General features: G+C 37.3%; 2 protein-coding genes across 2 annotated transcripts; both read left to right on the plus strand.

The window, feature by feature from the left end:
• The first annotated feature begins 43755 nt into the window (after positions 1–43755).
• On the plus strand, positions 43756–54892 carry LOC136217067 (extensin-2-like). Its single transcript, XM_066003648.1, has 3 exons — positions 43756–44986; positions 49903–50026; positions 53012–54892. Exons 1-3 carry the CDS (start codon positions 43795–43797, stop codon positions 54693–54695), a joined length of 3000 nt encoding a protein of 999 aa, XP_065859720.1. The 5' UTR covers positions 43756–43794; the 3' UTR covers positions 54696–54892.
• Positions 54893–57450: 2558 nt separating this feature from the next.
• On the plus strand, positions 57451–59364 carry LOC136217078 (extensin-2-like). Its single transcript, XM_066003659.1, has one exon. It carries the CDS (start codon positions 57451–57453, stop codon positions 59362–59364), a length of 1914 nt encoding a protein of 637 aa, XP_065859731.1.
• Positions 59365–60948: the final 1584 nt, after the last annotated feature.

Below are 60948 nucleotides of genomic sequence, written 5' to 3' on the forward strand. Positions count from 1 at the left end.
ATTCTCACATTGTAAATTTATAATTGTACAGATATGCATTTTTCTAAAATAATCAGTCACAACTTTTTCTTAGAAGAGCTAATATTTTTTATAAATTATTTTTTATTAAAAAAAGATTACTTGTTCGGAGCCCAGATCTCCCAAATATCTGTTTTAATAATAACCACTGAACCATTTCATTTAGCAACATGGGGTTGATTTTTTTTTTAATGGATATTTTTTATTTAAATAAAATAATGAACTTAATTTCAAAGTAAATAGTTAACACTCATTGAATTAGTTACTTTTTTTGGTAGACAAAAAGGTTCAAGATCCGTACAAACAAAAGAAACAAGAAAACTAAGGGTGAGTGAATCTATTAAGCATTATATCCTCTGATAATATTTCCTGAAAGGTCTGCAGAAGACGCATCAAACTCATGATAGCTTAAGGTACAAGTTGCGAAGTTCGCCAATCAGTTAGCAGTACGATTTCCTTCCCTATAGGTTACACAAATATACTTGACCAATCTCTATCGTGAATCTCCTAGCAATGAATGATAAACCAAGCATACTGATGGTGGAGCTCCGTTGCATTGTTAAGGAGATGAAGCACAGTTGTCAGAGTCTGTGTGAATAAATCTGCCCTTATTGTCTTTGTGAATCCAACCTTGGCCCAAAACCAAATTTTTCCTCATTTGTGGAGTATGCATTACATCCTTCAAAGTTAAAATTTTTTTAGATGTGAAGTTCAATTCCACATTACCAATTCCAGCAACAATAGTGGTGTGGGAATCGCCCAACAACAGTTTCTTATCTTCGGTCACAACAGTATATGTTATAAACATACTTCTATCATATCAAACATAGCGAGAGGCACTAGTGTCTACCCACCACCCATCTGATCAACCTATTAGGTTGATCTCATAAATCATTGAACTAAATGTTGTTCTTCTTCAGTCAGGTTATACTAGGAGTAGTGTTTGACCTGTTCATGCACTTACGTGCCATATGACCCGATTTTCTACATTTAAAACAAAGGAAAGCAGCATCATTCCAGGTGGTTGTTGTTGTGGCCTATTTGAAGGTTCCAATTCAAATTAACTCGAGTATTGCAGTTTGGTTTGGTTTGCGGTTCTGATTCTTACAAATTTTTTGAACGGGTTTCAGAATAGCAGTGGATTTTTTGGTGTTATTCGAAATAACAAGCACTTCTTCTTTTAGGTCTTGTTTTCGGGCTTCCTCCTCAATACGAAGGCAAGTAATCATGCTTTCCATAGAAAATTCTTTTGTTTTGTGTCTCAAAACATTTTTAAAATCTTTCCAAGAAAGAGGCAATTTGTCAATAATTATAACAACTTGAAATTGATCATTGGGAGTCATACATTCTAAGATAATTTCATGTGCAATTTTTTAGAGTTTGTGAGATTGAACTCCACCGATTTGTCACCAGTCATCTGAAATTTAAGGTAGCGGCTGGCAGCATATTTGTTCGATCCAGCCTCATCTGTCATACTTCCTTTGCAAAAATTCCCATTTCTCTTTGGCAATTTCTTCTTCAGCAGTGTAATAATCATACATATCATCGGTTAACCCATTTTTCAGCAGCACAAACATTTGTCTCAGTAGCTTCTTTAGGAGCAGCAGGCTTTTCAGAGGTAAGAACAGTAACCACTTTTTTGTGGTGAGGTATAAGAGCATCTTCTGTCTCCATCTTCGTAAGTGAGCTCTTTCAAACCGGAATGACTTGTTGATTTCAACAATCTCATTAGATTGTTCGGTGGCCATAACAACAGTAGTGAATCGTCTTAAAATTGTTGGAACCAGAACTGAGAAACACAGAAATTCACCGAACAAAATAATGAGCAGAGTCGCAGACTAAGTCGCTTTCTTTAAGATGTTCGTGGAACTGCCAAAAAGTGTAAGCAATGTAATTTACGGTCGCCTTCAGGATAAAACAACCATCTATACGAATTCGTATTGCACAGTATGAACTCGTTTCTGTTTACACTCTTTAAATGTTTAGTTTCGAAATTTTGCCAGAGAAAAGTATTTGTAAATTGTGTTTTTTAATACAGGAAAAAAGAGCTGTCGTGCTCTGATTTAGTGGAGAAGAAAGAGGGAGAGAAATCAGTGAAGAAAGACTGAATCAAAAAAGACATTAAGAAATAATATTTAATTAAATAAAAATTAAATCCGAATTATTAAAAAAAAATAAATATTATTATTATTTTCATTAAAAAATATAGAGTCTAACCCAACCCAGTTCGAACGGCGGCGACAGAGCACGCACGCGTGTGGTGGTCAAGAATGAGGTAGGTTCTCACCCTTTCACAACAGAGATACCCCTTAGGGCACATCCAAATATGTGAGGACCTTTTTTTATGAATATCTCCATCAAATACTTTCTAAGCAATGTGAGATTCTTTTAATTCTTTTGACTAAGGTTTCATAAATTCAACATTGGCCAAGTGGCTAGCCGAACAAGTATACACATATTTAGGTTATTATTTCCTAAATGATATATTCTATGTCTAATTTGATAAAATTCTAATTAATTTTTCTAATAGAAGAGAATTTTCTAAATTATTGCTTAAGTCTAGTTCGATTCTGTTATTTATAAAATTATCTATCATATATTCGTTAAGATTATGTTATTTATAAAATTATCTATTTTTATATTCGTTTGAAAAGTTAACGGGAACATATTTATTTTAATTAAATTTCTTATGTCTATAAGCTTTATTCATCCTTTCATTTAGTGGATTGCTATTTACCGCTCCCAAATTACTTATCACCGTCCCCTCTTGGACATTTTTTCCCTTTTTATTTTTTAAACTCAAAAACTAAATTTTTTTTGAATTTCTTTGAAATTCAAAAACCCGAACAACATTCATGGAACTTAATCACGGTAAAGAAAAAAGACTAATGATTCCCCGGATAAGTATTTTTATTTGAAAATCGAATCGAAAACACGAGTTTCATCTCCGGATTCGGAGAAAAAATTCATCCAAAATGTGCTAAACGGGTGATTCACACCATTCCGCCTAGGCAGAAATGGATCCGTTTCCGTGGGACAGAAACGGGTGATCCACCCGTTTCCGCCTCCGTTTCTACCTAGGCGGAATGGTGTGAATACCCGTTTAGCACATTTTGAATGAATTTTTTATATATATATTGATTAAATCGGTTAGTTTTTGGAGACGGATTTCAATTAGTGTAAATAGAAACTATAGTTATTCGATTTCCTCGATGTTCTCGGGTCCATTTTTCATAAATCCAATTTTAGCTCGGGAGAAAGAAGATATTAAATTTTTGAATGGAAAAATAAAAAGGGTAAAAATGCCTAGAAAGGGCGGTAATAAGCAAAACCCTTTATCGGTCACAAATATATAATCTCCATGATTTATAACGTGATGAATATTCTGAATTTGTACTATTTTTGTCAGTATTATCTTTGTCTTTGGTTGGCCCCAAAAGTCAAACACATTCTTGAAAATTAAAAGATTTAACAACTCTAACTATGTTTGTTTGTTTTTTCTTGAACATATTACAACTGTTTTTTTTTTGTTTTTTTTTTGAATTTAACTCCGAATTTCCATTAAGATGCCAAATTAGCAAAGTCACTACATAGGAGGTTCCAAACAGAGGACGGGGCCTCCTCAATCAAATAAATTGAGTCCGTGAATCCCTTTACCCACCTAGCTATTTCATGAGCAACACAATTATTATTCCTAGGGACATATATGAATGAGCAACTAATAAATCCTGTGGGCCAGTGTGCGTATGTCGATAAGAGTTTCCATTAGGGCCGACTTCGGGAGCTCCCTATCATTAATAATGTCAATCACAACCTTCGCATCAGACTCTACCATAATTGCTCGGAAACCACAGACACTCGCCCATATCAGTGCTTCCAGGATAGCCCGAGTTTCAGCAGCTGCAACTGTGGAGCTTGGTCCGATCGGTATGCCCGCTGACGCCATTACCGAACCATCCGAGTCTCTCGCAACTAACCCGATCCTGCAATCCCGGTCATTATCCCCCATAGAGGCATCATAATTTATTTTTATAACACCAGGCGGGGGACAACACCAAGATTTTTTAGGATCAAGAGTTTCGTTACGAAAGCCAGTGGCATTTGCCGGACGGTTTGTATTCGGCGTGCTCGTTTGGCGCCAATCAGAGAGGAACTATTCAGCTTTCGACACAATTATCTCGGACGGTATCCACGTTTGATCGTTCTTCCAGACATTGCGTCGGTACCATATCCACCAGGAAATAACAGTAACTAGTTCGACCTCATCTGTCCGAAGCTGCGCAAAGATGTATTCAAGCCATATAATCATGTCAACTATAGTTACCTTATCAACACGGACCTGCTGTGGAGCCTTACGCCAGACTTCTTTCGCAAATGGACATCGTAGCAAACAATGCGCAGCATCTTCAACGCCGAAATTGCAGCAGCAGCAATTCGGTACAGTGGTAATACCACGCCTCAGCAAAGCTTCGCCGGTCGATATCTTGTTCCGCGCAATTCTCCACACAAAATGCTTTATTTTTGCTAGTAAGTTAAGCGTCCAAATCTGCTTGAATACACGGTTTCTCGGACCGCTAGAGCCCTAGCTGCTGTTTGAACACCAAACACTTTCTACAAGATTTAACAGAAAATATACCAGAATCAGTGAGGCCCCAATACAACCTGTCATTCGGAAGCCAAAAATTAATCTTAATTTTGAGGATCTCAATAACGTCATCAGCCTGGAAGACTTGGTTTAGGAGTGCGCGATTCCAACAACAGTTCGGGTAATCGATTAGCTCATGTACTAACATTGGCTTAGGTGCTACCAGGGAGAGAAGTGGGCGATGAGCGTTCAGTGAGGGCACCCAGCAATCCGACCAGATGTTGATATTCAGCCCATTGCCAACTCTCCAGAAAATCCCTTTACGGAATATCTCCCGTGATTTTAGGACCCCCGCCAGAAGTAACTCGGTCCAGAGCATGTCGGAGCCTCCAAGAAGTTATTGAACGGGAAGTACTTCGCTTTAAGAACTCTAGCACATAGGGAACTCGGGTTATTCAAGATCCGCCAGCCTTGCTTTGACAGTAAAGCTAAATTGAAGGATTTCATGTTTCTGAACCCAAGACCACCTTCGAATTTTGATTTACAGGCATTATCCCATGCATCCCAGTATATCGGCTGCTTTCCTGCAGAACCACCCCACCAGAAACGGCTAACAGAGCTCTGGATTTTCTTATAGAAGTACTCCGAGAGCAGAAAGCATGACATAATATAAGTGGGGATGGATTGGATGACAGATTTGATAAGAACCTCTCTTCCTCCAATTGATAGATTCCGCTCCTCCCAACCTCTCAGCTTACGGTTGATTCATTCTTTAATTGCAGTAAGGACTTCCTTCCGAGATCTCCCAATGAGGGTTGGTAGCCCTAAGTATCGAAGGAAGGCTCCAGTTTCTCTAACCTTGAGCATTTGAGTCAGTTCAGCTTTCCTCTCCTCAGGCACACCACAGCTATAAAACACTTCTGATTTATCAAAGTTGATCATTTGCCCTGAAACTCACTCATATTCCTCTAGGATACTCTTTATTGCCCCTATTTCAGCAGGATTATCTCTCCCAAAGATTAGAGAATCATCTTCAAAGAATAGGTGAGTGATGTTGGGGCCTCCACAGCTAGCCTTAACTCCATGTATTTTACCTTCTAGTTCTGCTTTCCTGATATTTGCTGAAAACGCTTCTGCACAGATGATGAACAAATATGGGGAGATAGGATCCCCTTGTTGTAAGCCCCTACTCGGCTTAATAAACCCCTGTGGTTGGCCATTTATCAGGTAAGATAACGAAACCGAAGATATACACATCATTATCAGCTTAACAAAGTGAGGTGGGAACAACACTCTCTCCAATACTTTTTGTAGGAAACTCCACTCAACCTGGTCATAAGCTTTGCTTATGTCTAGCTTTAGGGCAAAATTCCCTTTGGTGCCTTTGATTCCTGTTTGCATGCTATGAAAGGCCTCAAAGCCAATAATAGCGTTATCAGTAATGATATGTCCAGGAACAAAGGCTGATTGTGTATCACAAATGACACTAAGGAGGACCTGCTTTAGTCTATTTGTAATTACTTTGGATATGAGCTTATATAATACATTACACAGTGCTATAGGGCGAAGATCCTTCATAGGTTCAGGCGCTTTAACTTTCGGGATCAAGGCGACTAGAGTGTGGTTTAACATTTCAGGCATATTTCCAGAATTCAGCACTTCCATCACTAATTTTATAATATCACTGCCAATTACGTCCCAATAAGTTTGAAAAAACAAAGATGACATACCATCTGGGCCCGGGGCTTTGGTTGGATTGATTTGTTTGATGGTTGTGATAATCTCCTCACTAGTGTATTGTTGCATAATCAGCTGTTGTTGCTCACTGGAGAGTTGGTTGTTAACCGCCCCCACAAATTGATCCATTTCCGCAGGCCAAGTGCTAGCAAAGAGCTGTTGAAAGTAATTAGTTACCACCTCACCAATGGCAGCGTCCCCCTCTACCCACGATCCTTCTTCATTTTTTATCTGTCTGATCTGATTTCTTCTTCGTCTCGCGGATGCCTTCGCATGGAAGAAGGATGTGTTACGGTCACCCAGCCTAAGCCATTCAATTCTGGACCGTTGTTTCCATTTGGCCTCCTCAACCCCTTGTAGCTCCTTAATCGAGCTCGCTAACGCACGTTCAACATCATGGAGCCGCGGATCAGCCTGTCTTTGGATACTCTCAAGTTGCTGAGATTCAACAGCAATACGCTTCCTGGTATCGCCGTATTTGTCCCAATTCCACTCCGATAAGGTGTTAGCAACAGTAGCAATTTTCATTTGAACACAGTGCTGTTCGGACCTCCTCTCAAGCCATTTTGCAGACACTAGATTCTTACAGCTCTCATCTGCCGCCCAGTAAGCTTCAAAATGGAACTGTCTTTTTTGTCTATGACCAGCCGCTAGCCCATTTGAGTCCAATAACAATGGATTATGGTCCGATGCTAGCCGAGGGAGGACTGTTATCTCGAGGTTCGGAAAGTTAGCACTCCATTCTATTGTCGCGGTGAATCTATCCAAGTGTTCCCAGATTGCACCTTCCCCAGTTCAATTATTATGCCAAGTGAATAGCGCCCCAATACTGTCACGTCCGTGTCTAAATTTCTAAAATTTATATTTTTATATTAGTATATATTATAATTATTGGGTGTGTGAAGTTAATTTGGTGCTATGGGAAAAGTTTGGAGTTAATTCGATGGTTTTATGTATAAAAAAAGTTTAAGGTAATTTTTAAAAGATTATAGAAAGATGGAGGATCAAACGTGATATTAGCCAAATTTGGATATATATTTCCAAATTCCAGAAGATACCATCGTGATCTTCTTTCTTTTATTCTCTTTTTGTATTCTTTTATATTCATCAATTTTCTCTGAACCGTTTCTCCACCATTTTTTTGATTTACGGAGATTCGACCGTCCGAATCACTCGAAATTAAAACTATAGTATCCTTATGCATAGATCTAAGTCCTAACCGAAGAGTTTTTGAGTTTCGGCAGTGTTTGGAGGGAAACGTCTTAGACAGAATTTAGAGGCGAATCGATCGGGTGTATTTTGTTCAATTAGTGACCAAGGTAAGTAACTATCAACTATATTTTGAGTTTTATGTATATAGATATATATATAATCAAAGAATTTTCAGAAATTGATATTTCAGGGTTTATACTGGTATTTTGTAACATTGGGGTTTTCCACGATTTTGCTTTTTATTGTGAAATTATGGTTCAAATGAAGCTATTGATTATGCTTCTATGTGAAATTCAGATTTTACTTGATTATATTGATTTAAGGCTTAATTTGGTTGATTTTCATATATACATATATGTTTTTGGTTTCAATATATATATCTATATTGAATAAAATGAATTTGATGATTTTTTACGAATTGTTTCTGGATTGAGAAATCTATTGCGGTTATTGTTGTTATTATTTTGGATTGAAGTCCAAATATAATTTTTTGTGATACAAAAGGGCTAATTGAAGCCAAATGATTTATGGTTATGAAATAGTTTGGAATTTGATTGTGCAAGGAAATTTGAGCACGTTATGATTTTATGATTTTATATCCATCGAGAGTTATCCGGATCGATGGTTTTATATTTGAAGACCATGTTCAGTGAGGGACATGGCCTGTGTACACAGTCTGAAGACCTATTGGGTATGGCAAAGAAGTGTCGGGTAAGACCATATGGGATAGACAATGTTAAGAGACGTCTCGACTATTTATGTGGTTATGGATTGATACTTAAGGGGAGAAACTCGATGATGGATATAATGTTTTAAGTTCATTTGGATTATGTTTTCGGTTATGATTGATTTTGATATAAGGCTTTACGTTTGATTAAATACGAGTTGGTTTGATAAAACACTTATTTGATTACAATATTTTATAAGGTTTTGAACTCAAGAATGGATACAAGATTATATATTTTTATGGTTTTGGTTTACTACTTTGACTACGTTTTGAGTATATTTTATAAGGTTTGGATTAGATCTCTTTATAAATGTATATATGTAGCTATGTTAAATAAAGTTGGTCTTTATAGCTGATAGTTTCTTACTGAGATTTTTGTCTCACCTTTTTTAAATGTTTTAATATTTTTAGGTGAGAAAGTACGGGATATAGAGAAGGTTACCGACCGTTTAGGCGGGGTTTGGAAGTTGGCTGCTGATGCGGATTCCGTGAAGAAGCCTCACTAAGGGATACGTGTACCCCGTCGTTATCAAGTAATAAATCTGGAAAGTCCAGGTATCGAATCCACAGGACTTATTTACCACAAGTATCGAATTACTAGGTCTCAAGTGTTATCTAAGCTTTGTGGGGTTTGAATTGGTTTTGATTAAGTTAATCTACTCCTAGGTTGAATTATGTTACTCCTAGCTAAGTTATCTAGTTCTAACTAAGTTATTCTACGCCTAATTAAGTTAAACTACTCCTAATTGATCTTTCACTAATGCAATTACCCGAAGGAACATGGTATGAACGATAATAATGAGGTTGGGTTATTAGGTCTATTGGTTAAAAACCTAATCTAAGTCACTTGTATTCAAGGCGATTAACACTACTTACCCTCCTGAAGTTCCTAGTGCGTGATTCCCTTGTAAGGCCCAAACTAGGTCTAAGGCTCAGCAATTTGGGCTTAATCAACTAAGAGGTCGTCAATCTCCTAGGCTCTGACTAGGTCAGATTCAGCTCACAATATGTGCCTACTCGATTTTGGGGCTTTTGAATGAGTTAAACCAATTGAATAAAGCGTAAGACAAAGATTAAACAATTAATCATAGAACAAAATAAGAGCTAAAATATTATTAAAGATGAATGATAATGTCACAGGATACAATTAGCCTAGGATTCATAGACTCTATCAAAGAGTAAAAACAAGGAAAAGTAAAAGGAGATACGAAAATCCCTTTCAAGGAACCTGTCTACTCTGCAATCGGCTTCCTAGGTCTTAAGGACGGACCTTGAATATTCCTCGAGAACAGCTTTGAAGGAGCTTCAATGGAGGTTGATGAAGATGGAGGAGATGGAGAGGAAATTCAAGGGGAAAGCTAAGAAAATTTACAAATAATGAAAGATACTAATTTACATTGGAAAAACTCTATTTATAGGCGTGGCTCGGCCCTCTTTTTGACCTATTTTCGTGTCCTTATGTAGGTAGGAAGTCGTGGGGTCCGTCGTGGCATCGTGGGGGCGGAATTGGTCTTTTTGACCAATTTCCGCAGGTCTGCTCGCCGAGCAGGGCGAGCTGCTCGGCGAGCAGGCGCTACTCGCGACGAGCAGCGCCCTGCTCGGCGAGCAGGCATCCTGCTCTCCCGAGCAGGCCTCCGGTTGCCTGCTCGCCCGAGCAGGCCTCTAGTGGCCTGCTCGGCGAGCAGGCATGGCCTACGGAGGCCCGCTCGTCGAGCATTCTTGCCCGGTATACCCCCGTGTGCTTGCCGACTGCCGTCGATGCCCTTTTTCGTCCGAACTTATACCTGCGCATGTACAGAAACTCCAGATAACATTAGTCCAAAGGCTAAATTGACCCGCCAATCGCTTATTTTGAGCAAATGCTTCGTTTGGTGCGACTTTTGACGGACCAATTAGCTTCAAAAGATAACGGAATTATACTATGCATGCTATTTTGGCCGTAATTGCCTAAATTGGTCATAAAACGAGCCTAAACAACGATAAATAAATAAAACGTTTCCAATTCCTAACTAACTCACACAAAAGCATTTAAATGCGAGAAATGCTCGCTTATTAACTAAATAATGCTAAAACCCGTCCTCAAACCGTACCCAAAGATAGGGGTTTTTGACCCCTATCAAACCTCCTCGCACTTAAAACTTTACTTGTCCCCAAGTAAACTAAAAAAAACTAAACCCGCAATCACAAGCAAGCTAGAAAACCTCCCGGTTTGACTAGGTGCTTGACACAATTTCGAGCATCTGTAATTACATGCATTCGGAAATACAAAGTAGAGACACGATATCCAAAAGCCGCATTTCAATTATCATAGGCCATAGTTTTAAGCAAAAGGACACATGTTCAATTAAACGAGCTTGAGGGGATCGCTAAGTAAAACACCTCACCATAGGTAGTTCACTCAATTCACACAATTTTGGTGGCTAAAGTGTTTACTCTCGGCTTATGTTCTTGCTTAGGATTACGTTGATTTTGCACGTTCATCCGAGTTCCTCTACTATGCTATATGACTCCGATGATATCAAAAACAGCCTCGAATTTGGGTTGTAATGTGGTTAGAGGGTTAAAGTACAACAAGGGTTAATAGTTCTAGCGCTAGAAAAACAAAGTTCAAATGGCTTTAGCAAATATGAAGTGACTGAGCTTTTTATTCATAATTTTTTTTTCTTTTTCTTTTTTTTCTTTGAGACGTTTTGATTTTAAGAACTGGGGAACGAAGTTCTCCCCTTTTTGTTCGTCTCTTTTCTTTTCTTTTCTTTTTCTGTTTTTCTTTTCCTTTTGGATAGTAATGCTCATTCACTTTTTAGCCTTTTGGCTTGCTACTTTGATGCCATAAACAAAGATAAAGCGCTAGAAGAAAACAAAGGCTCAATTTGAGCTTTGCAAAAAATTTGGGTTAAGTAGCAAACCAAGTTGTGGTTTGCAAAAAATAGGTTAGAACGAAAGAAAAATCTATAAACTACAAAAAAATATAGGCTCAAAGGGGCTTCCTAGAGTGGATGAAAAAGAGAAAATAAGGTAAAGAAAAAGGGTTAATTCTAATGAGGCTGATTCATCGTTTATCATTTCAAATCATTGCATGTAGGTTCAACACAGTATTAGGTGCAAAATCTGTAATCTTTCCACAAGTCAAAGCATTCACACAAAAATGTCAAGAAAAAGAGCTTTTTGATGTTTGCTCTTAGGCTCAAATTCAACTCACAATTCTTTGGGTTTCAATTTTGTGTTTACTAGTTTTCCCCAAACTCAAGTTCAACATCACATGCCCTTAATTCTTAAGTTATCTACCTAAGTAATCATTTTAGCATTTCTTCAAAAGTAGGGTCTAAATGCAAACTTTAGCTCATGCTCTTACAGATACAAGGATTGTGTCCTACACCTAAACTAGTTGTCATGCAATATTAGATTCGGTTCTCAGTCCTCAAGGATAAATAACGAAGTTTAGATTCGAAGGAGGTTCACGGTTTTAGGTCCTAAACATGCAAAAACATAAATAAAACCCGAAAACGCTAAACTAAACTAGACACGATGCCACAAAAATTTAAAAATTATACAAATTTTTGTAAGTTTGTCTACCCCTCCTCCTCACACTTAAAATATGCAATAAGTTCCAACATTGCATCTAAAACCATCAAGCGCATGTGCAAAAAGTTAGGGTGGAGAAGACAACTTCCTAACCAAAGTTAAAAACAGAAATCTATAATTGAATTAAAAAGAAAAACAAACCTAGAAAAAGTTTAATCCAAACTTGGGTTGCCTCCCAAGAAGCGCTACTTTATAGTCGGTTAGCTCGACATGGAGTTCCTTCCTAGGTGTAAGCTTCTACTCGCGTTAGGAACTCGAACTCCTTGAGAAATAATCCGTACCTACAAAACAGATTAAGAGCCTCTAATAAGTTTAATGAAAGCAGGAGGTCGAATTTAAACATATTATGAAAAAGTTTGGTTTGCTCCCTTTTGGATTCTCTTGGTAGGTCGAAGAGAATGAAAACTTCTGAGCATGAAGCAAACCTAAACTTTTCTAATTTTTGAGGAAAAGGTAGTTGAGATACACAAGTTTTGATTTGATCTTTTATCTGTATCACATGATTTAGAATTTCAGATTTTGAACCGGGGTTGCTTACCGCTTCCGGTTCCTCACTTACCTCGAGTGATGCATGTGATAGTGGACTTGGTTCTACCTTTTTGTCATTCCTCAAGGAGATGGCTTGAGCTGATTCCCTTTGTGGCATTTCTATGTTTTCCTTTATGCCTGGGAGAGCATCTCGGGATTGCTCTTGCATCTCATGGTTTATTTGAGCCAATTGGTTGCTCAAGTCTTTGCAAACCTCCTCGTTGATTGTAAGTCGGGCTGATATTCCTTTCAAAAGGGACAGCACCTCATCTCGTGAGCTAGAGGGTTGTGGAGGAACTTGGCTTGCTTGTTCGTAAGGGAACATTCCCAATTCGTTTTCCCTGTGCTCATTAACAAACCTATTTGGAGGCCTCAACATGTTAGGGTTCCCGTAGGACAGATTTGAGTGTTAAGGTCTCCTCCAATCACTACCATAAAAGCTGTAAGAATTGGGGTTAGAATTATACCTTTGGTGATTACCCACAAAACTTACACTTTCATTGGTGTTGAGGCTCAGTTTCGTCATCAAGATATCTATTTTCTCATTTAAGTCGGCCATGGAGGGATTGGGAGCCTCATTCTCCAGGGCATGAATATTGTCTTGATGGGATAGTAAACTTTTGAGCTTGCCACTTGACTCTTTCTTGCCAATTCATTGATCAGAGAATGCTGAGAAAAAGTGAAGTTCTAGCACAAAAGTTGATAAGTAACAGTATACAGATATGAACAAGTATAGAAAAATATAAAGAAATTATATATCAACAAGTATAGAGAATAAGTATAAAGAATTATGTATAAACAAGTATAAACGATATAAACAAGGATATTCACAAAAAGAATCGTATATAAACAAGTGTATGTATAAACAGGTATATGTATAAACAAGTATAAACGATATAAACAAGTATTAACGGTTATAAACAAGTATAGATAAACAAGTATAGATGATATTCACAGAGATATTCACAAAGGAATGCCTAAACTAACAAATCGACCTTTGGTTTGATATTGCAGAAGAAATAAATCCCCGGCAACGGCGCCAAAAACTTGATGCAGATTCTGTGAAGAAGCCTCACTAAGGGATAAGTGTACCCCGTCGTTATCAAGTAATAAATCTGGAAAGTCCAGGTATCGAATCCACAGGACTTATTTACCACAAGTATCGAATTACTAGGTCTCAAGTGTTATCTAGGCTTTGTGGGGTTTGAATTGGTTTTGATTAAGTTAATCTACTCATAGGTTGAATTATGCTACTCCTAGCTAAGTTATCTAGTTCTAACTAAGTTATTCTACGCCTAATTAAGTTAAACTACTCCTAATTGATCTTTCACTAATGCAATTACCCGAAGGAACATGGTATGAATGATAATAATGAGGTTGGGTTATTAGGTCTATTGGTTAAAAACCTAATCTAAGTCACTTGTATTCAAGGCGATTAACACTACTTACCCTCCTGAAGTTCCTAGTGCGTGATTCCCTTGTAAGGCCCAAACTAGGTCTAAGGCTCAGCAATTTGAGCTTAATCAACTAAGAGGTCGTCAATCTCCTAGGCTCTGACTAGGTCAGATTCAGCTCACAATATGTGCCTACTCGATTTTGGGGATTTTGAATGAGTTAAACCAATTGAATAAAGCGTAAGACAAAGATTAAACAATTAATCATAGAACAAAATAAGAGCTAAAATATTATTAAAGATGAATGATAATGTCACAGGATACAATTAGCCTAGGATTCATAGACTGTATCAAAGAGTAAAAACAAGGAAAAGTAAAAGGAGATACGAAAATCCCTTTCAAGGAACCTGTCTACTCTGCAATCGGCTTCCTAGGTCTTAAGGACGGACCTTGAATATTCCTCGAGAACAGCTTTGAAGGAGCTTCAATGGAGGTTGATGAAGATAGAGGAGATGGAGAGGAAATTCAAGGGGAAAGCTAAGATAATTTACAAATAATGAAAGATACTAATTTACATTGGAAAAACTCTATTTATAGGCGTGGCTCGGCCCTCTTTTTGACCTATTTTCGTGTCCTTATACAGGTAGGAAGTCGTGGGGTCCGTCGTGGCATCGTGGGGGCGGAATTGGTCTTTTTGACCAATTCCCGCAGGTCTGCTCGCCGAGCAGGGCGAGCAGACGCTACTCGCGACGAGCAGTGCCCTGCTCGGCGAGAGCAGGCCTCTGGTGGCCTGCTCGGCGAGCAGGCATGGCCTACGGAGGCCCGCTCGTCGAGCATTCTTGCCCGGTATGCCCCTGTGTGCTTGCCGACTGCCGTCGATGCCCTTTTTCGTCCGAACTTATACCTGCGCATGTACAGAAACTCCAGATAACATTAGTCCAAAGGCTAAATTGACCCGCCAATCGCTTATTTTGAGCAAACGCTTCGTTTGGTGCGACTTTTGACGGACCAATTAGCTTCAAAAGATAATGGAATTATACTATGCATGCTATTTTGGCCGTAATTGCCTAAATTGGTCATAAAACGAGCCTAAACAACGAAAAATAAATAAAACGTTTCCAATTCCTAACTAACTCACACAAAAGCATTTAAATGCGAGAAATGCTCGCTTATTAACTAAATAATGCTAAAACCCATCCTAAAACCGTACCCAAAGGTAGAGGTTTTTTACCCCTATCAGCTGCTTATTGTGAGAATTATGGTTAGAACTTTGGTAGTTCAATTGTAATATAATGGCGTTGGATAATTTGGAGACTCTTAAGTATTGATTATGATCTTTCTATTTCACGCCCGATGCTGATTGAGGTCGTCTAGGGTCGGGTGTGACAAACACTATCAATATCCACTAGGTTGCACTGTTCCAGGCACTCTTGAAAGCACTGTATCTCTGTGTTATCTCGTGTTAAACCTCCTTTTTTCTCAGATGGCCATAGGATTTCATTAAAATCTCCGAAGCACACTAGCGGCATTGTGTCCATTGAGCTCAAATGATTGATCAGTTCCCAGGTTAGCTTTTTATTTTGTTTTTCTGGCCACCCATATACAGCTAAATTTCTCCACATCAAATTATTCAGATGCACAGTGAAATAAATGCAATGATTCGAGTAGTTCAAAATGCTCAGATCTACCTCTTTATTCCACCCCAGAATAAGCCCACCACTCAGGCCCACAGAATCAATAAAAAATAAATTAAAGTTACTAAAATAGTTAAAAAGTCTACTGCTATCATTTTTCCTCAATCTAGTCTCCATGAGAAAAAACACATCCGGGCAATTTCTAGTTATCAGTTGCTTCAGTGCTCGGAACGTCCAGGCATTGCCCAGACCCTGGACATTCCAACTTAGTATTTTCATCCTATAGAATGGGCCCGATCAACGGCACCCACCCTCTGGTCTTGCATCTCATTCTTTGACTTTTTCTGATTCGCAACTCCATCTGCTTCCGTACTATCAGAGAGGCTGTTTCTCTTTCTTTTCTGTGATTCTGTCCCCATCTGGCCTTCTCTAGCCTGTGCCGCAATGTTTGCTTGCCTAGCTGCACGTTTAAATCTGAACCTTTTCTTCTGGTGCTGGCATGTGCCTAGAGCACCTTCCAATTCCTCACTTCCCCTGGGTACCTCTTCGTTCTGAACATTTGTGAATGTCGCTTGCACCACCTCCACTTCTATGTCCTCAATCTCCCTTGACCCTATTTCCGCTTCACTATTAATTTTTTCAGCATCCTTCCTCACTGCCTCTATTTCATTCTCATAGCTCATTCGGGATCCGCTCACGTTATGCTTCTGCTTTTCTGTCTCACTTACTGTTTTCACGAAATGTGCACCGGTTTCAGCGCTTCTGGTTGTACTACCCTCTGCTTCTCCCTCAAACAATTTCCGAGCAGCGTGGTGTCGAATGCGGCCAGAATCATCTTTCTCGTAACTTTTTCTGCTGTCTTTCTTTTCCTGGAATCCACAATTGTAGACACGGAATCTTGAGGGGGTCGCTCTCAAGCTCGGATCGTACAGCCATTCCTCCGCTTCCTCATAGCCCCGTGCAACATCACAGTCCTCATAACCATGACCGAGGATTCCACACCGATAGCAAAAATTCGGTAATTTTTTGTATTTAATTGAAATCCAGATGATTTCATTCTTTGTATGTTGCAGTTTCATCCCTCGGAGTAGTGGCTTCGTTATGTCCAGACTGATTCGCACCCAGACATATTTGGCTGTCATCTCCATATTATCCTCATCAATGTCAATGATATCACCAATTCTCCCTGCAAGTTTTGCGATGAGGCCACTTGTTCTCCAATCTAAAGGTACATCAATCATTCGTACCCAAAATTCACACTTGTTCATATTGATCTTAGAGATTTGTGATATTCCTTCCATATCCGCCAGAACCACTAGGTGCCTGTCATAGTGCCACGGGGACTCTGCAAGAACCTTCCCTTTGTCTATTGTAGATTGGAATTCAATAACAAAGAGACCATCTCCACTTTCGTTGATCTTAAAGCCTTTCTGTGTTTTCCATACCACATTAAAAGCATTTGCCATGGCTCTAATGTTCGGGGGCTTTGACGATAACAGTCTACCAATCACCTTTTTCGAGTTATCAACAGTCATGCCCTCCACTTCTTTCACGATTGACACTGTTTCCTCCTCTTCATCCGTCAATCTCATCCTGTGCCACTGTTTCTCGATCCCTTCCACCATCGTTTCGTAATACCGATCACTTCTCTGGACAGCCGCCGGTATCCAACGCACCAGATTTGGCCTTAAACCCTAGCTGCGATGGAGTATCGCAGCAGGGTAGGTAATCCACATATTAGGGCTATTGTTATAAAAAAAAAATGAAGTTCATATTACAACTGTTTTAAAGTATACTACCATAGTTGAATTTTTTTTTACATATAATTTTCTATTTTTATTATTTAATTTATAGATAAAGCATAAAATTTATTGTCAGGACATAGTTTTTTTTTAAAACAAAGACTAGGTAAAAAGAAAGAAAGAGGAACAGCCAAAAATTCCAACTAAATTAGCCTGTAAACAACTCCGTTAAAAAAAAAACCGATATTATTAAAACAATAAATAAGGATTTATATATGAGAAAAAAAGACTAAATAATTTTAAATTACTCTAATGAACAAAAACCCTAAAATTATAAGAATTATAAAATTTCGGATCAGAATCTCATCACTGGAAATTTGAGAAATTTAACTCGTGATTTGCGAGAGTATCTATAGCTTTGTAAAATAGCATAAATGGGAGCCCTAGGCAATGTAAGTTGAACGAGCAATTTACATGGTTTTTGCGATAACAATAACTGATCAAATAATTGGATCTAGATTTATTAAATTTAAACCTTATAATGATTTTAATTTCTACTGTCCAATTCTAATAAATTTATATCTAATGTTGACTGAATATATGTATCAATAATTTTTAATCATCAGTTAATAATTAATGAATGTAATTAAATTAAAGAAATTATATACACTTTTATCCTAACATTATAAATTTATAATTCTACAGATATGCAATTGTCTCAAATAATCAGTCAAGTACATAATATTGGAAGCCAGATCAAATATCTGTTTTTTAATAATAAACTCTGCATCATTTCATTTAGCAACATGGGGTTGAATATTTTATTTTAATAGGAATCATTTTTTTAATACAAAATAATGAACATAAATTTCAAAATAAATAGTAATCACTCATTGAATTAGTCACTGAAATACATAATATAGCATAAATACATTTTATAGAGAAACAAAGATATTTGGAGTTATGAATTTAATTTAATTAAAAAAATTTCATTGTCCAATGCATTACCAAAGTCAAGCCATCATAGCAAGTTGTACCCCAGCCATATTTAATATTTTTTTCTGTAAATATTAAGAGAATATTTCATATTTTTTTCTTATATTTGATATTTTCAAAATACCTAGAGTAAAATCTCTGTAAATTAATAATGTTAGGATTATGAAATTTTATATAAAAAATTAATAATATTAAGATTATGAAATTTTATTAATTTATATAGATATTAATTAATCAATAAATTAATAATTATTAATTTATAGAATGATGAAACTGAGGATGAAGCTGGAGATGATTCGGTACTTTTGGAACTGTCATAAGAAATGAAACAATTATAGCATCAACCACTCTTTATAATTTTTTGTTACAAGTTGACAATGGTACACCAGAATTTTTGAATGCACTAAAAATAGTTAGAATAAAATTCAAATAGATTTAAATTTCAAGAAAAAACAAAGTACTGTAGAGTCATATTTTGTTAAATTATTCTAAGTATATATCTATATATATTTGTCATATGTATTTGAGAAATTATAAATTTATAGAGATAATAAAACAATGTATTTTATAAAGGGTTGTTCAGAGGAGTTAGATCTTGTTCAAAAAAAATTATTATCTTATTAATTTATTAAAATTGATCATTTTTTGAACTGGTCCAAATTGGGACAAAAAAAATTATTATTTTAAATTTTTTATTAATTTATCGAGTATTAATTTATGAATATTTTACTATATATATTGATATCCTAGTAATAAAGAAACCCTACCAGAAAATGCTTCATCTAACAAAAGAAAAAAATTAGTATTAACTAGATCAAAGAAGGATTTAATTATCATATTACCTCTGACATTAATATATATATTGACCGACACATTGATTACTAGATCAAACAAGGATTTAACTAATCAAATGGAACATTAATAATATTCCCAAAAGACAAATTAAGATTAGCTTGGCCTAAGCATCTAAAATTTCACCTCTAAGGTTTTTAGACAATGTTATTTTTATTTTTACCTAATAAATTTTTTAAATAGTGTGATTTACTGTTATTTGACTTGTTAATTAACTGTCACATCAGATCTTTCGAGCATCAATTATGTCTAAATTATTTATTTTGTTACTTTTTTTTTGGTAGAAAAGGAAAGGAAAGCAAAGCAAAACAAGCAACTATACCGGGATTAGCCTAGGAAAGCTAACACTAATCCTATCCTCTAAAAGAAGAGGAGAAAGAGCGATAGGGGGAACGGTAAGGGTAGAAATACCTAACACCCCCTCATGGCCTGCCGCCGCCAAGTGATTTGCAACACGGTTCTGCTCCCGGAAAATGTGGCTGAACTCAAGGATATCAAATGAGGGGCTAAGCCTCTTAATAGCTTTAATAAGGTTGCGGCTATGAAGACCCATGGCATGACTACCCAAAATCATATTGATGGCCTCCAAGTTATCTGACTCCACAGAAAGCCTCTTAACACCCAGCCTAATCGCCAGCTGGATCCCAGAGAGAATGCCCCAGAACTCCGCAGAGAAGGAAGAACCCAAACCCAAATTCTGGGTAAACCCAGAAAGCCAGGCGCCTCCCGCATCCCTAAGAACACCTCCGGCAGCAATCTTACCATTACTGAGGCAGGAACCATCAGTATTCAGCTTCACAGCCCCATTACAAACAATCTATTAAAATATCAATAATTGAATCTGTCAGATACAAGTTAATTCCAAAAAAAAAGTTTCTAAAATTTTTATTATGTTATTAAAATTTAAAACAGTTATAATCACCCTTCCAAAATGAAATTGCTTTCATTTATTGGAAAACTTTATTAAAAGAGCCAGTGAGGAAAGTCAAATAACTGTAACACAGTCAGTTAAAATTTTATGTTAGATATGTGTAAAATTGATATTGTTTAACAATGTTAGAGATAAATATTCACTTCTCAAAAAATGATATGAATAAATTTGGACATTTCCCTCTCACACCACCAAAAAAGATTGATTTTGTTGCTTGTCAAGCAAGCTTAGTTTTATGGCTAACTAGGCAATTTCAAACATTTGATGTAGATTGAAATCGACTGAAGGTTTTAATCGTAAACCAACAAAGAATATAAACTTCTCTAGCTAAACTAGAAGGTTGAATAAACCCAAATGGATAGAAATCCTTGCTCCAATGGAGGCTTAAGTTTTAATTCATCAAAAGTTAGTAAACATTACAAAGAGGAGGGTTTAAATACTCTCCAAAATAACAAGAGAAAAGACCAAAAACCCATGAATAGGGTTTTAGGGCAAAGCATATGCATAAGGGTAGGATAGGCAAGGAAAGAGTTCATGGTAGTTTAGTAATAAGAGGTTGGTGGCAAAACAGTAAATAAACACCAACAATAATGGTCCCCTCTTGGCAAGAACTTGGAAGAGAAGTATCCTCCCAGCAGAGTACGCCCCGCGCCCCAAGGATCGCCCTAAGAATTTGAGTCTCTGAACTTGGGGACACTCGATGATGTTCCTTACGCGTGGCGTCTACGAGACTACGCCCCACGTAGTTGAACTCCTGAACTTTGTGGTTCTGCGGGTTGGACTCCACGCGTGGCGTCCCAAGCGTACGCCCCGCGTACTTGACCTCCTGAGATGATTCTCGCTCGAAGTTGCTACCCGCGCCCCGCGTACTAGTCGGGACACCCCGCATCCCTGAGTTACCTGACACTCCTTCGGAGACGGGACTCGCCACGCTTCGTGTCTTGCTAGGCACGCCCCGCGTGCTCTGTTGATTGTCTTGGCTCTTGCCTTCCTTTGGTGGATTCTCTCGTGTTCCGCCTCGCTCCGGATTTAGGCTTAGTGAAAGGATGCCCTCATCATTCTCCCCTTTTTGGAAAGAATCGGACTCCGCCTCCGAGGCCTTGGTTGGTAACGTTCCCTCCGGCTTCCAAAAGCTAAGGTCCTGCACATTAAAAGAAGAAGACATTTTCCCAAGCCAATTGGGGAGGGTTAGTTGGTACGCGTTGGCACTAATCTTCTTTGTGATCCGGTAGGGGCCATACTTCCTCGGCTTCAACTTGCTACTTGGGGCATGCATAAGACATTCTTTTCCCAAGTACACCATCACCTCATCCCCCACCTCAAACTGTACACCCCTTCGGTGTTCATCCACCTTGGTTTTGACCCGACTATTCTTCTCCTCAATGCTATGTCGGACCTCTTGGTGCATTTTATGATACTCGTTGGCCAAGTTATGTGCCGCTACGCTCTTCTTCTCCCCCTTGGGGACTTCGCTCAAATCAAGTGAGTGGTTGGGTGCCTTGGTGTATACTATCTCGAAAGGGGACTTCCCGGTAGTGGAACTCACGGCGGAGTTGTAGGCAAACTCGGCTTGGGCTAGCACATAATCCCACATCTTGGGTTTGTCTCGGCATTTGCTTCTCAATAAATTTTCCAAGGTCCGATTTACCGCTTTGGTCTGTCCATCTGTTTGGGGGTGGGCTGTGGTGCTAAACTTCAATGTGGTTCCAAGAATGGCCCAAAGAGTACGCCAAAAGTGGCTTACAAACTTCGTGTCCCTATCCGACACTATGCTCTTTGGGACCCCATGTAGTCTCACTACCTCACGGAAGAACACCTTGGCGATGGAGGTGGCGTCATTAGTCTTCCTACACGGGATAAAGTGGGCCATTTTCGAGAATCTATCCACCACTACAAAGATGGAATCCATACCCCGTTGAGTCCTCGGCAGCCCCAACACAAAGTCCATGGAGAGGTCTTCCCAAATGGTCTCCGGTATTGGGAGATGCATACGTAATCCGGCATTAGCAGCATACCCCTTTGATGTTTGGCACGCCTCATATCGCTCCACGATGTATGCCACGTCCCTCCTTACTCTAGGCCAATAGTAACGGGAGCTAACCGCTTCAAAGGTTTTGTCCCTTCCAAAGTGTCCCCCCAACACCCCTCCGTGTAACTCTCGGATCACTCTTTCTCGTATGGACGTATTTGGAAGGCACAATTGGCAGCCCCTCATGAGAAAACCGTCCACTAACTGATATCCACTCTCTTCGGTACCTCTCATACACTTCTCCCATTCAAGCCCAAAGTCTGGATCCTCCTCATATTCTCCTTTGATGTGCTCAAAATCCACTAACTCCAAGGCCACTATTTTCAAGAGAGCTATCCTTCGGCTCAAAGCATCCGCCACTTTATTTTGTTGACCCGCTTTGTGAAGAAGTTGGTAAGGAAACTTATCCATGAAAGCGGACCATCTAGCATGCATGGAGCTCCGGAGTTGCTTTTGACTTCCCAAGTATTTGAGTGCTTGGTGGTCGGTGTACAACATAAACTCCTTCCCGATGAGATAGTGCTCCCACGTCTTGAGAGCCCGCACTATCGCATAGAACTCCTTGTCATAGGTAGCCCACTTCTGTCTTGAATCACACAATTTCTCACTGAAATAAGCTATGGGCCTCTTCTCTTGCATTAATACTCCCCCAACTCCTACTCTACTCGCATCACACTCAACTTCGAAGAGCTTATCAAAATCTGGAAACGCTAAAACCGGAGCGGTACTTAGTTTTTCCTTTATCAAGGCGAAACTGCTCTCCTGTTCATCTTCCCACTTGAAGCCTCTACCCTTCTTCAAACACTCGATCATAGGAGCCACAATAGCACTGAAGTTCCAGATGAACCGTCTGTAGAAAGTAGCCAACCCATGAAAGCTTCTAATATCCCCAACGGTCTTCGAAGTCGGCCACTCCTGAATAGCTCTAACCTTCTCTTCATCAACCCGGATACCACTCCCACTGACCACATACCCGAGAAACACTAAGCTCTCCATCACAAAGTCACACTTCTTAGTGTTAGCAAAGAGTTGGTTCTCTCGGATCAAAGCTAGTACGGTCCTCAAGTGCTCCACATGTTCTTCCTGTTGGTCCCTAGTAATTAGTTCCAATGGGGAGTTAGGAACTAATGTAACTTTTTCGCTTTTTAATTATGCTGACTTAATGTTATTTTAAGAGTTTGATAACTCAGCATGTTGGTCAGCACGGGCGATTGATTAGTCAGACAGTTTTAGTTCTATGCTGACTAAGACTGCTTGACTTGAGAGTTGGGAATTGACACTTGAAAGGTCAGCTTCCAACTTAGCACTCAGATTTACTCAGTTTCAGTTTTAACAATTTATAAGCTGAGTAAATACAACAAGCAACACATGCACATATATATATATTGAGAGAAAGAGTTTAGAAGTTACTCAGCACGACTTATCCTGGTTCGGTCTCTCTGCCTACGTCCAGTCCCCAGTTCCTCCTGGGATTTTCAATCCAATACTGAGCTCTTTCAAGGTAGAGCACAAACCCTTTACAAGGCAGTGAGTATGCATGAGTACGTCCTCTATTCGTCTACTCAGCTCATACTAAGTACTACAACCCAGCACTTAGATTTTTCTACCACTGAATACTTACAACCAAGTACTCAGCCCAACACTCTCAATATTCCTATTGATCACACACTTGTTCTTTTTCAACTAAAGAACACCTTAGATGATTACAAAACAATCAATCTAGCATTTACACAGAGAATAGAAAAGTTGGTGTAAGATCTTTTTGTATTTGAGTGCTTTCAAGATTTTCTCTCTTGTATTTTTCTTTTGATACTTCGGCAAGTGATCCAAGAACTATCATTATCCTTTTATAGATGAATTTCTGAAGATTGGATCATTTGAGATGATTTAGCCGTTAAGTCCAAAACGGCTCTTTTAGCAGACAGCTTCTGGTCAGCTTCAGACTGTTCCGCCATTCCTTTCCTCTGTTTTCTTCAGACGTCAGGTTTTGTCTTCTTGCATCAGACTTGTCTTTTTGTGCCAGTTGTCTTTTACCAATAATCCATAGACCCATGATTCTTGGAATTAGTCTTCTGTGTGTTTTCGAGGCTTCAATTATTGGTGCAGAAGATTGGCAGACTTTGTCCTTTAGTGAACGGATCCTTCATGCTATCCTGACTGTCACTCAGCTTCATTCGTTATCTTTGAATGTTCAACTTCTATGCTGAGTTCCTTCTTAGTCAGCTTCGTTCTGTTTGTATAATTCTGAAGGAGTCTTCTAATTTAGTCAGCTTCGTTCTGGCAACTTTGAAGGAAGCTTCTGATTCTGAGTTCTACTTCACTCAGCTTCTATTCTTTCATGCTGAGTTACGTTCCACTCAGCTTTTGGCTTATGCTGACTTTTGACCTGTCTAACTTTATATATATATTTGCACTCAATATTGAACAAACACATTAGTACAATTAAATCAAAGCATTTAAATTTAATTGCCTCTTAATCATGGTTGATTTTGTCAAATCAAAATCTTGTGGAAAGGTGTTTCAACAAACTCCCCCATTTTGATGTTGGCAAAATACATAATTATGGAACTCAGTTATAAGTTACCCCATGATTGATATATTTTTGAAATGACTCCCCCGTAAGGGTTGCACATATTTTCTTAACTTAATTCTAAACCTTCCAAGATTTAATTGAATTAACCTTAAGGCAATTGTGTATACTGACTTAGTTTAATGTTATATTTTTCAAGATCTGAGCTAATTTGATTTAAGTCAGTTTTCAAAAATATTAGAAGTATGTTATTACTCAGTTTATTACATAAGTATTTTAGTGTTAATGTATACTGAGTATGTTTTACTTCTTAATTTGTTTGTTCAATTTTATCGACCAGATTGAGGAAAAAGTACTTGATATAGATTAAGCAAAAAGATAAAGCAAACACATATATGAAATATTCTATGCTAAGTTCTAAACATGGACTAGACTATATCTAGTTCTTCTTCTTCTTCTGAGCTTGGTGGTCAGCTTGAGCTATTCCTTTACCTTTGTCTTTACTTCCTGCAAGCTGAGTTCCTTCTTGACTTGTCTCCCCCGTTTTGCCATCATCGGGTTTATAAATGAATGTGTCGGTGCGAGCATGAGAGGAGAGGTGAGTTGAGTAACGCTGGAGCCTCTTAGTACTTTCTCGCAAGCCATCAATTATAGGAACACTGTCATCTTGGACATGGCGAGGAACCCGAAGAGAACTGCTAATCATGCTGAGCAGGCATTCATGAGATTGGCTAAGCCAGGTGAGCGAGCTTGTGAGCTGACCGAAAGATTGGTGGTACATCTTGAGCAAGGCAGAGTCATAAAATATGCGCTGGGCATTATTGATGCGCATTGCCTTCATAATTGCTTGGGAAAAGCTCAAGAGTTGACTGTTGGAGACTGGATCAACATCCATTTGTGCTTTGTTGATGTTGAGTAGGCTGACTGCTTCACTCAGTTGGTCAATTGTACACTGAGAAGAGGAAGATACTAAGTCACGCATACTGGTTAGCTCAGCATTAAGCTTGGTAAAGCATTCTTGAAGTTCAGCAGAGGTGGCAAACTCAGCATTGCCAGGTGCGCTTGATTTGGTCAGTTCTGCAGTTAACTTAGCAAAATAGCTTTGAAGTTCAGCGGAAGTGGCATACCCTGGATTAACTTCTGATGGTTGTTGGATTTTGCCTTCAAGCGAGTTCAGATGGTTCACCATTGTGAGAACCAATTCAGTCAACTTTGTTATTTGGTCTTGCCTTGGTTGCTGAGTTTGAATGGTGGTCATAACACTTACTAGATCCTTGAGTCCTCTTAGTTCATTGAGAAGCTGAGTGATTCCAGGCAGTTGAGAGGACTCAGTATGAGAAGATCCAGTAGCATCAGCTTGAGGAGGGTTCAATTCTTGAAGCAAGGACTGAGCAGAGGCAATGATGCGTCGGCCTGACTCAGTGGCATTCAAGTACGTGAATTGAGCCGCATTTGTCTCAGAGGCTGGAATTGAGCTTGAGGGTGGAGGAGTTGGCTGTTTGCCAGATTGATTACCCTGATTGGTGACTGGACTTCGATGCAGATTATCTTCAGGAGCTGAGTTATCAACATGCTGAGTTGGAGGTGGAGTTTGGTTAGTCATGTTGACCTGCTCATCCTGAGTGGATGAAGTTGAAGCAGGATTTGTTCCATCTTGAGCAGTTTTTGGATTCTCCGGAGTCTTGGCTTGTTCCTCAATATGAGTAACAGAGGCTTGGTTTTGCACAAGATCCGTTGGAGGAGACTCAAGCTCAGCATCATGAGAGAAATATTTGAACTGAATTTTGGACATTTCAGCATCAATATCTTGAGGAGGAGAGTCTGCAAGGAGATCAATAACTTGAGTTTTATGGGCTTTCTTCTTAAGTCTCTTGAACCTTTATTCCTTTGGAGGAGAAGGGTAAGCATCAATGTTCTCCTCATCAGTATCAACTGTCTCTTCTACCATAGTTGGATGCTCATGTTGCTCAACATGATCCTCAACAGCAACATTTTCTTCTTCCTCAACTCTTTGCTCAACATCGCCCTGAGGTTGCTCAACATTAGCATGTCTTTCCTGCTTAGTATGGACGTCTTTCTCAACAAAGGTTTCTTTGGCAGCTTCCCTTTCTACATCAACATTTGTTTTCTCAGCTTGTTGCTCAGTTTCTTTCTCAGCTTCCTTTTCTATGTCAGTTCCATGATCTTTGGAGGATACAACCCAATCTAGGGGATCAGCTTCAACTGTTTTTAAGGTATTAACCTTCTTCCTTTTCATCAAAGGGGATTCCAGAGTTCCCTCTTCTTCATCCTCAGGCTCTTCTGGCCTCTTTCTCTTCTCTGCCGACTCAGCTTTCTCTTTAACTTTTTCTTGAGACACTAGTCTCACTTTCTTTAGGACAGCATGGATGTCTTTGGAGCATGTTTCAATGGCCTTTCTCTTCTTCGTCTTCTTTTCCTTAGGTGACTCAGCAGGAGCCTCTACTTCTTTCTCAGGCTCATTTTCAGGCTCAATTTCTAGCTCAGCTTCATCATTTTCCTCAGCATCTACAACTTCTTCATATCCTTTCAATGGTTGATTGTATAATAACCCAACCAGCAGAGCTGCTGTGATCTCACTTCCCAAAGTGTCAGTTTCATTTATTGTCTCAATCTGTTTGTCCTCAATGATCTTAGTGATCAGAGAACCCAGCCTGAGCTTCTTTCCACTGCGTTGAAGAGCCCCAACCAGAAAGACGGGCATGTTAAGTGGAGTGTAGGTCAACATGTGCCATATGAAGCACTGTTCAAAATTGGAGGCAGATGAGGCTGAGTTGAGTTTGGGGAAGATGAAGTTGGTCAGCATGTAGTGAGCCATCTTCTGTTCTTGCCCCATACAGGTGCTGGGTATTTCACCTTTATGATCTTTGGGTTTGCAGAACCCCTTGATCTTGTCAAGCTTCTCCTTTGGTACCTTCTCTTTTGTTGTCCTAAATTCTATTCCTTCGTCTGGTAAATCGAGCAAAGTAGCTAGATAGGCAGGGGTTATGGTGATTTTCTGACCTTTGACTGTAGTCTCCAAATAGTCAGCATCTTCTTCATCAACAAACATGTTGGAATAGAACTCTCTGACCAGTCTAGGGTATGTTTTTCCGGCGAGTGAGAAGAGACCGGTCCATTTGTTCTTCTCGATCCAGTCTCAGAATGGCTTCTCAGATGTGACGAATCCTGGAGAAAACCATCTGCACTTCAGAACCTCCAAGTTGTTGACCTTTTTATGGACCTTGATCATATTCCTTTCTATTTGCTTTGAAGAACCAGCGGGGTCAGCTTGAGTGGGTTTGCCAGAGGTTTGGCCAGGCTGAGTGGTAACGTTAGGGATTTCATTTTTGCCGGAAGCCATTGTTGCAGATGAAGGTTTTGAGGTTTAGGGAGAGAGAAGGATTCGATTACAGAAAATCGTAAGCGTAAAGAGTAATGAGTGGGGATTCTTCCACTACTTATAGAGTTTTGAGTCATTAATGAACTAGCCGTTTTCATCTTGGGACTTTAATCGACAAAGATTCTGCCATTTATGACAGGTTCGGCGCATGGGTATTCATTATTACTTGCGTTTTTCTAGGTATGATTTGTTACACGTGTCATTGTTTATTAGCGCAAGTGGGCATTTACTCAGTTTGCCAGAATATGAGTCGTTTATGATACTGAGTATTTAATTCTATGTAGATGGATTTCCTATCTGTTAGTAACTCAACATACGTTCATCACACAACATGTACATTCACTCAGCATAAGGTGATTACTCAATATGTCTATCTACTCAGCACAGAATATTTACTCAGCATTTGTATCTACTCAGCATAGACTATTAAGCTCAATGTGCAGTAGTTACTAGATTGATATCAGTCAGCATGACAATCACTCAACATTTATTCAAATACTTAGAATTATTGAAGAGGATTAGACATACCGATAGCTTCCCTTAGTATGTTAAATTACTCACGAGCCAAAGGCTTGGTGAAGATATCTGCAAGCTGTTCATTTGTTGGTACATAAGTCAGCTTGATCTCACCCTTTAGTACGTGATCTCTGATGAAGTGATGCCTTATGCTGACATGCTTTATCCTGCTGTGTTGAATAGGATTCTTGGATAGATCAATGGCACTTTTATTGTCACATTTGATCTCTATTGTCTCAGTTCTTACTCCATAATCCTCAAGCTATTGCTTTATCCATAGGACTTGAGCTACACAGCTTCCAGCAGCAACGTACTCAGCTTCAGTTGTAGACAGAGCAACTGATGACTGTTTCTTGCTGAACCAAGATACTAGACAGCTTCTAAGGAAGTGGCATCCTCCTGAAGTACTCTTACGTTCTAGCTTATCCCGTCCATAGTCAGCATCAGTGTATCCTATGAGTGTGAAGTCATTTGAGGCTGGATACCACAAACCTGCATCAACTGAGCTCTGCAAATATCTAAAAATTCTTTTTACAGCAATTAAGTGAGATTCCATTGGGTCAGCTTGATATCTTGCACAATAACATACTAAGTACTGTATATCAGGTCTACTAGCAGTGAGATAAAGTAAGGAGCCTATCATACCTCGATAGAGTTTACTATCTATTGACTTACTTTTCTCATCTTTGTATAGGACAGTATCAGTACCCATAGGGGTTGATATGGGCTTACAATCTTCCATATCAAATTTCTTTAACATCTTCTTGGTGTACTTGGACTGACTAATGAAGATGCCGTTCTTACTTTGCTTGATCTGAAGTCCAAGGAAGAAGCTGAGTTCTCCCATCATAGACATTTCGAACTCAGTCTGCATCTGTTTGCTAAACTCTTGACACAGAGATTTGTCAGTAGCACCAAATATTATGTCATCTACATAGATTTGTGCAAGTAGGGTATGTTTACCCTTTTTCTTAATGAACAGGGTTGTGTCAGCTTTTCATCTAACATAATTCCTGGTCAGCAGGAAGTTGGTCAACCTTTCATACCAGGCTCTTGGAGCTTGCTTCAGGCCATATAAGGCCTTCTTGAGTTTATAAACGTGGTTTGGAAACTTTGGATCTTCAAAACCGGGAGGTTGATTAACATATGCCTCTTCGTTTATAAAACCATTAAGAAATGCACTTTTGACATCCATTTGATACAATTTAAAGTTCATGAAACTAGCATATGCACACAATATACGTATAGCTTCTAACCTAGCAACTGGTGCAAAGGTTTCACCATAATCAATGCCCTCTTGCTGACTATAGCCTTGGGCTACAAGTCGAGCTTTGTTCCTAATTACATTTCCATGCTCATCTAGTTTGTTCTAAAAACCCACTTAGTTCCTATGGATTTTTGATTCCTAGGTTTAGGTACTAAATCCCATACCTCATTTCTTGTGAATTGGTCAAGCTCCTCTTACATGGCATTGATCCAATACTCATCATGCTCAGCATCAGCAAAGTTCTTTGGTTCATGAACTGATACGAAAGCAACGTTGCTAAGGAATTTCCTAAGCTGGTCTCTAGTCATTACTTTGTTGTTGGAATCATCAAGGATGGACTTTTCTGAATGTCCTCTTGGAATTTTTATCTCCTTGGGTAATGTTGAGTTGTTTGGAACAGGTGTTTCTACAATCTCTGCAGGAACAGATTGGTCAGCAAAGGTAATTTCAGTTTCGATTTTACCTTTGGTCAGTTCTTGTGCTGATGACTCAGCACATCCACTTTGGTCAGTATGAGCTGAGTTCAGCTCGTCCTCCATGGGTTGAGTTGTCTTACCTGCAGGGTCAGTTTCATCGAAATCCACATGGACTGACTCTTCTACAACTTGGGTTCTTTTATTATAAATTCTATATGCTTTACTGTTTGTTGAGTATCCCAAAAAGATCGCTTCGTCAGCTTTGGCATCAAACTTTGCCAGATTATCCTTAGTGTTGAGTATAAAACATTTACACCCAAAGGCACGAAAGTATCCAATATTGGGCTTTCGTCCTTTCCAAAGTTCATAAGGAGTTTTCTTTAATATGGGTCTTACCAAGGCCCTATTCAATATGTAACATGCTGTATTGACAGCTTCTCCCCAAAAATACTTTGGAAGCCTATTTTCACTCAGCATTGTCCTAGCAATTTCTACTATTGTCCTATTCTTCCTTTCAACAACTCCATTCTGTTGAGGAGTTCTAGGGGCAGAGAAATTGTGGTCAATACCATTAGTTTCACAGAATTCATCAAACAATTGGTTTTTGAATTCTCCACCATTATCACTTCTAATGTGAGCTACTCTTAGGTCTTTGTCATTTTCAAGCTTTTTTATTAATGTGGTAAACATCTCAAATGTCTCATCTTTGCTACTCAGCAAGATGACCCAAGTATACCTAGAGAAATCATCCACAATAACTAAGGAAAATTTCTTACCTCCCATGCTGAGTGGCTGGATAGGTCCGAAAAGATCCAAATGTAGTAATTCCAATGGTCTTTTGGTTGAGACAACCTTTTTACTATGAAAAGACTTTTTGGTTTGTTTACCTTGCTGACAAGCATTACAAAGTTGATCTTTTTCATACTTTAATTTGGGTAATCCCTCAACTAATTGCTTTCTAGCTAGTTTGGCAAGGAGGTCCATGCTAACATGCCCAAGTCTCCTATGCCTTAGCCAGGAGTTGTCCTCTTTAGACACTAAGCATATACTTTTTGAAAATTGTTTTTCCAAACTCAACATGTAAACATTTTCTACACGAGGGGCTGTTAAAATCAAATCATTTGTTTTTCCCTCGAGTATCTGACACTTAGTATCATCAAATATAACCTTCCTTCCACTCTTGCAAAGCTGAGCTACACTTAGAAGATTATATTTGAGACTTTTAACTAAGGAGACTGACTCAATTTTAGGGTTACCTCCGATAGTTCCTGAGCCAACTATCTTGCCCTTCTTGTTGTCTCCAAAGCTTACACTACCTCCTCGTTTAAGCTCTAGTGTGATGAACTGAGTTTCATCACCTGTCATGTGTCTTGAGCATGCGCTGTCTATATACCAGAGTTTTGATTTCTCCACGCATGTCAAGCTGACCTGCATTTTAAACTATTCGTTTTTAGGTACCCAATTCTTTTTGGGCCCTTTCTTGTTAGTGTAAACAGGTGCAAAGTCATATTTTAACTTGTGACGACATACTTTTGTAGTATGGCCACTTTTACCACAAAAGCCACACATAGTTAACCTTTGAGGGTGATGTTGAGTGTGGTCAGCATTGTTGTGCTGAGCATGCCAGCATACCTTGGTAGTATGACCTTTCTTACCACAGAAGTCACATTGGACAGTCTGTTTGTTGTGCCAGCACACAGCTTTTGTGTGTCCTTTCTTCCCACAACAGCTACATTGAGTAAACTGTTTATGCTGACCAGTACCTGAGTACTCAGCATGGGGTTTATTCTTAGTTGAACCTTTTATTTGGTTCTGTAAAGTTGTGACATCCTTTCTAAGTTTCTTTGACTCAGTTTGAACCTCCGTGACAAAATTACGTAAGATTTGCATGTTGGTATGTAAATCTGAGTTGTCCTGGAGAAGATAACGGAGGTCACTCAGCTTGACCTCCTCAATCTCATCGCAGCGCCTGCTGAGTGCCTTAATCTTTTTGTTACACTTCTTAGTTAGTGTATATAAGTCACTCAGGGCATTTACCATTTCGTTTCTAAGCAAAAGTAAGGATGTTACCTCATTGTTGTTTTCCTCCTGCTCAGAATCTCCAGAGAGGTCAGCTTGTTCAGATTGAGATTGGTCAGCTCCATCATCTACCATGAAACATATGTTGGCTGTTTCATTTTGCTCAGCTTCAGATGATGTCGACTCATCACTATCACTCCATGTGGCCACTATTGCCTTTTTGTTACCATTCTTATCTTTCTTCAGATTAGGACATCTTGACTTAATATGTCCAGTTTGATGGCACTCATAACATGTGACAGGCTTGGAGCTGTCCTTTTTGTGTCTGGTGTCACTGGACTCAGCTTTATATCCGTCTCCTCTCTTGTATGGCCGCTTACTATTTCTTTCACTTCTTCTGAACAACTTTTTCATTTTTCTAGTAAACATGGCCATTTCCTCATCATCAGTTGACTCAGCTTCTGTGGAGTCAGCTTTCATCACTAGTGATTTCTGTTTCTTATCCTCAGATTTTTCTTTAGCTTCAAAGTTTTTCATGGAAATTTCATGAGTCAGCAAGGAACCGATCAGCTCATCATATTTGTATGTGGTCAGGTCCTGAGCTTCCTCTACAGCTGTCTTCTTAGCTTGCCAGCTTTTGGGAAGACTTCGTAAGATCTTCTTCACTTGTTCTTCTTCAGTGAAATTCTTACCGAGTCTTTTAAGCTCATTTATTATGTTGGTGAACCTGGCATTCATTGCTGAGATGTCCTCATTGTCAGTCATCTCGAACAGCTCATACAATCGCATGTGTTGGTTCACTTTGGATTCCTTGACCTTGCTGGTGCCTTCATAAGTCACTTCCAGCTTTTTCCAGATCTCCTGTGCTGACTCACAACCTGAAATCTTATTGTATTCTGCAGCATCTAGAGCACAGTGAAGCATATTGATAGCCGAAGCATTATTTTGTAATTTTCTGAGGTCATTCTCTGTCCACTCAGTTTCACTCTTGATAACTTTCTCATTATCAACAGTTTTATAAGGTATATGTGGACCTTGAACTATTGCAAGCCATGCACTCATGTTTGTGGCTTGAATAAAGTTCTTCATCCTATTCTTCCAGAATGTATAATTAGACCCAAAGAATAGGGGAGGTCTAATGATTGATAATCCCTCAGGGAGTATCTGTGTTGTTTGGTTTCCTGGGAGGAAACGAGTACTATTCTCACCCATTTTTCGGGATCAGCTCAAGATTGTTAAATCTTTGAGTAGTGAGCTTAGGCTCTGATACCACTTGTTGGTCCCTAGTAATGAGTTCCAAGGGGGGGGGGGGGGGGTTAGGAACTAATGTAACTTTTTCACTTTTTAATTATGCTGAATTAATGTTATTTTAAGAGTTTGATAACTCAGCGTGTTGGTCAGCACGGGCGATTGATTAGTCAGACAGTTTTAGTTCTATGCTGACTAAGACTGCTTGACTTGAGAGTTGGGAATTGACACTTGAAAGGTCAGCTTCCAACTTAGCACTCAGATTTTACTCAGTTTCAGTTTTTACAATTTATAAGCTGAGTAAATACAACAAGCAACACATGCACACACACACACACACACACACACACACACATATATATATATATATATATATATATATATAGAAAGAGTTTAGAAGTTACTCAGCACGACTTATCCTGGTTCGGCCTCTCTGCCTACGTCCAGTCCCCAGTTCCTCCTAGGATTTTCAATCCAATACTGAGCTCTTTCAAGGTAGAGCACAAACCCTTTACAAGGCAGTGAGTATGCAAGAGTACGTCCTCTATTCGTCTACTCAGCTCCTACTAAGTACTACAACCCAGCACTTAGATTTTTCTACCACTGAATACTTACAACCAAGTACTCAGCCCAACACTCTCAATATTCCTATTGATCACACACTTGTTCTTTTTCAACTAAAGAACACCTTAGATGATTACAAAACAATCAATCTAGCATTTACACAGAGAATAGAAAAGTTGGTGTAAGATCTTTTTGTATTTGAGTGCTTTCAAGATTTTCTCTCTTGTATTTTTCTTTTGATACTTCGGCAAGTGATCCAAGAACTATCATTGTCCTTTTATAGATGAATTTCTGAAGATTGGATCATTTGAGATGATTTAGCCGTTAAGTCCAAAACGGCTCTTTTAGCAGACAGCTTCTGGTCAGCTTCAGACTGTTCCGCCATTCCCTTCCTCTGTTTTCTTCAGGCGTCAGGTTTTGTCTTCTTGCATCAGACTTGTCTTTTTGTGCCAGTTGTCTTTTACCAATAATCCATAGACCCATGATTCTTGGAATTAGTCTTCTGTGTATTTTCGAGGCTTCAATTATTGGTGCAGAAGATTGGCAGACTTTGTCCTTTAGTGAACGGATCCTTCATGCTGTCCTGACTGTCACTCAGCTTCATTCGTTATCTTTGAATGTTCAACTTCTATGCTGAGTTCCTTCTTAGTCAGCTTCGTTCTGTTTGTATAATTCTGAAGGAGTCTTCTAATTTAGTCAGCTTCGTTCTGGCAACTTTGAAGGAAGCTTCTGATGCTGAGTTCTACTTCACTCAGCTTCTATTCTTTCATGCTGAGTTCCGTTCCACTCAGCATTTGGCTTATGCTGACTTTTGACCTGTCTAACTTTATATATATTTGCACTCAATATTGAACAAACACATTAGTACAATTAAATCAAAGCATTTAAATTTAATTGCCTCTTAATCATGGATGATTTTGTCAAATCAAAATCTTGTGGAAAGGTGTTTCAACACTTCCAACGTCTTATTATGGATGAGAATGTCATCAAAGTAGACCACCACAAACTTCCCAATCACCGGACGCAATACTTGGTTCATCAACCTCATGAAAGTGCTCGGTGCATTAGTCATCCCGAATGGCATCACTAACCACTCATACAACCCATCACACGTCTTAAACGCCGTCTTCCATTCATCTCCCTCCTTGATCCGGATTTGGTGGTACCCACTCCTCAAATCAATCTTGGAAAAGACCTTGGACCCACTCAATTGATCAAGCATGTCATCAAGTCGGGGAATCTGAAACTTGTACCGAATAGTGATCTTATTGATGGCTCAGCTGTCCACACACATCCTCCACGACCCATCTTTCTTGGGTGTCAACAAAGCCGACACTGCACATGGACTCATGCTCTCCCTAACATAGCCCATTCTTATCAACTCTTCCACCTTCTCCTTCATCAATTCATTCTCTTTGGGACTCATCCGATAATGAGGAAGACTAGGCAAACTAGCTCCCGGCAAAAGATCGATATGGTGTTGGATGTCCCATAGGGGTGGTAGCCCATATGGTAACTCCTCCGGGAACACGTCACGGAACTCATTAATCAAATTCCTGACTTCTTCCGGAACTTCTTCCCCTTCGCTACCTACCCTCTCCGACGGTGTACTAGATTTCACCATCACTACATAGACCGTTTGACTTTCCTCACACTCGTTGATAAACGCTTTGTGAGTTGGGCAAATGATCAAGGTAGATTTCTTATTAGTCTTGGATTCCCCTACAAGAGGTCTGAGCACATAACGAATCTCGTCCTTCACAAACCGATAGGTGTTCTTTCTTCCGGCATGGGTAGCATCCCTATCAAATTGCCACGGACGTCCCAACAATAGGTGGCAAGCGTCCATCTCCACAATGTCACAATAGACTTCATCCCGGTATTCTCCTATCTCAAGAGGTACTCTACACCTTTGAGTGACTTTCAGCTCTCCGACGTTCTTGATCCACCCCACACTATGCGGACTAGGGTGTGCCTCAATGACCAATCCAAATCTCTTAGCCGCGGTGTCGCTAATGATGTTCTCTTGGCTGCCACTGTCGATGATCACATTACATTTCACCCCTTGCACTAGACATCGAGTTCAGAACAATTGATGTCTTTGGTCCATCTCCACTCTACTCGAGATCAAGAGTCTTCTCACCATATGTACAGCTTGCCCGCCATCATACTCTCCCTCATAGTCATCATCAATTGGGTCACAACAAACATCCCCTTCATCATCATACTCATCATCATCTTCATATCGCTAAACCATGTTGGCACTTCTCCTCTTGGGACACTCATTAGAACGGTGACCCGGCTCATTGCATCGGAAACATTTGAATGGAGCCGGTCTCGTATAGGGGTTGTTGCCCCTAGGGGGTTGTGTCGCCTTAAAAGGCCTCACATCTCCACTAGGTGCTTTCCCCGCACTTGGCCCCTTAGGGTCGCTTGAGCTTGCAATACCCTTGCCCTTATCAATCCCCTTGGGAGCTCCTCTCCGTCCATAAGTACCTTCCACACCGGCTCTTCTATAGCCTTCACGTCCCCTCAAACTCAACTGTGCCTCGGCCTTTAATGCTAAATTACGAGCATCTTGCACCCGAATCACCATTTGCATCCCAATCCGATCCTGGATGTTGTACCTTAATCCTTCAAGATACCTTGAAGTCTTTTGGCTTTCAGTTTCCGATAAGTTAGCCCTTGCCGAAAGCCGCAAGAACTCCGAGGTGTATTCGTGCACACTCCTTGCACCTTGTGAGCAATTCCAATAGGAACTATAAATGTATTGCTCGTAGTCGGGTGGTAGAAATCTTTCCCGCAACATCGATTTCATTTTAAGCCAAGATCTAATCGGCTCCCTTCCTCCTCTTCTTCTCCCTTCCTTCATATTATCCCACCAAACCGAAGCTCCTCCTTTCAGCTGGTAAGCTACTAAATGGACTTTCCGATCCTCCTGTATTCCCGCATAATCAAAGAACCGTTCCACCTCTAGCAACCAATTGAGGAAACCCTCTATGTCGAGTTCTCCTCCGAATGACGGTAAGTCAACTTTCAATTTGAAGGCGTCATCCCTCTCAAAGTTTCCACCGTACCCCATCCTCCTATTCGGTTCGCCCCCACATCTGCCTCTTTCATTACCCCGACCCACATACGGATCATTCAAACCAACATTCTCTCTCTCATAACCACCTACAACATCATTATGCACAATATCCATATTCCCGGCACGCACATGCGCGGGACCAACAACATCATTCACATGCACATCATGTCTAGGCCTATCATACATGGCATTATCATCAATCCTAATCCCCATATTCCTAGCAATCCTAGGCATATCGTAATCATCAAACAAGTCCCCATCACTATCGCTATCCGTATTTCTAATGATTACGGGATTAGTCCGCCTTACCTCTTGAACCCGAGGGTCCATGGTTTGGGGTGCATAAGTTCTCCTTGGTGGCGGTGTCGGTTGTTGGTCAAGTAGAGGGCGGGCTTGTTCGTCTTGCCGCCGGTGAGGTTCTCCGGTGAGGAGAACTTGATTGTTTCGACCTTCAAGCTTTAACCCTTCAATGGATAGAAGGATATCTCGGGTACTCATAGCATGTCTCTCGTCCAACGCCCTTAGAGATTCCGTTAGATGCTCCACCTTGCCTTCTAACGCTTCAACTCTTTGTTCCGTGGTTCCGGTGGCTTCGTTTGTGATACGCGGTTAAACCATTTCCGAGAAGAAGTCTCCGGGAAGGAAAACGACTCAGCTCTGATACCAACTGATGTAGATTGAAATCGACTGAAGGTTTTAATCGTAAACCAACAAAGAATACAAACTTCTCTAGCTAAACTAGAAGGTTGAATAAACCCAAATGGATAGAAATCCTTGCTCCAATGGAGGCTTAAGTTTTAATTCATCAAAAGTTAGTAAACATTACAAAGAGGAGGGTTTAAATACTCTCCAAAATAGCAAGAGAAAAGACCAAAAACCCATGAATAGGGTTTTAGGGCAAAGCATGTGCATAAGGGTAGGATAGGCAAGGAAAGAGTTCATGGTAGTTTAGTAATAATGGGTTGGTGGCAAAACAGTAAATAAACACCAACAGTAATGGTCCCCTCTTGGAAAGAACTTGGAAGAGAAGTATCCTCCCAGCAGAGTACACCCTGCGCCCCAAGGATTACGCCCCGCGTATTTGAGTCTCTAAACTTGCGGACACTCGATGATGTTCCTTACGCGTGGCGTCTACGAGACTACGCCCCGCGTAGTTGAGCTCCTGAACTTTGTGGTTCTGCGGGTTGGACTCCACGCGTGGCGTCCCAGGCGTACGCCCCGCGTACTTGACCTCCTGAGATGATTCTCGCTCGAAGTTGCTACCCGCGTACTAGTCGGGATGCCCCGCGTCCCTGAGTTACCTGACACTCCTTCGGAGACGGGACTCGCCACGCTTCGTGTCTTGCTAGGCACACCCCGCGTGCTCTGTTGATTGTCTTGGCTCTCGCCTTCCTTTGGTGGATTCTCCCGTGTTCCGCCTCGCTCCGGATTTGGGCTTAGTGAAAGGATGCCCTCATCAACATTATTAAAAAAACTTATATATTTGTTCGCACATTTTATATCAGTTGTATATCAATTAGTTAATAGAAACAAGAGTTTTGCATTTTTTTTTGCAATTCAAGAATTTCAGAATGAAATACCTTTAAATTGAACAAATTATTTCAATTTATTATTATTATTATTGTTTTCGCTCCAACACATGCATAAAATGAGCTAAAAATTATTCGAAAATTAAATCGTAGAATTAATTATAGTGGATGTGATATGTAATATAGGATAAAAATATACAATCTGTTATGATTCGTGTTTCAATAAAAAAGGCTATATATTTCCAACGAGTGTATAATTCTAGATTTGATACATGTCTATCGAGACGTTATATATCTCCAATAACATTAGAGCTCTTATTTTTATGCTGATCGCACGAACTATTTGCGAGTAAGAAGGATAATGAAAAGAAGGACATGGAACGTGTTCTGTCACGTGCGAGTGAGAGATGTAGCCAATTTAGCATGGGCCAAGTAATCCGCTCTGACGGAGATGAAGCAGGTTAATTAGGTAAATAGATTAGGTAAACCCATTTTTCCTAAGTATATAAGAACAATTAAGAAACCCTAACCCTAACCCTTGACGTAACATAATACATCGAACTTAGTTAGTTTGAATTAGAAAAACTTGCTTCCTCTCATCTCTTTGTGTCGCCATCGCCATCGCCACCCCCTTTCTATCTCTGTCCCATTCGTTTGTTCTTAATTTATGGATCATCGTATCTCCTCCCAATGTGTCATGGTGTAGTTGACTCGTGACTGCTTGTACACAATTAAGGTTAGTTCTGATGCTACAACCAACCTCAATGAATTTTGTACTATAAGAACTAATCCGCAAAACCATTTATGCGGCCGGATTATATATGTGATAATTCTAAAACATTTTTTCTCTGCAACAAAAAATCCGTAAATTCATTCCTTCTCTTTTTTCCCCAAATAAAAGTATCATCAGTTTCAAACTTTTCTTTTTAGTGGATCTACTTTGAGGAGGAAGAAGGAAGTTTGTCTATTTTTTTTCTCCTCACACCGGGTTGGGTTTGTGTCTTTTTTTGTTGTTATTTTCTTTTTAATTAGTGTTCATATATTTTTTGTATCTCTCTATTTGTCAGAATTGTATATGCTCCAAATTATTCTTTTATTTATACATTTTTCGGATTTAGCAAGAGCGGAAACGATTTATTTTATACGTAGATCAAGAGATCTATGTGGTTGCAACAAAAGAAATGACTCTGATCTGAATGTTCGAAAGGGCATGAATGATGAAGAACGAATTGCAGTTGCTCTTCTGCGGATTTGGATTTCCAATAAATATATGTTTCATTGTTTTGTGTGTGTGTGTTTTATACCTTTTTATGGGGGTTTCTTGCTCTTTATAGTCATTTTTGTCTCCTCGTGGATTTTGTAAGACTTTATTTGCTGTAGTTTTTTTTATTGTATTTGTACTAGCTTTCCATTAAAAAAAATAATTACTATATGGGTTGCATTTTTTGTTTTATAGAAATTATTTTTATTTTAATAGTAAATAATAATGAGCATAAATTTCAACATGGATTAGTTAACAGTCATTGAATTAGTCTGAAATACAGTAATAGTATACAAAAGAAAATATCCAAATTCAACAAAAAATTAATCACATTTTATAGAGAAACAAAAATTTGGATTTAATTAAAAAAAACATTTTCCAATGCTTTACCAAAGTCAAGCCATCGTAACAAGCTGTACTCCAGCCACATCTTTATTCCATACATTTTAAGGAAAAGTTAAAACGAAAAAAATAATGATTTAATTGGTGAATAAAAGTTATTTTTAGAAAAAAAAAAACATAATTAAACTCGGTTTGATCAATTATTTTTCCACATTAAACCATTGATTATGGAGTTTGTTATGGATCTAGCCCTTATTAAACTTTTTGATCGAATTTGGGAACGTAGAAGATCGATATAACGATTCTAATGTTAAAAATTGCAAAATGGGAGAGGAATATCGAGTTTGGAATAACCTACTGTAAATTTATTTTTGTAATTTCCTTTTACTTTCTCTATCTATCCTAGTCAATAAATTTTTATTTTTATTTATACACGTCAATAGGTCGAATCGCCCTAACAATGCATGCCGTCCAAAACTCACGAAAAAGTTCAATAAAGGCCCAATCCATAACAGAATCAATGATTAAGGATTCAATATGAAAAAATAATTGATCAGAGACTTGATCCTTAAAACATGTAAAGTTTGGGGACTTAATTATGTTTTTTTTTGTAGTTCTAATAGTAGTTATTATTTTATAGTTTTAATTTTTAAAAATCACTAAAAGAATAAGTATTTAGTAGATGAAACAAAGATTACTAGATCAAACAAGGATTTAATTTAAGTATCATTTACCTCTTCCATTAATATATATTTTGACCGACACATTAATTGATTACTAGATCAAACAAAGGATATTTTTTGAAAGCATCAAACAAAGGATTTAATTAATCATTTAGAACTTTATAATATTAATATTCCGAAAAGACAAATTAATGGATCTAAAAATCTCTTAGGCTAAAAGTATTATCTACATAATAAATTTTATTTGTGAGAGGGTAATTAAGGGGTGTTTAAAACACCTCAATCCGAGTCATCGTGCTAATTACTAAAAATAAAATAATATTAAAAATATATCTTTCTAGTCAAGTTAGAGTAATTTTATCTCGCTATCGACGTGGGACAATTTGAAATATACTTTTTAAGATTTTTCTGGTATCTGAGATAAGACAGAAGAAGGATCAAGGAAGCATTAGAAACCAGCAATCTTACTATAATGCTTAAAACAATAAAGTTAAAAGAAAAAATGATACCTGACGAGTATGAAAACGATGCATGTAAAGAGAATGTACATTTTCCTACACCATGCTCCTTTTTATTTATGGTGTGACAAGCAATACGTTCTGAATGAGCTTAATTTCACACGTTGGCCTCTCAATGAAGGAGGTTGGCTCAACCTCAAACAGTTTGTACCAACCCTAGCTATTATATGCAATTCTAGGCATACAATCGAGGTTGAATGTGTGTGATTCGGCTCTTTATCTGGTGCATGTGGCACTAGTAGTTACTTTTTTGGGATGAGCTATTTTATTAGTCCACGTGTTAGTCGTTTATCCACTATAATATTAACTATATAGAGTAATAAATGAGGGTTTAGTACTAGCAAACTAACCAATTTCTGAAATTATTAAAAAAAAATAAATATTTTGTTCACATATTCTGAATCAGTTGCATATCAGTTGGTTAACGAAGACAAAACTTTTGCCTCTTTTTTGCTTTTTCAATTTCAAAATGATTTGAAATGAAATACCTTTAATTTCTTAAAATATTTAAGTTTTTTTAAAATTTTTAGTCCAATACATGCTGAACACGTGTTAATGGGCGAGATTTGGAACTAAATGATACCTTAGCGATTTAAGAGCCAATTTTTCATTATTCTAAGTATTCATTATATTTAGGATTAGTTTCAAAGAAATGTCATGTGGTTTCACGTTGTTGCAGATCAATATCTGTGATTTTTTTTTGTTACAAAACGGAACCCTGTGGTTTGAAAAATTTTCATTTTTTATTGACTAAAGAAGTGTTTGTTTATTTCATTTTCACTTCATGTTTGCATTTTCATATTAAAAATTAGAGTTTAAGTGTTTGGTTAGAGATCTGATGGTTGCCTTTTATACCGGAAAAGTAGCTATTTACAAAAACAGGGGATCCGTGCTTTTCCAGCTAGCACTAGCAAATAGCAAACAACAAATGACAAACAACATGTAAACTAAGCAGATCCTCAGCAATTCTAGATATCATTAAAAAATTTAATTTAAATATTTTATTTACTCGTTTTGAATTAGTTGCATATCAATTGATTAAAAATAAAACTTTTACTTTTTTTCCTTTTGATTTCAAAATGAGTTTTGAAATGAAATACTTTTTAAATTCGATAAAATATTTAAATTTTATTTTATTTTAGTCCAATATGTGTTAAAAAAAAAGTGGCCATATTGGATCTAAATGATACCACATTTGTATATGTATATTCAGTGCCGGATCTTGAGAGAATTGACATAAACGGCCATCTAGTACCTACGATTTAAGAGGCTTCTTATCCAATTTTTTTATTACAATAATTATATCGAGCTTTCAATTATTAAAAATTATGCTTATAAATAATTATTATCTAAAATCTGAACTAATAGTAATCAAATATATATAAACATAAGAATATAGTCAATTAAAATAGAATCGAAAATCAATAAGAATAATACGCACTGTCTTTTTTTTTTTTAATTCCCGTAACAATAAGGGGTCTCTAAAATTTGTTAACAACTTATCACTTAACAACAAGAGGAAGAGATAAAAAAAAACTTTGTGGTTTGTCCAATTTACAGACACAATCCGATAGTTCAAAAAATTGCAAAACATGACTTTTGGTTTGTGCAATTTACAATTAAAGTATGTGTGCCAATTTTTTGATCAAAAAATATTTTGCTAATTTACAAAATCAAAATTTTTAATTTCTATAAATCGTTTATTTTTATTTTTATAAATACCACTCTAATTGTTTTTTTTTTCTTTTATGAATGCTTAGGTTTACAACTGCACAAAGCATAAACGACTACTTGTAAGTTTTTAAACCACGAAACTGTATTTGCAAAACGTGCAAATTACATATGATCTTTTTTATATACTTTAGGATAATAATAATATAGCTTCTAACTGTTTCGTTCTTTTTACATATTACCACTAAGGTTTTATTTTTTCTTATCTTTAAAATTAATAATTCAAGTAGATTATTTTTTCTATTTTAGGCCATAGTTGGTAAGGACAAAGAAGAGTTCCATTTTTCCAAAACTTATTATTTTTGACTTCATAACTCTGTCACGAATTTCTTTTTTCTTCATTATCTTGTTTGTATATATGAAAAAAACTAAAATTCTTTCCACAAAAAACGCGGTTTCCTGAAATTTATATTAAAAATGTGAAAAATATTAATAAATCCAAACAAAACTTGACATTTTCTGATTTCTTCTTCTTCTGGATATATGAACTAAATTGGAATAAAAAGAAAGTAGTGGGGACCCATCTATAACAAGTTGACAAGAAAAATATAAAATTTGAATTCAGTAAGATTTGGTAGCATATTAATAGTATAATCCAGGCTGTTATATATAATATATTCATTAAATAAACATATTTACTACAATAATGATTCCTCAAGAATCACTATATAAAGGGGTTAAGTTGAGTTGAAGATACAAAACATCATATCTAAAGATGGGAACCCGAGGACAGTATCCCGGACAATTTTCTTCAATGTTTTTTGCTATAGTTTTTTGCTTTGTAGCTACTACTGTCTTGGCTGATTACAAGCCTTATATTTATGCTTCTCCACCTCCTCCCGAGAAATCACCACCTCCTCCATATCATTACAGTTCTCCTCCACCTCCGAAGAAATCGCCACCACCTCCGTATCATTACAGTTCTCCTCCACCACCGAAGAAGTCGCCACCACCTCCGTACCATTACAGTTCTCCTCCACCACCGAAGAAGTCGCCACCACCTCCGTATTATCATTACAGTTCTCCTCCACCACCCAAGAAGTCGCCACCACCTCCATATCATTACAGTTCTCCTCCACCTCCAAAGAAATCACCACCTCCACCATACCACTACAGCTCTCCTCCACCCCCGAAAAAGTCACCACCTCCACCATACCACTACAACTCTCCTCCACCACCCAAGAAGTCGCCACCACCTCCGTACCACTACAGTTCTCCCCCACCTCCTAAGAAATCACCACCTCCACCATACCACTACAGCTCTCCTCCACCCCCAAAGAAGTCACCACCCCCACCATACCACTACAACTCTCCCCCACCTCCTAAGAAGTCACCACCCCCACCATACCACTACAGCTCTCCTCCACCTCCCAAGAAATCACCACCCCCACCATACCACTACAGTTCTCCTCCACCTCCCAAGAAATCACCACCCCCACCATACCACTACAGCTCACCTCCACCTCCTAAGAAGTCACCACCCCCACCATATCATTACAGCTCACCTCCACCCCCTAAAAAGTCACCACCACCTCCATACCACTACAGTTCACCTCCACCCCCTAAGAAGTCACCACCACCTCCATACCACTATAGCTCACCTCCACCCCCAAAGAAGTCACCACCACCTCCATACCACTACAGCTCACCTCCACCCCCAAAGAAGTCTCCACCACCTCCATACCACTACAGCTCACCTCCACCCCCTAAGAAGTCACCACCACCACCACCATACCACTACTCATCCCCTCCACCCCCTAAGAAGTCACCACCACCTCCATACCACTACAGCTCACCTCCACCTCCTAAGAAGTCACCACCACCTCCATACCACTACAGTTCTCCTCCACCCCCAACTCACTCTCCTCCCCCATACTACTACATGTCTCCACCACCTCCAACCCACTACTAAACACAATATCAAATCAAATTGTAGCAAAACAATGAGAGTTAATAATCCTTCCTATCAAGGTTTAATTATTAGTCGGTGATTTACGTGTGTAATAAGGTTAAAAGGAAGATCCATTGTGAATTATTTTGTGTAATCAATATTAATTGTACTATTGATTTTCTTTTATGCAATGCAACAATAAATTTTTTGCAACTATCTTTCAGTTTTTTTTCTTCTCTGATGGTAAAACTAATTTGTTTCTTACTTGAATTCCAAAAATAATTTCAGTTTTCTGCAGATATTATTAATGAGTCTTCAGATATCGAAAACGTTTTTAGATTTAATATGAATTATGATTATAATAACTTTTTTTTTTTTTGTTACACAGACGTATCATGCATGAAAGATAGACGAAAATTAGCCATGCTAAAGAATATTTTATAATTTTCTAAAAAAAAAATATGTATTTTATAATCATTTTTAGCTTTAATTTTCATATTATTATGATTATCGTAGTCACATCTCATATGGTCCTGACCTTTTAAGGAATTGAAAAGGACCCTTCGTAGGATCAGTGTAATATGCGAATATAATAATAATAAGAATAAATCTATATAATTTTTTTTTAATGATAATAATAATATAAATATCTGAACGTCAAAGTAGTATTATCATTTTATTTTGTTTGATAAATAATTTGCATTAGTATAAACTTAATATAAGTAATTTTATCATCTACTTCAAATTCTTGAAGTCCCTTGGCTCAAGTTTAACCACAACATTTTATAGGAAATGCAAATTTAATCATAACGTATAAAATGATATAAATTTAAACTTACCTTTTTTAAACAAGATCAGTTTTAGTCTTGCGTTACCGAAAATTTAAAAAGATGAGTTGTTACACCGGACCTTCCAAACAAGTTTGTCAATAAATTGAAGCAGTTTCGTATACTTTTTATTGGTTATTTGTAACTATATTAATAACACATTAAATATTTTAGATACTTTGAAAAAACCTGTGATTGATTTATATGTAGCAGATTTAGTTGTTTGCATTTTAACAGTTTTTTTTTTTTTTTTTTTTTTTTTTTTTTTTTTTGTAATTGTATTAGTAACACACTAAAATAAATATCTTCCATATAATTAATGTTTGGAAAGACTGAAGTAACAATTAAATAATAGTCAAACCGATCTTTTATACTTTTTGATAATATAGGACTAAAATTACTCTTGTTTGAAAATGTCATAGTTAAATTTACACAATTTCATACATTAAAACTAAATTTGTAGTTCCTTTGAAACTTTAGACACGTGTAATATCATACATATTGGAGCCCATAACTAAGAAGCCCAACTCACCACATTTTCAAGAGAAAATTATATATAAAATCAATTTTGAAATTTTTATTATGCTTTTATCAAATATGAAAGGTTAATGAATTTTATTTAAAATAAAAGAGAAAGCTGAGTGATTTTATGTTTGATTTTGAAATTCAAAAGCGTTAAAGTAAGTAAATCAAACTTGAGATATCGTATTGGCTATGCGAGGCAATACTTATCCTTTAAAATATATTTTGTATAGTGAATTAGACCTTTATTTATATGGTGTTAAAGTCTTGTGTTTACTTTTTTTCTTACTATTTTCTATCAAAATCTTCTAATCTTCCTCTCTCTTGTGGATCTAATTTAAGGAGAAAGAAGGAAGTTCTTTCTTCCTCCTATTGTTGGGTTAGGTTTACTGTTTTTTTCTTTCTTTTTAGACTGTGTTTATATATTTTATTAGATCTCTTTATCCGTTTGAATTGTATCTACTATCTATTATTCTGCTATTTATACATTTTTCGGATTTAGCAAGAGCGAAAACGATTTATTTTATACGTGGATCAATATATCTGCGTGGTTGCAATAAAAGAAAGGACTCAGATCTGAATGTTCGGAAGGGTCTAAATGATGAAGATTCAATTGCAGTTGCTTTTCTGTGGATTAGGATTTCAATGAAGTATATGTTTTTGTTTTTCTGTGTATTTTATACCTTTTATGGCTTTTTATGCTCTTTGTAGTCGTTTTCGTCCCATTGTGGATTTTATAAGGTTTTTTACCTTTTCTGTTTCTTGTTGTACTTGTTCTTTTCATATTTAATGAAAATGTATGCATTTTCATAAAAAAAAAGTCGTGTGTTTAATCTTGCAACACTCATATATAAATACATAAATAGGGATAGGGACCAAATTTAACCCTAACTTTTTGGAGGAAGTGTAAATTTGGCTCTAATACAAAATTTGTACAAATTTAACACTAACGTTTACAAGCAAGATCAATTTTACTCATATTTAATGGAAATTTTGTACGAACTAGTTTGATATTTATTTGACTCCAATATCACACTTTTTAAATAAGTTTGTCGACACTACTAGAAAATAGCCGATCTCTGACGGAAATTTCCGTCAGAAATCGAACCGTCAGAAAACAGGTGTACTGACGGAATTTTGAGGTCCAGATAATACCTCGAGAGAGGAAGGAATGTTTCATGACAAGGAGTTTTTCTGCATAGAAAGAAGATTGGACAATGTGCCGAAGTTGTCTAGAATTAGTCCTTCCAGATGATTGAAAGCAACATTAATATGTCGAATCTTGGAGCAGATAGATATATTAGAACGAATGGTACCCAGAAATGAATTATTTTCCAGCCTTAGTGTTTGCAATGTAAACCTAAAGTTGGAGACAACATATGAATATCTAACGCACTCAGGTTGCCGAAAAGAACCCCTCAAAATTGATACACGTTGAGTAAATTTTTTTAGCGTTTCTTACAATTCTTGAAAAGATATATTTACTGTTCTGAACATAAATGTAAATTAAGATCTTGTGCCTTTTTACTAATAAGAATTTATCCCAATAGGATTCCTAATCACATACTGCCAGAAAGAAATGTCAAATCCGATCCACCCCAATTCACATAACATAAGAAAAGCTTCATATCATATCATGGATAATATAGGTCTTTTAGAATGATGATAGAGCAGGAGTATCAGCAAAATATAATATGAAACATGAGAAGACAAACTCAAAACCATTTGGATCTAACATAACAAGTTATACCACAACTCCTCTTTCTCAAAATATCTGAACTCCAACCATTAACCGATAGGAGGAAGAAGGTACAGGGGAAGAATCAAAGGGGTTCAAGCGATTTGACTGAGAGAAGGGGGTTCTGGCAGAAGGTGATGAAGAATGACTCTACATCGTGAAAAACTTGACTGCGATGCAATGAAATTAAAGAAAAACCCTAATCGAAGCTCAGAGAGAAGCTTTAGAGAGAAAATAGAAGCGGCGTTTAGAGAGAAGCTCTCTATCAGCGTTTAAGCAGAAGGGGTTTAATGAGGTAAAAACCCTAATAATATGTATATATATTTTTGTTTTATTTAATTATTTCTGTAAAAAATATTTAACTAATTATTTTAACTTTATTACCTTTTAAAAACATTGTGACGGAAAACGTCACAATTAACATCACAATGTATTTGACGAAATTTTTCCCATCTATTATTACGTCTCCATGTATGGCGGGAAAACTCCCGCCATTTTAGTTTGACGGATTCTTCCATTCCGTCTAGACATACCGTCTCACAGTGCGACTGAATTCCATCAGAAATTTCAGACGGAAAATCATTTCGTCAGAACATTCCATCAGAGATTTGGATTTTTCTAGTAGTGCGATAAACTAAAACCACTGTTCAAAACGAAGGCTGCCTGGACCGCCTAGACCCCGCCTAGGTGCTCGAAATTGAGAATCCGTCGTAATTTTCTCCAACTAGTCCCTCTAGGCGTTTTATTGATTCCTATGTGCTCCGTCTAGACCGCATAGGTACCGCCTAAGCGACAATGAACAAAAACATTTTTTTATTATTGTGAACCTATTTTTTTAGTTTATTATAGTTCAATTTGAAGTTGTTTTAATGATATTGTTGTTGAAATGTTGATGTTTGCATATTTTTAAAGATATATGTTACAAATATACATGTTTTTCTATATTAAATAATTTTATATTATTATTTTTAGGTAATATAATACATATTTTAATTGAATTTATATAATAATTTGTTAATTAACAAATAAAAATACAAAAATACAAATCCGATTAATCTCCGATTAATTCCGACTAATCCCCGATTAATCCCTGAGGGCTCTGTCCGCCCGACTAGCGCCTAATGTTTTTTACAACCTTGACTGAAACAGTTTCGTAAAATTTGGTTGGTTAGTTATAACTATATTCATAAAACGGTAAACATTTTAGATACTTTGACAAGTTTTGTTTGATTAACTTATTTGTTAGCATTTTAATTTTTTTTTTTTTTGTAATTGTGTTAGCAACATATTAAATATCTTAGACATAATTGATATTTAAAAGATCCGAAATGTAAGAATTAAATAACAGTCAAAATAACATTTTTAAATTTTCGGTAATGTAAGGATCAAATTTATTTTACTTAAAATAATTAGAAATTTGTACAATTCCATACGTTACGACAAAACCTACACTTTCTTCAAAACATTATAGTAAAATTTGTTCCTTATCTCTACGTAAATATGTAGATTAGATCAATTTTAACGTGAGAGAATTTCGAATTTCAATATGTCAGGCTTCTCTCTTGTCTTTCTTTCTATCTGACAGTTTGTAATATTATTTGCTTTTGAGTTTTTAAATTCCCTAACCACTCAATTTTATTCTCTTCTATTTTCTTTATTTTATAGATCTGGTTTGTTATTGTCTAATTAAGAAGAAAAAAGAGGGTTTGTCTTCTTTCTCATCCACCGTTTCTATTCTTCTAGTTTTTTTCTGGTTTGATTTCATATATCTTATCGTATCTCTTAATCGGCTTGATCTACATCTGTTGTTCATCATCTTTTCATTTGTAACTTTTTCTGATTTAGCGAGAGCGGAAATGGTAGATCTCATCCGTAGAACACTAGATTTACGGGATTGTAAGAGAAAGAATTCAGATCCAAAAATTCTGAATGGTATAAATGGAAAAGTCAGGACTACAGTTGTTTCTCTGTGAATTTGGAGTGGCGGGCAGTATATGTTCCATTTGTGGTTTTGTTTTAGCGGTACCTTTAATGGTTTTTTTTTATTTTTTTTTATTTTTAAATCTTTGTAGTTTATTTCTTGCATTCGTACATCATGTATTAAGCATAGTCAATACTTATCTAATGTTTTATTTCTTATTGTTTTCATGTTATCATTGTATCATATTATATTATCTAATGAAATTTTAGCAAAAGACGTGAGAGAATTTCTCAATTCGTATTATTTTCATCATTATTATCATTGTGTTTGGTTGAACATCAAAAATCACACATAAATATTGTTCTTTGGAAAATAAAATTTTTAATTTTCCAAGTTTAACAATTCTATTTTTTTCGTGAAACATAAATAATACTAATAGCATTTTTTAAAAAAAAAATTAAAAAATATATTAACATAGTTTTTTTTGATAGAAATACTTATATCTTTAATAAATGAACAATCAAGTACAACAAGAAAAACACAAGGAATGAAACCTTACAAGAATCATAAAGGCACTAAAACGACTACAAAGAGCAAAAATAACCATAAAAGGTATTAAACACATAATAGAACAAGAAAATATATACTTCTCGTAATTCCAAATCCATAGAAAAGCACCCGCAAACCAGTCATCATCATTTAAGTCGATCTGAACATTCGGATGTGAATCCTTTCTTTTATTGCAACCACGTAGATCTATTGATCTACGAACAAGATAAACCGTTTCCGCTCGTGCTAAATTCAAAAAGGGTATAAACGAAAGAATAATGGAGAGCCGATACAATCAGACGAATAAAGAGATCAGATGAAGTATATAAACACAGACAGAAAAAAAAAACAATAAAAGAAAAAAATACAGTAAATCTAACCGGTGGAAGGAGGAAGAAGGAAGATAAACTTCACTCTTCCTCTTTAAAGTAGATTCACAAAATATGAAAAGTTATGTATTTGATAGATGACGAGGGTTTGAAAAAAGAGAGGAAAAAGATGAGAAGAAACTAGAAGGAGAGAGGAGGGAGGAGGGAGTTGGACATATATTAACATAGTTGAATTTTCAAACATATAGTTTTTAAATTTTTGTAATTTACTCACATGAATAGCTAAGCATTAAATGTATATGTACTATCAATACTTAGTTGAATGAAATATACACCAAATTATTTATCAATAATTTTTAATCACATCATCATACCTAATCAATTAAATTAATGAACGTAATCAAATTATAAAATTATATAATTTTATTCTCACATTATAAATTGACAATTGTACAGAGATGCTATTGTCTGAAATAATCAATCATAACCCATGTGCTTAAGTATAAAGGGAAATTTATATAGAAATTTACATTTGAAAATTTATCTATAATGATATGAAATAACAATTTAAATAATTTTAAACTAACTAAATTATTATTTTTAATATAATTTAAGAATTAGATTTTATAAATTAGAGAACTAAAATATATTTTTTGTAGGATTTATGATTTATAAATTGGGATCTAAAATTAATAAATTAAGATATAAAATCATATTTATTTATAGTAAGTTATATAGTAGTCATAATTGAGAAATAATTTACAAGTGTCTTATAGTGTAAAATAAATTTATCTAAATGTCATATATGTTGATTTTTTTAAAATACTGTTTTTTTTTCTATAAATGAATAACTGAAAATTTGATAAAAGTAAGAATAAGGTTATGATATTATGATATATTGGAGTTTAAAATCATATGATTTTTTTTTTATAGATATAACTTAAAATTGAAATCTGATTTTTTAATGTAATTACTTCTATAGAAAATAGTGATGTATTGAAAATTAGGTTTTGTAATATGATTTAAGTGTAATTTTATAATTAAATATAATATTCATCTATAAAGTCCAAGTATATATTCGTAATTGTAATTAGGCTAACCTATAAGTATATTTAAAAAAACTCCAACCTTTAACATAACATAATATAATAAGTCTATATCTAACGGTGAATGAGCAAATTCACTTGCTCATTAAAGTGCATGTGAAAATTCCTGAATATAACAAATCTAATTACTGTAAAGATATCTCCCTCTCCTCCCTTGTACCCTCGTCGTTGCCCTCTCTCTCTCTCTCTCTCTCTCTCTCTCTCTCTAGAAAAGATATATTGCCTTATGAATTAGAATGACAGTGGCGAGCAATATAGAAGGGTGATTAGGCTTTTTCTAGAATAGTTGAGCGACTTACCGGTTACCTCCCCCGTTTTCTGTTATGAAATAGAGCTTAGGTTCGACACACAAATAATTAATAGTAAACATGTAGAAGAAATGTATTAAGAGTAAATTAGTCATTTTAATAATCTAATTAATATTACATTAATCTTGATGAAAAAACATAAACGACGTATAAAAAAAACGAAAAGAATAGCATTCATAGCGTTAAAGATAAAATTACTTTTAATTGACAATTAAAAAAATGTATTTTTTTTATGTTATTATCTTTAAAATTAATAATTCAAGCAGACTAATTTTTGTATTTTAGGCCATAGTTGGTAAGGACAAAGAAGAGTTCCATTTTTCCAAAACTTGCACATTATTTTTGACTTCATATCTCTATCAAGAATTTCTTCATATTATTTTCTTCATTATCTTGTTTGTATATGGGGAAAAAAAACTAAAATTCTCTCAATGAAAACGCGGTTTGCCCTTACATTTATATTAAAATTAATGTGAAAAATGTCAAATACACAAAACTTGACATTTTCCTAAAATTTCTTTTTGATATATGAATTGAATTCGAATAAAATAAGTAGTGGGAAACCATCAATAAGCAGTCGCAAGACAAGAAAAATATAATATTGGAATTTCAGTAGGATTTGGTACATTATTAATGGTATAATCCAGGCTGTTATATATAATATATTCATTAATTAAACATACTTATTACAACAATGATTCCTCAAGAATCACTATATAAAGGGGTTTAATTGAGTTGAAGATACAAAACATCAAACAAAACATCATACCAAAGAATGGGAACCCGGGGACAATATCCCGGGCAATTTTCTCTAATGTTTTATGCTGTAGTTTTTTGCTTTGTAGCTACTTCGGTTTTGGCTGATTATAAACCTTATGTTTATGCTTCTCCACCTCCACCACAACATGTAAACTATCCACCTCTTCCAGAGAAATCACCACCTCCTCCGTATCATTATAGTTCTCCTCCATCACTGAAGAAGTCGCCACCACCTCCGTATCATTACAATTCACCTCCTCCTCCTAAGAAATCTCCACCACCTCCATACCATTATAGTTCACCTCCACCTCCTAAAAGGTCTCCACCTCCTCCATACCATTATAGCTCTCCTCCGCCTCCGAAGAAATCACCACCACCTCCGTACCACTATAGTTCGCCTCCACCTCCTAAGAAATCGCCACCCCCACCATACCACTACAACTCTCCTCCACCTCCGAAGAAGTCTCCACCACCTCCATATCATTACAGTTCACCTCCACCTCCTAAAAAATCACCACCCCCACCATACCACTATACCTCTCCTCCACCGCCAAAGAAGTCTCCACCTCCACCATACCACTACAGCTCACCTCCACCCCCGAAGAAATCTCCACCACCTCCATACCACTACAGCTCACCTCCACCTCCTAAGAAGTCTCCACCACCTCCATACCACTACAACTCACCTCCACCCCCTGTGAAGTCTCCACCACCTCCATACCACTACAATTCACCTCCACCTCTTAAAAAGTCTCCACCGCCTCCATACCACTACAGCTCACCTCCACCCCCGGTGAAGTCACCACCACCTCTATACCACTACAGCTCACCCCCACCTCCTAAGAAGTCACCACCACCTCCATACCACTACAGTTCACCTCCACCCCCTAAAAAGTCACCACCACCTCCATACCACTACAGCTCACCTCCACCCCCAATGAAGTCTCCACCACCTCCATACCACTATAGCTCACCTCCACCCCCAGTGAAGTCTCCACCACCTCCTTATCACTACAGCTCACCTCCACCTCCTAAGAAGTCACCACCACCTCCATACCACTATAGTTCACCTCCACCCCCTAAAAAGTCACCACCACCTCCATACCACTACAGCTCACCTCCACCCCCAGTAAAGTCACCACCACCTTCATACCACTACAGCTCTCCTCCACCCCCTAAGAAGTCACCACCACCTCTATATCACTATAGCTCACCTCCACCTCCTAAGAAGTCTCCACCACCTCCATACCACTACAACTCATCTCCACCTCCGGTGAAGTCTCCACCACCTCCATACCACTACAATTCACCTCCACCTCCAAAAAAGTCACCACCACCTCCATACCACTATAGTTCGCCTCCACCCCCTAAGAAGTCACCACCACCACCATACCACTACAGCTCTCCTCCACCCCCTAAGAAGTCACCACCACCTCCATATCACTACAGCTCACCTCCACCCCCAGTGAAGTCTCCATCCCCTCCATACCACTACAACTCTCCTCCACCACCAAAGAAGTCTCCACCACCTCCATACCACTACAGCTCACATCCACCACCGACGAAGTCACCACCACCTCCATACCACTACAACTCACCTCCACCCCCAACTCACTCTCCTCCCCCATACTATTACATGTCTCCACCACCTCCAAGCCACTACTAAACATACTATCAAATCAAATTGAAGCAAAACAATGAGAGTTAATAATCCTTCATATCAAGGTTTAATTATTAATTGTTGATTTACATTGTGTGTAATAAGGTTAAAAAGGGGGATCCATTGTGAATTATTTTTGTCTAATCAATATTAATTGTACTATTGATTTACTTTTATGCAATGCAACAATAATTTTTTTGCAACTATTATTCAATTTTGTTTCTTCTCTTGAATTCCAAAAATAATTTCAGTTTTGTTCTTCTCATTTCTAATTGTAAAAAATAAACACATGTTAGTACTCTCTAATGATTATGTCCATGGGTATTACTTACATATGATCAATTTATGTATCTAAGAGGAATGATTCTTCAGATATGAAAATGTTTTTAACCCTCTCCATGTAGTATCTTCATTTTAATTACCATTACTATTAACTTAATAAGGAATGTTATAATCTACCTTTAAATTCTTCATAGTCGCCCAAAACATATTGTGGAACTAAGGATGGACATGGAACATATGGTTCCGGATGAACCAGTTCCATGTCAAAGTAGACATTCAGAAAAGGCTTCTACTAATTTGGTTAAACCGAACCAACGCCCAAACTCATGGATAGACTCGGGATTCACTGATAGAAAGTTCTTAGAGTGCTCTTAGATGATCTATGAGTGTTCAATATTTTTTATTTTTTTTTGGTGTACATTAAAACCATGTACACGGTTACATGGAGTTGCTGGCCTTTTTCAACGATCTGTGGATGCTTGCTCGCCCCCCTCTGTATCCCTGTCCAAACCTAGCTAGAATCAATTTCTATCAAATTTCCACTTGGGTCTAATTTGATTTTGGAATGTAAACTACAAGAAAAAACATAGTTAGAGACCAAATTTTCGGTCGCAATTCAGTCCCTAATTCGTGTTACCGACCAAAATGATTCAGGGTTAAGTAGCTTACCTGGTTGGTAAGTGTTTAACGACTGTTTTCAGTTTTATTTGCAAAAAGTTAGCGGCAGTAGTTGGTTGCAAAAAGTTGGGCGCAAAATGGACGACCAACGTTTTGGTCGCAAACCTAAAATCCTAATACCAAATTTTGATTTCTGTTAGCAAAGCAAATTATTGTATTAGCGAAACAGATTTTCGTCACTAAAAATATATATTTTTAAATTTGAATATATATATATATATATATATATAATATTCTTCTGATTATTACTATTAATTATTACTGAAATTAAATTTATATTACTAATATTGATCACTTTATGAAATTAATAAGTTAAACTATAATATATACATAATTATAATTATAAACAAGTAGATTTTATTATATAAACTAGAATTGATAATAAAAAAGTTTCACAAAGATAATTAAGACAAATACAATACGTTAAAAGTTTAGTGTTGAACACGTGTTTTCAAATTATCCCAACTTCTGAGGAGCTTCAATTTTTTGTAACAGAGTATTCTAAATCTCCTTACAATAATAAGTAAATGTAACAGGTTTAAACTCGTTACAAAGTTACTTGTAGCAGCAAAAATTATGATGTGCTTTGTAGCAACAAAAATTATAATCTGCTCGTCCGAAATTATAATGTTTTTCGTTTATACGGCATTTTTCTAATAGCGAGAGGGGCTGAGAGGTATAACTGATATTGATTTTAACCCTAAATCAACAACAAAAAAAAAAAAATTTCACAATCTAAAATTTATACGAATTAAGGGTCGTTTGTTTTATCTACTGTTTGCTGTTGTTGTTTGTTGTTACCGTTTGCTATTTGCTGTTGATGCTTATTGTTGTTGTTTGTTGTTTGCTGTTGGAAAAAACTGCTTTTCCAAAAAGCAGAGATTCTCTGCTTTTGTAAAATACTGTTTTTCAGGTGTAAAAGGTAAGCAAGAGGTCACTAACCAAACAGCTAATGCTGTTTTTCAGTTGTAAAAAGCAAACATGATGTCACTAACCAAATACTTAAAACTCTCAATTTTGAAGTAAAAAGGCAAACAGGAGCACGAAAATGAGAACCAAACACCCCCTAAGAATCTGTAATTTGAAAGACACAAAATCTAGCCTCCAATGGTTTTGAAGCTTTTTATTGAATAAAAGATGATGAATTATAAGTGAAAAGTGTGAAATTATACCCTAAAATCTAGGGTATAAAATTGCAATAAATCTAGGGAATGCCTTAAACTCAACAAACTATATGTTTTTTCTTTTTTTATCTAATACGTGGGGAATACGTGATAAAATTTAAATAAACAAGACTCAGACAATGCTACACCAATTTATATTTATTGTGGTAAAAATAAATTAATCTCAACTACCAACAATAAATCAGTTTTGTAACATCTCGAACAATATTAATTTATATTTCAAATCCCTATCACGAATTTCTTCATTAATTAATAAATTCTTTAACAATAGTATTTCTAACAATATCATTTTTGTTTGCAAAAATTCTGACAAATTCTTTCCTCGAAAACACGATTGCTAATAAACCCAATTTTCATCCACCAAATCCATAAAAGCTTGACATATTCTTGATTTTTTCATTTTGTTATAAAAAAACAATATTGGGAATTTGGAAGAGTAGTAGTAGTGGTAACCCATCAATAACACGTTGCAAGATGAGAAAAATATAAAATTCGAATTTAAGTATTTTAATGGGATAATGCAGGCTATTACAACAATTATTCATGAAGAATCACTATATAAAGGAGTTTAGTTGAGTTCAAGATACAACACATCAAACAAAACATCATATCTAATTATGGGAACCCGGGGACAGTATCCCGGACAATTTTCTTTAATGTTTTATGCTATAGTTTTTTGCTTTATAGCTACTTCTGTTTTGGCTGATTACACGTCTTATATTTATGCTTCTCCACCTCCACCACAACAAGTAAATTATCCACCTTATGATTACAAATCTTCACCTCCTCCAGAAAAATCAACACTTCCTCCGTATTACTATACGTCTCCTCCACCTCCGAAGGAGTCACCACCTCCTCCGTATCATTATAGTTCTCCTCCACCTCCGAAGGAGTCGCCACCACCTCCTTACCACTACAACTCTCCTCCACCCCCGAAGAACTCTCCACCACCTCCGTACTACTACAGCTCTCCACCACCCCCAAAAACGTCGCCACCACCTCCGTACCACTACAACTCTCCTCCACCACTAGAGAAGTCGCCACCACCTCCATACTACTATACTTCTCCACCACCACCGGAGAAGTCTCCACCACCTCCGTACCACTACAGTTCACCTCCACCTCCTAAGAACTCACCACCCCCTCCATACCACTACAGCTCTCCTCCACCACCAGAAAAGTCGCCACCACCTCCGTACCACTACAGTTCACCTCCACCTCCTATGAAATCACCACCTCCTCCATATCACTACAACTCTCCCCCACCACCGGAAAAGTCTCCACCACCTCCGTACCACTACAATTCACCTCCACCTCCTAAGAACTCACCACCCCCTCCATACCACTACAGCTCTCCTCCACCACCAGAAAAGTCGCCACCACCTCCGTACCACTACAGTTCACCTCCACCTCCCATGAAATCACCACCTCCTCCATATCACTACAACTCTCCCCCACCACCGGAAAAGTCTCCACCACCTCCGTACCACTACAATTCACCTCCACCTCCTAAGAACTCACCACCCCCTCCATACCACTACAACTCTCCACCACCACCAGAGAAGTCGTCACCACCTCCGTACCTCTACAGCCCTCCACCACCACCGGAGAAGTCTCCACCACCTCCGTACCAGTATAGTTCACCTCCACCTCCTAAGAACTCACCACCACCTCCATACCACTACAGTTCACCTCCACCCCCAACAAAGTCGCCACCACCTCCATACCACTACAGCTCTCCTCCACCACCGGAGAAGTCTCCACCCCCTCCATACCACTACAGTTCACCTCCACCTCCTAAAAACTCACCACCCCCTCCATACCACTACAGTTCACCTCCACCTCCAAAGAAGTCTCCACCCCCTCCATACCAATACAACTCTCCTCCACCTCCGAAGAAGTCTCCACCCCCTCCGTACTATTACAACTCTCCTCCACCTCCGAAGAAGTCACCACCCCCACCATACCACTACAACTCTCCCCCACCCCCCAAAAATTCTCCACCCCCTCCTTATCATTACAACTCTCCTCCACCTCTTGAGAAGTCACCACCACCTCCATACCACTACAACTCACCTCCACCCCCGATGAATTCTCCACCCCCTCCATACTATTACAGTTCTCCCCCACCTCCAAATAAGTCCCCACCACCTCCATACCACTACAATTCTCCACCACCACCAAAGATATCGCCACCACCTCCATACCATTATAGCTCTCCTCCACCACCGAAGAAGTCGCCACGTCCTCCATACCATTACAACTCTCCTCCACCGCCAATGAAGTCACCGCCACCTCCATATCACTACAACTCACCTCCACTTCCTATGAAGTCTCCACCACCTCCATACTACTACACTTCTCCTCCACCCCCAATAAAGTCTCCACCTCCTCCATATCTTTACAACTCACCTCCACCCCCGGTAAAGTCTCCACCTCCTCCATACTATTACAATTCTCCTCCACCCCCAACTCACTCTCCTCCTCCCCCATACCACTACATGTCTCCACCACCTCCGAACCACTACTAAGCAGTTATCAAAGCATGTTGAAGCAAAACAATGGGAGTTAATAATTCTTTATATCAAGGTTGATTTACATTGTGTGTAATAATAGGGTTTAAAGGGAGATCCCATGACGAATTCTTTTGTCTAATCAATATTTATTGTACTATTGATTTATTTTATGCATTGAAACCAAGTATTATTTTGTTTCCTCTTTTATGGTAAATTAATTACTTGTTTAGTGGAAGTTGAAAAATAATTTCAGTTTTCGGTAGATATTCTCATTTCTAATTGTCAGTAAAGGCATGACTTTATCCATGTCTATTAAATGTTTAATTTATGTATCTAATGGAAATGACGATTCATATGTCTAAAATGTAGTAGGTTAATATTATGAATTATAATTATAATTAATATATTAACCATCAAGTACTCGTAAAGTCCCATCATAATGTACTCGATCTTGTTAATAAGTAATGTTATAATCTACATTTAAATTGTTCATGAACTCGTCCAAAACATAACGTGAAACCAAGGATGCATTTTGGAAATCGAATGAAAGAGTGAAGGAGGTGTAAAAGCACCAAAGGAGCATATGAACAGATGGTTCAGATGAACTAGAGACCAATTCACAGTCGAAGTAGACGTTTAGAAAAGACTTCGAATATTTCAAGTTGAGTTTTTACTTAAGAGACCATGTTTAAAAAATTAATAATTCAAATTTAATTGCTAAATTCTATACATTATACACTATACAGTAGATTGCCTATTGCAATTACAATGGAGAAACCATTACTCGAAAAAACATCGTTTTAGCAAATTTAAGAATTTTTTTACTATTTATGTATATAAAATACAACAAATCTTATAAAAGTGTTGCTTTAGAGGTATTTTTAGGTTTTTTTGTGAAAAAAATAATTCAATGATGACAATAATTGTTGATTTATTTAAGTTCGCAATTACCGAAAGAAACTATATAGCACATACCATTTGTTGCATTTAATAAAAATAGAAAAATTATACATAATTTTATACTTAAAAATAACATTTAATAGAAAATTAATTATTCAAAATAATTGTTAGATGGGGAAAAAGTATCATTAAATCATACAGAAAAAATTAGATAAATTATACTCCCTGACCAACCTTGGAATGAGTAATCAGAGAAATTATTAAAAAAATACATGCTTTCATAAAAAAAAATGGTTTAATCAATAATAAAAGGGTTAATACATAGACTCGCCCTTACTTTACCTTATGACCAGTGGCGGAGTCAGAGGTCAAGGTCCGGAGGGGCTCCATTGCATGAAGATTTTTTTTTCTTAATAACGACTTAAGGGTTTTGATTCGTAGTAATCAAATTGAAATTTTCAAATTTTTGATAATATAAGGGTAAATTTGATCATAATTGGAAACATTAAGGTACAAAACAACTGAGATTCAATATAAAGTAAGGATAAGGTGCAAAAATGCTCTAATGTTTACACCTAAGAATAATTTTACCTCTAACGTATAAAATGGTGCAATTTTACCCTTAATGTTGGCAGTCAAGAGCAATTTTATCCCTAACGTTGATAAGTTTGATCAATTGGAGAAATTATTCATCAAATT

The sequence above is a fragment of the Euphorbia lathyris genome, chromosome 1, assembly GCF_963576675.1.
Source record: "Euphorbia lathyris chromosome 1, ddEupLath1.1, whole genome shotgun sequence".
NCBI lineage: Eukaryota > Viridiplantae > Streptophyta > Magnoliopsida > Malpighiales > Euphorbiaceae > Euphorbia > Euphorbia lathyris.

Excerpts from the sequence above, each read along its gene's own strand:
- LOC136217078 (XM_066003659.1), top strand. The coding sequence starts at position 57,451 with ATGGGAACCCGGGGACAGTATCCCGGACAATTTTCTTTAATGTTTTAT.
- LOC136217067 (XM_066003648.1), top strand. The coding sequence starts at position 43,795 with ATGGGAACCCGAGGACAGTATCCCGGACAATTTTCTTCAATGTTTTTT. Across the intron at positions 44,987-49,902 it reads TCCACCACCTCCAACCCACT|CGAGAGCGGAAATGGTAGAT; the intron begins ACTAAACACAAT and ends TTTCTGATTTAG. Across the intron at positions 50,027-53,011 it reads AGGACTACAGTTGTTTCTCT|ATACAAAACATCAAACAAAA; the intron begins GTGAATTTGGAG and ends ATTGAGTTGAAG.